General features: G+C 46.5%; 2 protein-coding genes across 2 annotated transcripts in view; both read right to left on the minus strand.

The window, feature by feature from the left end:
• Positions 1-6,500, minus strand: part of PLEKHF1 (pleckstrin homology and FYVE domain containing 1) — a 16,065-nt gene extending 9,565 nt beyond the window's left edge. Inside the window, exon 1 of the mRNA XM_053270386.1 lies at positions 6,174-6,500. The gene's annotated coding sequence lies outside the window, so the exon portion shown is untranslated. The remainder of the gene's footprint in view (positions 1-6,173) is intronic.
• Positions 6,501-27,429: 20,929 nt separating this feature from the next.
• POP4 (POP4 homolog, ribonuclease P/MRP subunit) lies at positions 27,430-36,702 on the minus strand. The gene is made up of 7 exons (XM_053270471.1): positions 36,585-36,702; positions 34,537-34,589; positions 33,611-33,834; positions 30,324-30,401; positions 29,780-29,841; positions 29,420-29,521; positions 27,430-28,000 (listed from the first exon to the last, which is right to left on the minus strand). Exons 1-7 carry the CDS (start codon positions 36,667-36,669, stop codon positions 27,864-27,866), a joined length of 741 nt encoding a protein of 246 aa, XP_053126446.1. The 5' UTR covers positions 36,670-36,702; the 3' UTR covers positions 27,430-27,863.
• Positions 36,703-51,447: the final 14,745 nt, after the last annotated feature.

Raw genomic sequence — 51,447 nt, forward strand, 5'->3', positions numbered from 1 at the left:
AGCGGCATCGCCAAGGTTGCAGGCAACTCCCAGAATCCCCAAGCAAAAGCCATTGCAGCTGGGGATTCTGGGAGTTGTAGTCAACAACATCTGGGAATCCCTGTTAGAGGGAACACTGGGGCTACTCTGAGCAATTCCCCCCATAGTGTTGATTTCCCCCATCATGCCAATCTTACTCCCTTTCCCCAGAAAGTGAGACAACATCATGACATTTGGCAAGAGGGTATGCAAGTTGAAACAGAGCTATAGGCATGCTGGAACATAGGAAGCTGCCATTAGGGATGTGCACAGAACCGGGTGGGGGGAGGTTCGAAGGCGGGGTGGGTGGGTACTGCTTTAAGGGTGGGAGAGGGTGCAGTTACTCCTCCCTCTGCTTTTCCCTTGCTAGTGCTCCATTTTTTAAAAGTCCACCGGCCGCCCTTACAGGAAGTAGGTGGAAGTATCTGATGCATGATGCACCTGTGTGCGCTGGATGTGAACATGTGCACGTCATGTGCCGGTGCCCAGCGTGCTACTTCCGCCTACTACCTGTAAAGGCGGCAATGGGGTGGGAGGGAGGTACGCTGCTGCCCCAGTGAACTTTTAAAACACGGAGCGCCAGCGGGGAAAAAGTGGAGGGAGAGGTAAGTGCACCCTCCCCCACCCTTAAAGCAGAAACCCCCCACCTTTGAACCGGCAGAACCGTTCGAACCACCGGCAGAACCGTTCGAACCACCGGCAGAACCGTTCGAACCACCGGCAGAACCGTTCGAACCACCGGCAGAACCGTTCGAACCAGTTGGGAGGCCCATAAAGGACCTCCAAACTGGTTCCATGCACATCCCTAGCTGCCATATACTGTGTCAGACCATTGGTCAACCTAGCTCAGTATTGTCTACACAGACTGGCAGCGGCTTCTCCAAGGATGCAGGCAGGGATCTCTCCCAGCCCTATCTTGGAGATGCTGCCAGGGAGGGAACTTGGAACCTTCTTCTGCATGCAGATGCTCTTCCCAGAGCAACTCCATCCCCTGAGGGGAATATCTTCCAGTGCTCACACTTCAAGTCTCCCATTCATATGCAACCAGGGAACCCTGCTTAGCTAAGGGGACAAGTCATGCTTGCTACCACAAGACCAGCTCTCCTCCCATATCTTGCTGCTGTCGCCCTTTACACTCCCCAGGCCATTTCAACCTAGATGTACAGAAGTATTCCGTGACTCAGGAAGTATTCAAAAACAAGCAAAACTGCACCAAGAATAACTGGATTTCTTCTACCTGTATAAAATATACAGACCTTTATGTGTCCATTCAGTTTGCTACTCATGGAGAGGAATAACAAGCATATGAAGTTGCCTTCTACTGAGTCCAACCATTGGTCCTTCTAACTCAAGATTGCCGACACAGGCAGGCATCAGCTCTCCAGGGTTTCAGAGATGGCTCTATCCCAGCTGGACCCAGAGATAGGGATTGAACCCAGAGCCTTCTGCATGCAAAGGATGGACTCTACCACTGAGCTACAGCCTGTCTCCAAATGCCTGGCCACTGAAACCTTAACCCCGGTTTAGGATTCCGAGATTTCCCCACAAACTGACCGCACACTGGCAAGCCTCCATTCTCAGCCAGATGGCCTATAGCACGGGTAGGCAACCGTGGCTCTCCAGCCACTGCTGAACTACAACTCCCATCATCCTCAGCCACAACAATGGCTGAGGATGATGGGAGCTGTAGTTCAGCAGTGGCTGGAGAGCCAAGGTTGCCTACTCCTGATCTATAGATTTATTTATTTTTAAGTGAAAGCAGAGGTTCCCCGGATGCTTTGGGCTCCACCCAGAATGCTTTGTGCTCCAGGAAGCAGGATCCAGGTTCCCAGGATGCTTTGTTCTTCACCCAGAACTAAAACCAATGCTTTCTGTGCCACTGTGCAGAAAAACACACGTAATACCCTGGGGATAGTCAGTCTCTCTTTCATGCCAATAATAAACCTTCTTCTGGCGTAACCAGGAAGCTCTGTTCACTGTCTCCGCCGTGCAAGGGCCAAACCCAAGAAACCATTCTTGCATCACGCCACAGATCCCCAGTCCTCTTGCTCAACTCACGAAAGACGTCTAAGCCCATTCCAGAGAAAGGGTGGCCTGGCACTGCCTCCCCAAATCTCAAGATACTTGACGTTATCTCATCTTTCCGCCACCCTCTGGGCGAGCCATCCCTCTGGGGTGCATCACACCTCCGTCCAGAAGGAGCGTATCGGGAGCGTATCGGGAAGGGGAGTGAGAAGCGTATCGGGAGGGGAGTGGAAACTGAAACCGTGTTCGGAAAACAGCAGAACGTTATCCACACACACACACGTTGCTTCGGAGTTTGCCTGCTGCAGCCAAGGGGAGCAAAATGCAGAACCGTCACTGTGGGTGGCCAGGGCCACCCACAGATGCCCAGTTCCCCCTCTGAGATCCAGCAGTGCCAAAGGTGGCCATTGTTCCGGAAAGCAGGCCAGCCCAATCCGCAGCCAGTCTTGGGAGTCCTATTCTGAACCGAGCCAGGGGGTCAGCAATGCTGCCTCGACCCACTGATTCACTCCCACACAGGTTGAGGCACTAACGGAGGGCTCTGTAACCCTCGCCTCTCTGAAACCCTTCCCAGCATTAGCAGCAACCCCGACTGCTGCCATGAGCGGGGAGGAGAGCTGGTCTCGTGGTAAAGGTCAAGCGTGCCCTCGAGTCGGTTTCGACTCCTGGCGCCCGCAGAGCCCTGTGATTGTCTTTGGTGGAATACAGGAGGGGTTGACCATTGCCTCCTCCTGCGCAGTCTGAGATGATGCCTTTCAGCAGCTTCCTATATCGCTGCTGCCCGATAGAGGCGTCCCCCATAGTCTGGGAAACATACCCGCGGGGATTTGAACCGGCAACCTCCAGCATGGTTTCCTGCTGCACCATTAGGTGGCTGGTCTTGCAGCAGCAAGCATGAATGGTCCCTTCTGCTAAGCAGGGTCTGCCCTGGATTGAATTTGGATGGGAGACTACATGTGTGAGCACTCACTGTAAGATTTTCCCCTTGGGAGATGGGGCCGCTCTGGGAAGAACACCTTCCTGCTTGCATGCAGAAGGTTCCAAGCTCCCTCCTGGCATCTCCAGACAGGGCTGAGAGAGAGACTCCTGCCTGCAGCTTTGGAGAAGCCGCTGCCAGTCTGTGTAGACAACACAGAACTAGATGGACCGAGGGTCTGACTCAGTAGAAGGCAGCTTCCTATGACCCTAAGCTGCCTTTTGCCGAGTCAGATGATTGGTTCATCCAGCTCAGTATTGTCTGCATCAGAGCTTCCCAACTGGTGGTCCTCCACATATTGCTGAACTACAACTCCCATCATCCCCAGCTACAATATATTGTGGCGGGGGGGTGATGGGAGTTGTACTTCAGCAACATCTACAATACTCCAAGTTGGTCTACTCTACAGTACCAGGGCTGCTCAACTTGGGCCCCCTGGCATATGTTGGCCTACAACTCCCATCATCCCTGACTATTGGCCACGGTGGCTGAGAATTATGGGAGCTTTAGTCCGAAAACCACTGGAGATGCTCTCAGGGACTGAACTTGGGGCCTTCCTGCATGCAAAGCAAGGAGCCTCTTCCACGGCGCTCGTCAAATTCAGTCTGCATAACTTCTTCAGTAAGTCCATTTAAGGATATTGTCAGCCGTCGACCTTCCAGCTCTGGCACCAAGCCCGGTTCACAGACAGACCAGGGCTGCGACTACACTCCCATCATCCTCAGCCATAAGGGGATGATGGGAGTTGTAGTCAAACAACAACTGGAGGGCCAAAGTTGTGCCGCTCCGTCATGGATGGTGGGGGTGGGTGCCCCCCCCTTTCTGTTGTGCTGTGGTTATTTGACAGAAAGGCCCTTTCCACATAGTCAGTGTTCCCTCTAACAGGGACTCCCAGATGTCGTTGACTACAACTCCCAGCATTCCCAGCTGCAATAGCCTTTGCCTGGGGATGATGGGAGTTCTAGTCAACACTGCTCAGAGCACTCCCCCCACCCAGTTTAATAGTTTAGAAGCCTGAAACCTTACTCATCATAAAAAGGAAGGCAATCTGTCCTGTCCACAGGAAATTGGGCATGGAGAATCTGCCTTGTGACAGCTATAAACTGACTACTTCTCAGAAAATTCAGATGGCGAGTGGCTGAGTTGTAGAAGTTTTTACAGTTTGCTTTGAACCAAATGCTTCATGCGGTCTGCAACCACATAGGAAGCTGCCTTACCCTGAGTTAGACCATTGGTCCATCTCGCTCAGTATTGTCTACACAGACTGGCAGCGGCTTCTCCAAGGTTGCAGGCAGGAATTTCTCTCAGCCCTCTCTTGGAAATGCTGCCAGGGAGGGAACTTGGAACCTTCTGCAGGCAAGTGCTCTTCCCAGAGCAGCCCCATCCCTTCAGGAGAATATCTTCCAGTGCTCACATATGGTCTCCCATTCAAATGCAAACCAGGGTGGACCCTGCTTAGCAAAGGGAGCAGGTCATGCTTGCTACCACAAGACCAGCCCCATAAAAGCACACTTAAAAACTGCTCTTTGGGGCAGTTTAATTAGGTCATTAATACAAGGCTACTGCCAGGGTTCCCAACCTGTGGTACTCCAGAGGTTGATGAACTACAAGTCCCAACATCCTCAGCTCCAATATATAATTGCTGGGGATGATGGGAGCTGTAGTTCAGCAACATCCAGAGTACTAGAGGTTGGGAACTCCCGTGCTAGGGTTAGGGGTGTGCATGGAGCCAGTGGGGGCCAGTCCGATGGTGGGGGGGGGTGGCTTTAAGGGTGGAGGAGGATGCGTTTATCCCCCCCTCACTGCCGCATTTCCCCCGACGGCGCACGTTTCCCTAGAAGCCTGTCGGGGCGGCAGCGTACCTCCCGTCCGCCCTGCTCCGACGTTATCTGGAAGTATCCAAAGTAGTAGCTGTGCATGCACGCGCCGTGTGCAATGTGTGCGCATGTAACGCACGCAGTCGCAGCTACGACTTCCGGAGGTACGCTGCGACTCGGACGGGCTTCTAGGGAAACATGCTCCAGCAGGCGAAAGGCAGCCAAGCAGCGGCGGGGGGAGTGAATCCCCCACCGTCAAACCCTCAAGCCAGGCAAGGTTCGAACTGGTTCGGAGGCCCGTAAAAGGGTTCGTGCACATCCCTAGCTAGGGTGTCCATTTGGTGAAAATCCATGAGCCATTGCGGCCAGGAATTAGGGAAGTTTTAAGTCCAACAACATCGGGGGACCAAAGTTTGAGAACACCTGACCTCATGTTTTAACCATGTTGGAGAGGGCACTCCAGTGAGAGTACTTACTATGAGTCAAACTCTCGCACTATTTGGCAACCCTTTGCTACCTACTGACAGTGTGTGCTACTGATTCATCGGTGACTTCTGAGTCTCCCTGGCTGTGTCATCATTCTCACGGTCAAGTGCTTGTCTTAGTTTCACTATTTCTTAATGTCCGGGCATCCTCAAGGGCTTTGGAGAGGAACCAAAGCCCTAACAGCAGAATGAGACTACTCACTGCCCCATGCTAGTTACAGAGAGAATGAAGTTCTCTTCCTTAAATCAAATAATGTTTCTATTCCCTTCTCCATACCTTTAAAAATATCTGCTGGGTGACCCCTTCCCAAACTCACCCCAGCCCACAAAAACAGACCTCACCTCAGATTTCCAACAAGCCCCTGTTTGTTTGTTAACTTTCTATACCGCCTTCCTTTAAAAAAAAAAAAAAAAAAGGTCAAGGCTGTTCACAGCATATTTAAAAAAATATGTTAAAAATGTAAAAACCAATCAAAATAAAAAACAGTCCATGGAAACCTTCTTCTAACCAAATTGGCAGAACGACTGAAAAGCCGTCGGTCTGGGTTTTGTTTCCAACAGCCAACAGATCAGGCAGAGTTCATCGTCACGTTCGAAAGCGGTGTGCCCAGCCAGAAGCTGTGTACTGGGGCTGGGAAACGCGTCCAGCTTGTTACTTAAAAGTTGCTCTTTGTTTACACAACATCAATCGCATATGCAAACTTTCCGTGAACCGTGCCGCCCTCGGTGCCCCGCGAAACACCCTTCCTCGGGCCTCTCCGTGGGCTTCCCGAGCGTTCATTTCGCCCGAAGACCGTGCAGGCCGGGCGGGGAGCTCCCACCAGCCAAACAACAAGAAAAGGGGGAATGTACCTTCCTCGTGACTCCTCTTCCTCTCCCAACCTCTGGTTTCTCCGATCAGACCAAATCGACGCTTTGGAGCCTTCTGCCACTTGCAAGGAGAGGACTCTCGCTTGCTTCCGAGCAAATCTGTGCACTTCTAAAGATTTCCTAGGCTCCTTCGATGCGGGAGGGCAGCTTGGGCGGTGTGGAGGAGCCCGGTTGGACCCGGAGGCTTAACTCTCCCCGCCGCGTCTCCTCCGGCCGACGTGCGGGGGGTGCGAAGCGAAGTATCTCTGGAACGCTCAAACAGCCAACATTCCACCCTCCCCCCCCCGCCTTCTAGGGGGCGAGCCAATCAGCGCGCCACGACGCAAGCAGGACCGCCCGATTGTGGAACTCCCAGACTCAGCGAGCGGCCCTAACCCCGCCCCGAAAATCAAAGCGGCCAATCAGAAGGGTGCAACCTGAGCCGGGTGAGTTTTGTTGGGCGGGTGAAAAGAGGGAGAAAATGAATAGAAGCTATGCAGTCAATAGCTGAGACACCCCCAACAGACCTTAGATCAGTGGAAGAGCATCTGCTTTGCATGCAGGTCTCCGGTTCAGTCCCTTCCATTTCTCCAGGACTGGGAAAGAATCCTAACTTGGGAGAGCAGCTGCCAGTCAGTGTAGGTGATACTGAGCTAGATAGACCGATGGCCTGACTCGGCATAAGGCAGCTTCCTAAATTCCTAATATATACAATCAATCAATCAGTATGTTTATTCCGGTCATAGGAACATAGGAGGCTGCCATATACTGAGTCAGACCATAGGTCCATCTCGCTCAGTATTGTCTTCACAGACTGGCAGCGGCTTCTCCAAGGTTGCAGGCAGGAATCTCTCTCAGCCCTATCTTGGAGATGCTGCCAGGGAGGGAACTTGGAACCTTCTGCATGCCAGCCTGTAGGTGCTCTTCCCAGAGCGGCCCCATCCCCTGAGGATTCCTATCATATCTCAGGGCTCACACAGGTCTCCCATTCACATTCCAAACAGGGCAGACCTTGCTTAACAAAGGGGACAATTCATGCTTGGCTACCACAAGGCCAGCAATCCTGCCAATGGACGGACATTCAATCCAGTCAATTCCGAAGCAGCACGAAGGAATCCAAACATTCTGCTTCCAGTGTGGGGGCCAAACTGTAAAACAGGTGAGCGAGCCAGCATTTAAATCGCTAGTCAGTACGCCTGTCCAATGCATTGCCGAAGTGGGAGAAGGCCGGCCATCCTAGGAGGGCTGGTGGTGGAATGTAGCAAGATATATATATTTTTAAAAACCCCATGTTTACATTTGCCTGCATCCATTCCCCTACCACCACCACCAGCTCTTGTTTTAAGCACTTAGCAATGACTGATGGGTCTGCCTCAGACTGCAGACGATTTCCTCCAGGTTTTTAAAGCGTTCTTCGGTACTAATAATATGGTCGCTCAGTATATACTTTAGAGCTAAAGCAATTTATATAATCTAGACTGCCAGCTTCCGTCTGTCAAGCTATAATCCTCGCTTCTGTTCACTGTTCCTCAATTGTTGTGAGTTGGTGCTGTAACAAAACTCAAGTCGGGAGCCTTTCTGCACGGTGTGGGTTTGTTGTACAAGAAATGAGCCCGCCCTTCCTTCCTTCCTTCCTTCCTTCCTTCCTTCCTTCCTTCCTTCCTTCTCTTTTCTTTTGATGGGCCCTCAGTCTTCCTTGGAGGGGGAGATCCTGTTGCTAAAATAGATCACAGTTCCCCACAACGTTGGTACCTGAACTGCAAAAATGTCATATGACAATTCCCAGGCGCCAGGGAGCCACGGTGCTTAGAAACTTAAGCATGGCGCCCAGACTAAGATATTAAGAGGCAGAGTTATTTCATAAAATCTGCATTTGTCCCAGGCTGCCCTGTTTCTGTTCTAAGTATGTTACTTGTAAAGGGGATACAGTGAAGCCTGTTTACCTCCCAGCCCATAAAGTCTGATAATTTTGTCAAGTGTCTGATAATTTTGTCTGATTTTTAAATTTTTGACCTGGCTTAAAGATCTAAAGAAAACTTTGTCAGGGCCTGATCATATGTGTGCAATATGAAGGAAGCTGCCGTTTACCGAGTCAGACAGTTGGTCCATCTAGGTCAGTATTGTCAGCACAGACTGGCAGTGGCTTCTCCAAGGTTGCAGGCAGGAGTCTCTCTCAGCCCTATCTAGAAAATGCTGCGAGGGAGGGAACTTGGAGCCTTCTGCATGCAAGCATGCATTTGCTCTTCCCAAAGTGTCCCCATCCCCTGAAGGGAATATCTTGCAGTGCTCACACATGCCGTCTCCCATTCAAATGCAAACCAGGGTGGACCCTGCTTAGCAAAGGGGACAATTCATGCTTGTTCGCAAAGAAACTCACAGGGCTCCGTGGGTGCCCAGAGTCGAAATCAACTTGCTGGCACACTTTACCTTGCCGCAAGATGCCACCCTCTGCCATCCGGGGGTGAAGCCTCTTTTCTGCTCCCCCATCGGCCGATTCGGCCCCCTGCCCCACCTCCCCCCACCTTAAGCCACCCCATTGCAGTGGAGAGGACGGTGGAGAGGGTGGCGAAAGCTCCTTCTGTGGGCCCGCCTGCCACCCAAATGACAGGTCGGGCCATTTACGGCCCATTTCTGCCGCCACTCCCGCCTTGGTCTCTGGTGGTACATGCAAGCCCCGCCCCCGCATTTTCATTGGTCACGGCTGTGGCAGGGGCGGGCTTGCCACATATGTCCTTAGCCTTGTATATAGCTAGATAGGCTCCTTCCTTGTTGATCTAAAGAGTTCACTTGAAGATGGCTTCCCTTATGAAGATATGTCACAGGGTCAGGGTGTGCCGAATGGAGCAGAGAGCAGAGATAAACGGACGTATCGGGAACATAGGAAGCTGCCTATTTAGAGTCAGACCCTCGGTCCATCTAGCTCAGTATTGTCCTCACGGACTGGCAGAGGCTCTCCGAGCTTTCAGGCCGGAGTCTCTCCCAGCTCTACCTGGCGATGCTGCCAGGGACTGAATCTGTGGCCTTCTGGGTACAAAGCAGATGCTCAACCCACTGAGCTGTGGCCCCAGGATATTAACAAATGCTATGAGGATTGAATCCACAATATGTAAATTGCTATGTGTATAAAAGACGAAGACACAATGTAAACGGGGTCTCAGGCTTTGGAATTTATTCCACTGGGACCAAATTGCTGGCAATAAATCTGCTTCTCTTACTTGGTGTCAGTCTCAGAACCTGTCAGAAAGCTTTGCTGGTAGGGACTTCTTTCAGGATGTAAAAGCCCAAAGAGTCGGGAGCATGGCAGTTCTGTCGCCCAAGGCATCTTTTCTACAAGATACCGATTTCTTTGATGGAGCAGTGCCATTTCAAGAAAAAGGGTCCATGTTTTTAGGGTCCGGCCTTCTGACAATGAAAGGACATGCAAACATTGAGTGAGACAGGATTCTTTCAGAGGCAGAGAATTAAAAGAAGTACTGTATGTGACTATAGAGCTGGTCTATTCCTTTGCCAGCCACCTAATGGTGCAGCGGGGAAATGACCTGACTAGCAAGCCAGAGGTTGCTGGTTCGAATCCTCACTGGTATGTTTCCCAGACTGTGGGAAACACCTCTATCAGGCAGCAGCGATATAGGAAGGTGCTGAAAGGCATCATCTCATAATGTGCGGGAGAAGGCAATGGTAAACCCCTCCTGTATTCTACCAAAGACAACCATAGGGCTCTGTGGGCGCCAGGAGTCAAAATTGACTTGATGGCACACTTTACTTTACTTTATTCCTTTGCCAAGGAACTCAGAACAAAGATGTCAATTTTATGCATTCTGTTAATACTTCAGAATGTTATATTTTATGTTTCATCTTTAAAATATGAATCTTATATTTATTTCTGAAAGAGCTGAAAATGTTATAATCCTTATGATGCCATTGTGTACACCAGCTAGAGATGTAGATATTAGGCGGGATAGATAGCTAGTTAGACAGATAGATAGAACTGGAGCACATGCAGGTGGGAGGGAGATACCGGCAGACTTGGAGTAACACAGAGATACATTGATTTCACACAAAAATGAAGGAGAAAACCCTAAGGGGGCAACCCTGCTCCAGTGTAACTTAATGGGGCAGAATGTTTGCAGACTCAGAGAGCAATTAACAGACAATCAAGTGGGTGGAGCTAATGGAGCTCAGTGATGAGTGGGGGGCAAGGAGAGCTTGAACAAAACGAGTGAGAAATATCTCACCTCAAAGAATGCTCCCTCAATACTGTCACAACCCCTTCTGCTTCTGAGGGGAGAAGGTGCCTAAAACGTTCACCATGCTCAGGCATAGGTTAAGGCAATTCATTAATCTTGCATTGTGGGATACACTGCAAGATTTTGTTGCGGGTCCATCCTTGCACTTAGTGTCTGTGTCAAAATCAGGTTTCAGATTTGCAAGCTTGGAAGGAACCTTGGGCATTATTTTCATTTGGGTCAACGTACCTTTTGACTTGCCTATTCCCAGCAACTCGAGCAGTTGTGCATTTTCCGACTTCACCTTTGCCGGAAGAAAAAACCCTAGGTGTATTCCTCGTTTGAATTCTCATTCTCCGCTAGCTCCCTTTTTATTTAAATAGCAACCTCATATGCAGTGTGTGTTCTTTTATTATACAAGGGAAATCGTGATGAATGATTAGGTATTTCAAACACTAAAACTTGGGTAGATTAGCTACTTCAAATATTAGAACTGAAAAAATATTGCAGAGGACAAGAAGATGATAATAATCAGTTAATTTAAAAAGTTGTAAATGTGTTCACCCATGATAGACAGAGGCTTCACAGAAAAGAGCTATCTTGCATAAAACGGAGGGTGGTTTCGGGCCTACAGTTAACGGACGGCCAGGCCTTGGGCCTGTGGGAGGCTGCAGATTTGTGGTCATCACCACCCTGCTCTGGCCAATGGTGAAAAACGGAGGGGTGCCAGCTCCTGATAGGTTACAGATAGTCACATGATCCTTCCTATACAAGTTGCAGGGCAGATCTGCTCACTGATCTGATCAACTTAGGGGCAGACCACCCTCTGGCCACATTCACACTTAATGGGGAACTGGGGTTGCAGGGGCCCAAGGTTCCCGTATCGTTACATCCGAACACGTCCGAACATATGAACCTCCTGTCCTGTCCCTTCTGTGACCCAAGGTTTCGCTCCAGAGACTCCAATTTGAACCCTCGATTTGTAGTGAGTTTTGCTGCAAAAAACTGGGGTTCCATTCTGCCTCCGGTACATCCACATTGGAGGCTTCATTCAGCTGGACTGGAGTTGAGGGAGGACACTCCTCCCTCTCTCCCTGTGCGATTGGCTGTGCAGGCCGTCCTTTAGGGACGTGCAAACCGGCTCGACATTGAACTGGTTCGATCTGACAGTCCGGGGCTGAACGGAACCACCCCCTGTTCGGTCCAACCCCACACTGAACACCCTCCGAATGTTGGGTGGGGGGTGTTTCACAAACATTTTGTAGTGTAAATAATTTTTTTTTAACCTTACTCCTTTCCAGGGAGTTACTGGAGGCGGTGGTGGCGGGGGGTACATGGAGGTTCCCCTCCCCCCGCGGCTTTACTTATGCCCCCCTCCAGCCGGTTCGGCTGGCTGTTTGGCTGGTTTTCGGCCTTCTCCCATTGGAGCGGCGGCCGTTTTGCAGGCCGCACGCTTGGGCGAGTCTTTCCCAGCGCTACCTGGAGATGTCAGGATTGAAGGTGGGAACTTCTGCATACAAAACAGGTGCCTTATAGGGATGTGCTCGGAACACGATTCAGTGTCCGAATCGTGGGCACGTCCCTTTAGAAATGAGGGATTGCACACCCCCTTTAAAGCGGAGGAGAGCAGGTCTATACCTGCTCTTCTTCTGATCACAGCTCCTGCCTGCTATCTCCGCATGCTGACGGCATTCTCCTCCAGCTGCCCTCACACGACGCCAGCACATGGCCTCCATGCATGCACAAAAGCCATGTGTGCATCAGCATCATGCAGGGGCAGTTGAGAGATGCCCCACCGGGGCGTGAGCATAGCTGGGGGGAGTGCCTGGATAACGGCAATGGCGGCGATCGAAGGAGGAGCAGGTATGGACCTGCTCTCCTCCGCTTTAAAGGGGCTATGTAAGCCCTCACCTTTAAAGGGACCTGCCCTCGATTCGGACGCCGAATCGTGTTCCAAGCATGTCCCTAGTGCTCTGAATCCCTGCTGTGAGACATGGCCACAAATTCATACCAAAACGTTTAGGATAAGGGTATCAAAAGTGCCGCCACCACCACCTTGCAATGACGGAATCGCTGTTCCGTGCTCACCGCAGAGAAGGGAACTCCTCCTGAATCCCCGTTTGCTTGTGAACCGAGCCCAGTCGCTGAACAATGAACCTCTCCTTCCTGTACTTATTCCTCTTGGCACACAGCAGTGGGCAGATTATCGGAAATGGTTTTCCATTTAACCCCAAGTGGTAAAGAAATGGCTTTGCAGCCCTCCTTGTAAATTTGCATTTGCCATCCGTTAATGGACGGGTTTAGACTAGCTCCACGCTAGCGCGGTTTTATGGCGAGGCAGGGAGGGCGGGGGAAACTGCTGGGGAATTTGTTTTTAATTAAGCAGTATGGCTCAATGGGCTACTCCTGCCGGGCCATAAAACCACTCCTCGCGTCGGGTAGGAAGGCATTTGGTTCCGATGCGCTGCTTCAAATCACCCCCAGATTGCGTCGGGATGATGACTCCCCGGAGTTCAGATGGGATGGCTCTCCCTAGGCTTGTCTTCTTGCTTATTACGGAAAGGATTCAGTGCACAGACGCTAAGCAGCGTCTGCGTTTGAGGGAAACGAAGTTGGCAGCGGCGGCTGTGGGACAACATGGTTGCACGCGGAGGCCTCCCCCCCGCCCCCCAGCACAGCTGCAGATCCCTCTCCCAGATGGTGATTTGCACACGGAACAATCGATACGGGTAGATGTGTGCACAACGCAGGTGTGTGGGCAAAGCTAAACACAGGGCCCTGTTGGTATGCCGGGGGAGATGGCCCAGCTCAGGAGGCAGAGACTGAGATTAGGAGCCAGCGTGGTGTAGTGGTTAGAGTGCTGGGCTAGGACCGGGGAGACCCGAGTTCAAATCCCCATTCAGCCATGAAACTAGATGGGTGACTCTGGGCCAGTCACTTCTCTCTCAGCCTAACCTACTTCACAGGGTGGTTGTGAAAGAGAATGTTGTGAAACATTACTAGGCAGTGGCGGCAAATAGACAGAATAGATTAGACAGAATAGACAGAATATAAGAGCCAGCGTGGTGTAGTGGTTAGAGTGCTGGACTAGGACCGGGGAGACCCGAGTTCAAATCCCCATGAACTAGCTGGGTGACTCTGGGCCCGTCACTTCTCTCTCAGCCTAACCTACTTCACAGGGTTGTTGTGAGGAGAAACTTAAGTATGGAGTACACCGCTCTGGGCTCCTTGGAGGAAGAGCGGGATAGAAAATGTAAAAATAAATAAATAATAATATTCTTTGTGTGGTGTAGCAGTTAGCATGTTGGACTAGTACCGGGGAGACCCGAATTCAAATCCCCATTTGGCCATGAAACTCAGTGGGTAACTCTGGGCCAGTCACTTCTCTCTCAGCCTAACCTACCTCGCTGGGTTGCTGTGAGGATAAACATAACTAGGTGCACTGCTCTGGGCTCCTTGAAGGAAGAGTGAGATACGCATGTAAAAATAAACTCATGCTTGTCAGCATTTGAACTGGGTTTTTTTTGTGCGTTTTTGTTCATTTGTTTGTTTTACACACCCAGGCCCCATGTAAGACTGGAAGAACTAGGGCCACTTTTAGTCATTAAATTTACAATTAACCTGCAACAAGGAACATACCAAATAGAGTGTGGGTGCCACCAAATGGCGCAACGGGGGAGTAATTTGCCTGGCGACAGCCAGAGGTTGCCAGTTCGAATCCCTGCAGGCATGTTTCCCAGACTATGGGAAACACCTCTATCGGGCAGCAGCGATATAGGAAGATGCTGAAAGGCATCGTGTCATACTGCGTGGGAGGAGGCAATGGTCAACCCCTCCTGTATTCTACCCAAAACAACCACAGAGCTCGGTGGTCACCAGGAGTCAACACTGACTCAACAATGCAACTTTACTTTATTACCCATGTGGGTCAGCCTCATAAGGAGGACTACACACTGTAGGGTGAAGGACTGGGTGTTGATTCAGCCTGGCTCGGTCTGGACATCCTCACCACTGCGAGGTTTTATCCCCACTGAGGGGAGGCCAACCAGCCCCACCCCACTCAGGCCTCCAAACACTGAGTGGTGGCCCAGCCAGCCTCCGAGTAGGGCCAGATGCCAGCCCAAGGGTATCATCGGTCCTCCAGTCAAACACCAAGACAAGACAACCTACCTGCAACCCTCACTCACCTGCAAAGTGGCCGGACATCCCAAACAATGAAACCCTACTGGGAGAATCAGTGAGAAGTAGGGAGGGGGAAAAAAAGCCACCCCCAAAGCTAATTGGGTGTGACACCCCCCCCCAAAAAATCCTACTTGCCCCCCAAAAGGCTAATGGACAACCTTCTATGAAACGGGATGGGCAGGCAGGTGTCTTGCCCCAGAACAACTGAGCCAGAGCAAAGGGAGCCGGCTGCTTGGGCAGCTGCTCCCCCATTCCCATTGGCTGGCCACCATCACATGCTGGGGAAAACAAAATGGCGCTCCCCGGTGCCCATCGATGGGGCCAGGCCCACAACTCTGCCCCCCCCCCACTTTACAGAGAAGTGTGGCAGCGGGGAGCGGTCTTCCTGATGGAAAGGTAAAGAAGGATTTTAGGCAATTTGGTCCAAATTTTAATGAATTGTTCATGTTTTAAAGAAATATATCCTTAGAAGAAGGTGTTTCCTCATTTGCCCTTTTCTTTTGGCTAATTATGTTTAGAACATGTTGAAGCTAGTGCTTAAGGGATCTCTTATCAGTTTCTCTCTCTCTCTTTTCTTTTTTTCTTTCGGTTATACATACATATAATTCCTATTTTTGATTATGTTATAGTATATGTAATGCTATAATCTTTAGTTGAAATAAAAATTCTCAAAAAAGTGTGTGTACACACACACACACACACACACACACACACACACACACACACCCTGCTGGTGCCTCAAGAACCTGCCGCTTGAGGCCACAACCTCACCTCGCCTCATGAAAGGGCCTCCTAGTACCATTAGGTAGGACTGATACAGGCATTTGGTGGTAGTTGGTAGAGTCCATGCTCTGATCATTAGGAAAAAGATTGAAAATAAAACTGCAAATATCATAATGCCCTTATGCACATCTATGGTGCAGCCACATTTGGAGTTCTCTGTACACTTTGGGTCACCATATCTCAAAAGGGACATTGCGGAACTGGAAAAGGTGCAGAAGAGGACAACCAAGATGACCAGGGGCCTGGAGCATCTTCCTTATGAAGCAAGACTACAGCATGTGGGGCTTTTTAGTTTAGAAAAAAGATGGCTAGGGGGAGACATGGTAGAAGTCTACAAAATTATGCATGGTGTGGAGAGAGTGGAAATTTTTCTCCCTCTCTCACAACACTGAGGACTAGGGGTCATCCCATGCAACCGATTGCCAGGAGGTTTAGGACCGAGAAAAGGAAGCACTTTTTCACACAGTGCATAATTAACCGATGGATTTCTCTGCCACGGGATGTGGTGATGGCCACCAGCCTGGATGGCTTTGAAAGGGGCTTAGGCAAATTTATGGAGGATGGGTCTATCAATGGCAATGGGCCACCTCCAGCCTCAGCGGCACGAATACCCCTCGATACCAGTTCCAGGAGAGTAATAGTAGGAGAGAGGGCATGCCCTCAGCTCTTGTCTGTGGGCTTCCCAGAGGCATCTGATGGAACACTGCCTGAAACAGGATGGTGGACTAGATGGGCGTTGGGCTGTTCTTACATTATGTTCTTATTTGCCACCCTAAATTCAAGGGTGTGTCTTCTAGGCAGTTAGGAAGCCAGTACCTTTCCACAAATTACCTGTCATATGGCAGTGCCTCAAGAGATTGCCATAGAAGATCGGTTCAAGATTTCTGTTGAACTTGCTCGGTGCCTTCTAGGGATTCCAACGTGGGCGACAGGTAATATTTGAAAGTGTCATGTGTATTATGTGTTCTCTCTGGATTTTCATAAATTCTCATAGATGAATTATCCGGGTGACTTGTTAAATTATACGTAAAATTGCTTTGTAATATTATATTAGCATTTGCCAGGATTAGTCTTCAAAGATTGGCGGAGAATTACTTTGTGAGTGTGTGGCACCACCTTGTGGCAGGAATGCGACAAGCAACAAATCAACTCCAGAATCCTTTAGGAAGAGACCAGCAAATGCATTGCAGATTGCTTTGCTATGCGAAAGACAAATGGAAGCTGATTTTTAAGAATAAAAAATAATTGAAGACAGATTTAGGAATTATATACCACGCAGGAGACAAGCTTTGGTCACGCCTCTTTCCTGTATCTCACAGATCTGCCAAAATCTTCATAAACTAGACCTAAACATTTATAATTATAAATAAACTAGTATGTGTAAGCCCATTGTAATAACGGGCTCTAGTGGGGGGGGGGGGCGGTTCCCGCTGCCGCCTCACCCGCCTCAGGCGCACTCCTTGGGCCGACACCTCCGCCGCCGCCTCGGGTGCTCTCTCCGCCCGCTGTTTCTTGTGGCGGCGACTGCCGCCATCGGAGCCAGTCACCCCGCCACGGCCACCGCCTCCTTGGCCCGCACTCCTTTGGCCCGCACTCCTTTGGCCGAGGCCGCGGCTCCACCGCCGCCTCGGCCGCACTCTCCGCCCGCCGCTTCTGCTCCTTCTGGTCTCCCGTGGCGGCGGTGGCCGCCATCGGGGCCAGTCGCCCACCGGCGGCCGGGTCCAACATGGCCGCCCATCTCCGCGCATGCCCAGAACGGGCGAAAAAGACACGGGCGGCACGGACGCACGCCCAAGGCTTTTATGGGCAAGGATAAATTACGTATCCTGGCAAATGCTAGAATAATATTACTGAAGGGGTAATATTGTTTGTAGCTCAGGCAAGCTTCTGAGCTACACAGAGTGCTTCCTTGGACAGAATGGAAAGGAAAACTACTAGATGGAGCCCAGATTATTATTATTGCTTTTATTTCATTATTGCTTGGAATGCAGATGCTCCTAGTTTCAATTCCCCATCTTTAGTTAAGGGGTTTACATTGGCCTGAAACCCTGGAAAGCTGCTGCCAGTCAGAGTAGACACTACTGGCTGAAGTTCATCGAGAAGTATGACTTTTCTTTCGCACAAACACACACATTATTTGAACTATATAATAGATGACCCATTCTCACACACACATCATCACTTGAAGTTGCAACCACCGAGTGATGGACGTGCATATTCCCACATTCAAAAAAAGACAACTTAATGAGAAGCCCAGCTTCTCTGGGTCACTTTTTTTTTTTAAAAAAAAATGCCCTTAGTCAACTTGTTGATCCTTTTGTCCTCCTCTAGGATGCCCAAAGAAGTCTATTTTATTTATTCTATCAAATTTGTACACCGCCCCAAACTTTCATCTCTGGGTGGTTAACAATAGCATAAAACAAGTGAAAAACATATACAAAAAAATTAAAACAATTAAATTTAAAAATAAAACGGAGATTAAAACCTTTTTTTTTTTTTTGGAAGCTGAGAAAGCTTGGGCAAAAAGATGGATTTTCAGGTGTTTTTTGAAAATTGCCAGAGATGGGGAGGATCGTATCTCAGCAGGGAGCGCATTCCACAATCGTGGGGCAGCGACCGAGAAGGCCCGTCTCTGTGTAGCCACCAGACGAGATGGCAGTAACAGGAGACGGACCTCCTCAGATGACCTCAATGGGCGGTGGGGCTCGTGGTGAAGAAGACGCTCTCTTAGATACCCAAGGCCTAAGCCGTCTAGGGCTTTATAAGTTATAACTAGCACTTTGTATTTTGCCCGGAAACCTATCGGCAGCCAGTATAGCTCCATTAAACAGCATGGTTGCTGGCGATGGGAAAGAAACGTTCAGATTACAGTGGCAGGCTGGGAAATATCCTTGCATCTGTAAGGATCCCCCCCACAAAGAGGTAGCAAACAAGACCCCCCTTCCGTTTGTCTGCGGCCTCCTGAACCAGTCGTGACTGCGGTCTGAAGGATTGCTTTGGAAATATGGACTTGGAGCTGTTCAGCTGGGTGGCTGGAGCTGTTCGCTGAAGAATTCCAATGATGTAGCAGCTCTTCAACACCCCATTAGGTGGCTGCCTAATTAATGTAAATGATCGTTATGTCTCACTCACCGAAGATTATTTTACTCCAAGGGAAATCTACTAGCTGCCACAGTGGCCATTTGAGGGGGTTTTATAGGAGCACTTGTATTACGGTTACCCATTGAGTAAAAGGTAAGTAGCCATCCTAAATAATCGAGATGGAAGGCTTAATTGTCTCCATAACAGATTCTGCTATATTTTATTCCGGGAATTAGAGTTTGATTGCAACCCTATGATAATGAGGGAGGCAGGCACTGTTGGCAAGTGGAGGTTTTCCGCAGTCCAAGCCTGTGAGCGAAATCTCACCTCTTCGAGATGGAAATCTAGAGGGCTGAGAAAGAGCGAGAGCGAAAAGTAGAGTTTTCTCTGTCTGCTCACAATAATCGTCCCGGGAAATGTGTTCTTCAAACAGCAATCTGTGGTCTCCTCCACAAGTGATTCAAACTGTGAACTGGGAGAAGAGAACTGGTCTTGCAGTAAAGCAGGGTCAAGTGTGCCGTCAAGTCGATTTCCACTCCTGGCGTCCACAGAGCCCTGTGGTTGTCTTCGGTAGAATGCAGGAGGGGTTGACCATTGCCTCCTCCGGTGCAGCATGAGAGGATGCCTTTCAGCATCTTCCTATATTGCTGCTGCCTGATATAGTACCAGTGGGGATTCGAACCGGCAGTCTTCTGCTTGTTAGTCAAGCATGTCCCCGCTGTGCCATTAGGTGATATTGCGGGAGCGAGCATTAATTTGCTAAGCAGGGCCTGCCCTGGTTTGCATTTGTATGGTATTGTCTAGCCAGACTGGTAGACTAGCTAGACAAGGTTGCAGGCAGGAATCTCTCTTGGCCCTATCTTGGAGATACTGCCAGGGAGGGAACTTGGAACCTTTTGCTCTTCCCAGAGCAGCCCCATCCCCTAGGGGGAAGTTCTTACAGTGCTCACATGTAGTCTCCCATTCAAATGCAACCAGGGTGGACCCTGCTTAGCAAAGGGGACCATTCATGCTTGCTACTGCAAGACCAGTTCTCCTCCCGGTTCGAATCCAAACCAGCTTGACATCAAACAGGCCCGGTTCAAGGGCTCAGCATCAAGCGGACCTCGAATTGTACCTGCCCCAGTTTGGTGTAAGATCAAACCCACCCCCCACCCCCAAGCCGGTTCAGGGTTTTGTCTGTTGTTGTTATTATTGTTGTTGTTGTTGTTATTATTATTATTATTATTTAAAATGTACTCATCACTGCCTCTGGGGGCACTGCTGCGGTCATGCCCCTGAAGGCAGTGAGTTCATTAATTTTAAAAAAATTCTTTAAAGTCAGAACACTTGAACTGGCTCAAACTCAAGCCGAACCGGGGTGGTGGTGTTTGGGCGTGCACAAAACCGAACATGCCCGGTCCGGTTCGAGTCCAGTTCAGATTTAACCCGAACTGGGCAAACTGGTTTGGTGCACCCCCTTGACTTCTAGAGTTGGGGTCCTGCAAGTGGTTGGGCTGGGCAGTTGTTATTATTATTATTATTATTATTATTATTTTACATTTATATCCCGCTCTTCCTCCAAGGAGCCCAGAGCGGTGTACTACATACTTGAGTTTCTCTTTCACAACAACCCTGTGAAGTAGGCTAGGCTGAGAGAGAAGTGACTGGCCCAGAGTCACCCAGCAAGTATCATGGCTGAATGGGGATTTGAACTTAGGTCTCCCCAATCCTAGTCCAGCATTCTAACCACTATACCACGCTGGTTCACAGCAGGAAGTGAAGTAGATCCACAAGCCAAGGGATACTGAAGAGCCTGGCCTAGCGTCATAACCTTTCTAGCTCCAGACGGATGTTGCGCGGCATAACATTTCCATTCACAAATGCATCCCATCACACAATCCACAGAAGCAGTAGGTTTTGTGGAGAAGTAACATTTGGCTTCTTTGCAACCATTTAACGTTCTTTTATCACATCTCAGGCCCTGATTATGTGTCACTTTAAGGTAAACGCAACCAGATCATGGACGCAGGAGCATAGAGATACTTTTTTTGTCCATCACAATGGAGTCACAGCCACCCTCAGTTCAGCAGTCTCATCTTGCCCATTTTAAATAGAGGGAACTGCTTCAGAGCAGCAGTCTTTCGAGTGTTGAATTTTTAATGGCCTCCACAGCAACAGGTTTAATGGAAACCCCCACAGCTGTGTGTTCTGAGTCAGAAGGGGATCCTTTTTAAAAACATTTTTGGAAAATGAATTGGGAGCGCGATGTGATTAGTAGTACAGCAAATGGACTCAAAGGGAAACAGCATGAGCTGTTGAACTTCGGTAAATAATGCAAGAAACCTGATGTTTCGGCTTGGAGTCAATTTTGCTGAGCACGCCCTAGATTAGCAAAATGTCTACGTGCTGAATGGTTCATATTTTTGTTGCTGGTACAGATCCCCTCTACCACTTGCAGGATAGTGGGGGCTGCAGCGACCCCCCTCACCTCTACCCACTATCCACACCCCAAAGCTGGCATAGGGCAAGATTGGGGCATCTATGCTGCCTGCTTGCTCGAGGGAATATTCCTGGCAGCAAATGTGGTCTGAGGGAACAAGCTGCTAAAGGGCCAGCCAGGGATATTGAGAATCTAAGGGTCTGGAGAGAAGCAAGCAGCCTGTTATAACTTCAGCTAGAGCCAAAGTTGTAGGGCGAGAGCTGAGTTTGCAATATATTGCGCCCTTTGTTAAGCAGGGTTCACCTTGTTCTGCATTTGGATACTAGTACACCTAATGGCACAGTGGGGAAAATGACTTACCTAGCAAGCATGAGGTTGCCGGTTCGAATCCCCGCTGGTATGTTTCCCAGACTATGGGAAACACCTATATTGGGCAGCAGTGATATAGCAAGATGCTGAAAGGCATCATCTCAGACTGTGCGGGATATGGCAAAGGTAAACCCCTCCTGTATTCTCTCAAAGACAACCACAGGGCTCTGTGGGTGCCAGGAATCGACACACCGACTCAATGGCACGCTTTACTGTCTGCTATATGATATTCCCCCTTAGGGGATGGGGCGGTATTTCAGTGGAAGAGCATCTGCAGGTAGGGAACATTGGCTCAGTTACCATATTTACCTGAATCCAAGACTAGGTTTTTAAAAACAACAACAAGAAGTTCTTTGACATTAGAAATCAAGGGGTCATCTTAAATTGAGAGTCCTCTTGATTGATTGATTAAGTGCCTTCAAGTTAGTGTTGACTCTTAGTGACCACATAGATAGATTCTCTCCAGGATGATCTGTCTTCAAGTTGGCCTTTAAGAGTCCTCTTACTTCTGGGTAAATACCGGTATAACCTATTTACCCTCTGTTTTAAAGGGGGTTGTCTTAAAGTCAGAATCATCTTCCGTTCGGGGAAACGTGGTACCTTTCAAACAGGAATATGGGGGGTGCCGAGCTGGTCTTGCGGGAGTAAAGCATGAGTTGTGCTGCTTGCTAAGCAGAGTTTGCCTTGGCTTGAATTTGGATGGGTGACTACAAGGAAGCACCATCTGCTGTAAGCTGTTTTCCTTAGGGCAGGGGTAGTTAGTGTGTGGCTCTCCAGCTGTTGCGGAACTACAACTCCCATCACCCCCAGCCACAATCGATTACAGCAGGGCATGATGGGAGCTGTAGTTCAGCAGCCTCTGGCAAGCCACTCGCTGCCTATCCCTGCCTAAGGGTGGTAGCGCATTTGCTTTGCAGGCCGAAGGTCCTCGGTTCAATCCCTGGCAGCATCGCCAGGCAGGGCTGGGAAAGACTCCTGCCTGAAACCTTGGAGAGATGCTGCCAATCAGAGTAGACAACTGAGCTAGATGGAGCAATGTTCTGACTGGGTAGGAGGCAGCTTCCTGTTTCAGCTTCCTGGGTAGGAGGCAGCTTCCTGTTTCCCGCCTCGACACTGTTGGTTGCAAGTATTGTTTGTACCTCTTTGGAAAGGCTGTAAAAATAGCAAAGGAAGAGTTGCCTGAACCTAAGGGGTATACTTGTGGGTCAAATGGGCTGTAACCCCAAATTTGGCTTTAAAAAAGCCAATCTGGCAACTAATTTAAGCACATTTTCTAGAGGCATCATAGCAATTAATGGAAACACCCCCACCCCCTGCCCAAAGGAGTCAATTTCAGCTCAGCACGAGCCTTTAACACCACGGCTTTTTAGCGTAGATCACATCTGCACAGTTTCAGCTTCCTGCAGGTGCTGGACTACAACTCCCATCTTCCCTATTGGCTACCCTGTCCAGGGATGATGGGAGTTGTAGTCCAACATCTGGGAGGGCCAAAGTTGTGCAATCCTGGTAGAGATGCTGAAGGCCAAATTTGTATCAACACTTACCCATCAGAAGCCCAGTAGAACAGGTAACCATTTGTTAGAAGTTTGTATTCCAATAGCATCTCTCAGCTGCTGGTGGTAAAGAATGGAGTTGTATATGAGACAACAGTCTGTGTGTCCTTCACAGTCCAATGAAACACAGTTAGGCCTCACTTTAATTTGTATAGCATCTTCCCTAACGATGTCGATTTAAGACATCCATTAAAGGCCCATAATGTTAATTAACTGGACTGTGCCAATAAAGTTCTATTAGCCTCCCCCTATTAAATTAATATGATCGGCATTTAACAGATGTCCTAATTAGATGTTACATCAAAGATTGAGGTAAATTAGACTCAAGCCATTGTTCAAAGGGAAACTTTGTGCTAGGGGTGTGTGTGTGTGTGTAGACGCAGATTGGAGTGGGAGAAAGAACCTAACTTCACATATACTCCAGTAATCCCAAAATTATCACTTGGGATAGAGATCTTGGGGTCAGAGTAGACAACCCACTGAATGTATGAGCTCAGGTGTTATAAGTGAAAATGACAAAGGAATAAGAGAGAGACTGAATATGAAGTGGAACATTATGAGTCATTTATATCCCACTTTTCCTCTGCTCTGAGCTCTGCAGAGCAGATGGTTCGGTTTAGCCTCACCACAACCCTGTGAGGTAGGTCAGGCTGAGAGAAAAATGCCTGGCTCAGTCACCCAGCGAATTTCACGGCTGATGCTTGATGGCAAGGAGCTAGTGGACAGAGAACTGGACAGCACTGGGTGATCTGGGTCGAGTCTGACCTGGGCTGTGTGAACTCTTATTTAGCCTGTCCGGCAACTCAGCTCTGCATGTAGCTGCCCGCTATGGTGAGCTACTAGGACTGCTTGGACCATCTTCCCGGGCAATATAGTATTCTCAGGCTCTCTTCCCAGGCAATATAGTATTCTCAGGCTCTGGCCTGGACCTGCCCACTCTATTGCTTATTCCTAGACAGGAAGGGCTATAAAAAGCTTCCTGATTGATCATGGCCTCCCAGTGCTGGTGTGTTTCCAGTTTACTTTTTGGTTCCTGACTCTCCTTTGCTTGGTGGGTCCCAATCCCAGGCAACCTGATCCCAGCCAAGCCTTGTCACAGCCTCAGTTCCCTCATCTATAAACCCGGAAGAGAGGTCCTAAAAGGCTAGCCACAACAACCAAACATTTTGCTCATCAAATATACACCAAGACATTGTAGCACCACCAAGCACTGCTCCCTCTAACAGACATCCCCAGATGTTGTTGACGACAACTCCCAGAATCCCCAAGCAAAAGCTACTGAAGCTGGGGGTTCTGGGAGTTGTCGTCAACATCTGGGAATCCCTCTTAGAGGGAACAGTGGCACCAAGTCCATCTTGCCAGCCTTTAGGCCAGAGGTGGACAAACTTGCCCCTCCAGCTGTTGATGAACTACAACTCCCATCATTCCCAGTGGCTGAGAATGAGGGGAGTTGTAGGTCAACAACAGCTAGATGGCCCAGTTTGCCTGCTTTAGGTTGCATGGGTTACCTCCAGGCTTGACTACTGCAATGCACTCTACGTGGGGCTGCCTTTGTATGTAGTTCGGAAACTTCATTTAGTTCAGAATGCGGCAGTCAGATTGGTCTCTGGGGTAACACGGAGAGACCATATTATGTCTGTTTTAAAACAGTTGCACTGGCTGCTGATAAGTTTCCCGGCAAAATACAAAGTGCTAGTTACTACCTTTAAAGCCCTGAACAAGTTGAGTGTGGGCTACCTTAGAGAGCGTCTTCTTCTGTATGATCCCCATCGCACGTTGAGGTCATCTGGAGAGGTCCGTCTTCAGTTACCACTGGTAAGTCTGGTGGCGACTCGGAACCGGGCCTTCTCTGTAGCTGCTCCTGGCCTATGGAATGCACTCCTGGCAGATATCCACAGTTTAGGCTCGCTGTCGGCCTTTAAGAGAGCCCTAAAAAACCTATTTATTTGGCCTGGCCTTCCAAAGTTTTTAAATTGTTTTTTAAAAGCATTTTAGTTGGCTTTAAATGGTTAATTGTTTTTGAATTGTTTTCATATTGTTTTAAGAACTGTGTCTTCAGTGGTGTGTGTTCTATCTTTTTAAATTTATTGTACACCGTCCAGAGCCTTTGGATGGGGCAGTTTATAAATGTAATGAAATAATAATAATGGGCTCAACCCTCTTTAAGCAATGAAGCTCTTAAAAAATGTTTTATGCATAGGGCATCCTTGTTGGAAAGAAGTTACGTGCTGCTCAGGCTTGTCCATATTTATAATCCAGTCCCTCTTAACACCCTGCTATTCTCTGGCATTTCAATGCCAACATGACTGTTTTTAAAAAAATTTCAATATACTTAATCTTTGAAACACACATTTACTCGGGAGGATTGTGCTTGATAGGAAGGCAACTCCTTCCTTTCCCTCATCACAACGGAGAACACAATGGATGAAACTTTGCATGACAAAGCTTATGACCCGGATTGCTTATGGGAGCATCAAAAGACTTATTTTCCATCTGAATTTGGAGACAAAAAACCAGACACCATTTACATGGTTCAGTAGAATGCCCTATGAATCACAGGGGCTACTCCAGCATTAGAAAATGGGATATATTTACATAATCTCTCTGTCTTTTTGGGTGGGGGTTGTTGATTTGCTAAGCAGCCAACACCTGCCCATTAAACTGTGAAAGAGGAACCTTTTTCAGAAATTGGAATTTTTAAAACCAGATACCACCATCCCTTTCCAGACTGTCATTCAAGAGCCCAGAACGATCCACATAATTCATGCAATTTTAAGCACATCCTGCTATTTTTTTAAAAAACCCACAATCTTCCCCCTCCATTTTAATACAAATAAAGCCAGACAACAGAACACAATTCCTGCAGAATCTTTCCCATCTCACTGTTATCACTGGAGTACTACCCGTTAAATGTCTGTTTTCAAAACATAGTTAATAAGGAATGGACCAGATGCAAAGATACCAAGTTCCTAGTATAAGAAAGGGCTCAATACACTATGAAGTGGTGTTGTGGATGGATGCAGTTGAAAGCACAGCTAGGGAAGGTGATAGCTGCCATATACTGAGTCAGACCATTGGTCTATCTAGCTCATTATTGTCTTCACAGACAGGCAGCGGCATCTCCAAGGTTGCAGGCAGTTCAAACCTTTCCCTGGTTTCATTTTCTCTCCTTCCAAGTTGCTTTAAAAAAGAAAAAAGAAAAAGCTTTCTCCCAGCAAGATTCCAGGACTAAATGTAACCCTCCAAGGAGAGAAGAGCTAAAAATAGGAGAGTAGTGGTTAGAGTGCTAGATTAGTACTGAGGAGACCCAAGTTCAAAACCCTTTTCAACCATGAAAACTCACTAGGTGACCCTTGTCTCTCAATCTAACCTACCTCACAGGGTTGTTGTGTGGATAAACATCACTATGTACACCACTCTGGGCTCCTTGGAGGAAGAGTGGGATATAAGCATAAAAATAAACAAATCCCCCCCAACACCAAAGAATTTTATGGCATCAAAGCTGGAGTGGTGCAGTGAACATAGGAAGCTGCCGTATATGGAGTCAGGCCCTTGGTCTATCTAGCTCAGTATTGTCTTCACAGACTGGCAGCGGCTTCTCCAAGGTTGCAGGCAGGAGTCACTCTCAGCCCTATCTTGGAGATGCCGCCAGGGAGGGAACTTGGAACCTTCTGCATGCAAGCCTGCAGGTGCTCTTCCCAGAGTGGTCCCAACCCCTAAGGGCAATATCTTTCAGCACTCACATGTGGTCTGGCATTCAAATGCAAACCGGGGTAGAGCAGAAAGACTGTAAGCCTCTCAGGGCAGGAATCTGTCATCACATTCTTAAAGAAGCACTGCATGCCTAGGATTGCACAAGGTAACCCCACCAGATCGACACACCAATACCCAAGTGTCACAAGCACAAGTTCTCCCCATCAGAAAGTTTTCTTCTTGCAAATACAACATGGCCAGATCACCACAAAGGAAGGTGATCCATTGTGACCGACTCAAACACACATACCCTAAACATCTTTCTTCATATTGGAAAGATTTGCATTTCTGTTATTTTGGAGAGGCACTTAAATACTCAGAAGTCCCTTCACTACTGAGAAGTGCATAAATCTTGCCCTGCTAACTGAGCAAAGCAGAACCTTTTTGAAGTGTTTTGCAGTCTCAATGTGGTGTAGTGGTTATAGTGCTGGACTAGGACCAGGGAGACCCGAGTTCAAATTCCCATTTAGCCATGATACTAGCTGGGTGACTCTGGGCCAGTCACTTCTCTCTCAGCCTAACCTACTTGACAGGGTTGTTGTGAAAGAGAAACTCAAGGATGTAGTACACCGCTCTGGGCTCCTTGGAGGAAGAGTGGGATATGAATGTAAAAAATAAATAAATAAGTGATGATTCTCTTTATTTAGCAGGGGGAGAGCAACTGGCCCTCTCCATCCCCAGCACAGCATCCCTCCAATGGCTGTGGCTGGTGTTTATCTTATGTTTCTTTTTTAGATTACAGGCCTTTTGGAGACAGCTTATTTATTTATATCCATGTTAACTGCTTTGGGAAATATTTGTTGTAGTCTTATTAAATCTTGACAGGCCAGCCATTTTGCAAACTGTTAAAGTTTTATGAAAGTCAACTCTACAGAAAGCAAGTGGAGAAGCAGATTGCAAGAAACTTTAATAAATATTACTTTTAAAAAGGCTTTACAAAGATTTCAAACATAGATCTTTCAAACATACAGAAGCATGGGTATGTTAGGAGTGAGGCATATTCCTCATACCTCATTTAAAATGGGAAAGGTATTTCTTCAGATATGCCCAATTCTGTTCTCGTTTTCAGCTTGCTTGTGTTGGGATGAAGTAGGGATGTGCATGAATCGATTTGATATGGAATGGAACTGATTTGAATTTGAACAGAATTCAAATCGAGTTGATACAAACAATGGAACAGAGTGGAGATTCGTCCGAATCGAGAAGAATTTGCCCAACTTAGAATTGAATCCGGGCAAATTCATGCAAATTTCATGCAGATCCCTATTATGAATGCTTTCCAGCCCTTGTAAATAATATGTCGGTTTCTTAAAGTCCAGAAGCATCATAGGTCAAGCGTTCCTCTTCCCTTGAACTTCTTTGCAGACCGCTCGCTGGCTTTGAACTGAATCTTGCTGCCATAGATATAGGATATAAAGCCATCAATCTCCAGGCTAAAGACATTGTTAAACTTGGGAATAACTGGAAAAGAAATCCAAGAAGAAGAAACTTGGAGCAGTTGTCTTTTTACAACTACGTTAGTATTATTACTACATATTATCAATAATAATAATAATAATAATAATAATAATAATAATAATAATAATAATATGAAATACCAGCAGTATGTTTAGGATCAGTCACTAGCAGTTGCTCCAGGTAGTATGTTTAGAATCAGTCACTTCCTAAGCACAGAGTATTGTCTGTTTTCAATGAACAGCTACTATTGCTGCTACTATGAATATTTCTATATGGCTTTTCTAAGGCCACAGAACAAGCTCCCAGGAAATAAAGGACTCCATTTCACAATGGCTGCTCACACAACTGGAGAGCTGGTCTTGGGGTAGTGAGCATGAATGGTCCCCTTTGCTAAGCAGGGTTCACCCTGATTTTCTTTTGGATGGGTGACTAGATGTGAGTGCTATGCTATCCCCCTTAGGGGATGGGGCCCACAGCTCAGCAGCCGAGCATCTGCTTTGCATGTAGAGGGTCCCAGGTTCAATCCCTGGCATCTCACGGTAAGGCTGGGAAAGACTCCCTGCCTGAAATCTTGGAGAGCTCTGCCTGCCAGTGTGGACAATACTGCGCTAAATGGACCAAAGTTCTGAGTCTGTATAAGACAACGTCTGATGTTCTTAACTTGGAATTCAGATTTGACTTACTGACAATCCTTGAAGCATTTAACCGCTTTAGACCAAGGCTGAAAAGACTCCTTGACATCAGAGCAAGTAAGCCAATGGCAGCCAGGGAAACCATGACCTCTACTAACTGAGCAAAGAGGCACCTTTTTGAAGTGGCAATCTTTATTTAGCAGGAGGAGAGCAACTGGCCCTATCCATCCCCAGCACCTCTCCAGTGGCTGTTGCTGGTGTTTATCTTATGTTACCTTTCTAGATTATGAGCCTATTTATTTATTTATATGTAAACTGCGCAGCAGGGAAATAACTTGCCTAGGGAGCCAGAGGTTGCTGGATTGAATCCTCACTGGTATGTTTTCCAGACTATGGGAAACACCTAGATATCAGCCAGCAGCAATATAGGAAGGTGCTGAAAGGCATCATCATATCATACTGCATGGGAGACGGCAATGATAATCCCCTCCTGTATTGTACCAAAGAAAACCACGGGGCTCTGTGGTCGCCAGGAGTCGATGTCGACACCGACTCAACGGCACAACATTACCTTTTAAACTGCTTTGAGAACTTTTGTTGAAAAACAGTATATAAATATTTGTTGAACCGTGTTTGTATGATGGCCACTAAGATATAAAGAGAAACAGTAAAGGAGAAAAAGAACTGTGCAGAATGGGTGTATGTGTGTCTAACTCAGGCACTCAGATGTTCTTTGACTACAACACCCAGAATCCCCAGCCAATTAAAACAACAAGTACCACGTGCCTACCTTTTAACTTGTTTTCCTTTGTGATTATTTTGAACACATGTTTCATTTCCTGTAGGATGATACCCGTAATCCCAACGTAGGAGGGGCATTTTGACTTCATCACTAGAAGATGAAAAAACGAACCACATCAAAGCTGGTCAGCATGTTTTAGCATTAGACCCCCTGCAGTAATGATTTTGGTTTGGAGATTTGATGTTGCAAGTCAAGAGGTATACAAATATTTTGAACAATAAAATAATCTCGCAGGCTGTGTGGTTTGGTTTTTGTCAAACAGAATGCAACTGCAGGCAATAAGTGGCCACTGTCACCTGTTTGGGGGCAGTCAGTCCAAAAATAAAGATAAAATTAAACAAACAATACCTGTAACAAGAGCTCCATGAAGATCAGCTTTCAGTAGTTTGGTCTGAATCATCTGTGGCTGCCTAATTTTAAAAGAATGTATTAAACTTCCATCACATGGTAAAAATCAAGACACATATTGCAATACTGCTACCAAAAATATGCAAGAGAAAAGCCTAGAAAAAAATAGGAAGCTGCTGTATACTGAGTTAAGACCACTGGTCCATCTAGCTCAGCATTGTCTACACTGACTGGCAGTGGCTCTCCAAAGTTTCAGGCAGGAGTCTTCCCCAGCCTTACCTGGAAATGCTGGGGATTGAACCTAGGACCTTCTGCATGCAAAACAGATGATCTATTACTGGCCTACGGCCCTAAACTATCTGGGTGAAGAGCCAGAGCTCAGTGTTAGAGCAGAGATGGCGCTAGATTCAAACCCCCAAATCTCCAGGTGTGTTTGGGAAAGACGCCTGAATGAAACCCTGGGTGACTACAGCTAGTCACTACTGTACAGGCAACATTTATTAAAGAACAATCCAAACCATGAACTTGAGTAAAATGAACTTACGCATCTGGCTTGAGTCCATTGCAAAGGTCCCTGATGTACTGTTTCCAGAGTTCATGCAGTGGTAGAAAGATCTCATACCTGCGGAAGAAGTCAAAGAGCGTTTTCTCACCTGCAGCAGCAACATTTGGAAGCGTCCATTAAAGGTGTTCAGCTGAGTTGTGGTGCTAGCTTTCTACATGCAAGGAGCATCAAAGGTGTCCTCTCCTCACTTAGTGGCAGTCTGAAATGGTACCACCTCGATATTATACCACTCCAATTAAAATAAACTGCTCCTTTAAGAGCTTCAAATTTATTGCATAAACACAGATAGCACCTTGTAAAAACATGGTTAAAAGTGTTGTTAAAAGCATGTTAAAAACAAACAAATGTGTTCACGTCAAACACCAGCTACAGTGTTGGGCAACAGTGTTTGTTTTTTAACATGCTTTTAACAACAGTTTTAACAACGTTTTTACAAGGTGCTATCTGTGTTTATGCAGTAAATTTGAAGGACTTAAAGGAGTACTTGGGAGTCACCTTAAATGAGTATTGCATCACCAGCTTATCAATTTAAAATAAATTAAGTTAAAACTCATACATTTAATGCCTCGTACAAAAACAAAACAGATAAAAATACCTAACCAGCATCATTCAAGAATACCATAAGATGAAAAGCCATTTCATTCTAACAATACATGTAGATAAAGATTCCAATAATTATATAAATCCACACTCTGAATTCTTATAACCGAACTACACATATAATCAGCCACACACAGTGGTTCTTTTAAAAATCCACAACGATAACCTCATGTGAAAGCATTTTGAAATATAAAGTATTTTTCAAGTGGAGGAAATACAAAACACAAGCAAATTATGACGTTAAATGTCCAAGAAGCACCCATAATCTACTTTGATGTGAGGCTTTAATGTATCAGAACTTTTGGATCTCTTTTGTTTTTATTGTTGGGTGTACTGAACAGCAGCCCCATTTGAGTGTTTGTACAGGTCTGCATGCTTTCCATTACTTATTCTCCCCTACCCCTTCAAGGTAGTATTCAGATATGTAAAGTTCATATATACTGACAGCTGGTTTTTGACTGACGATGATTTACATAAATTAGGGTGTCTTCAAATTTACAGTTTCACATAACTAAATTGGAAATCCCAAAAAACTGCCTGTTCTAAATAAAGCTTACTACAACTGATTACTTATTCTGAGGGGAAATATTAGGATTTCAATACTTGGTGCAAAAGAGTTTTGTCTGGAATATGGAACTTGTACAAAGAAGTCAGTCGAGTGACTTCTTTGTACAACTTTGGCCCTCCAGAGGCTGGACTACAGCTCCCATTGTCCTCAGCCACAATGGCCAACAGTCAGGAATTATAGGAGCCGTAGTCCACTCTAATCCACCTATAGGAGGGCGGATTAGGTTAGATCAGGGCTGTACAGAGTAGCAGGGAGCTGGTTGGCTGCATTTTTCTCTTAGGCCTGGCCTTCATATAGTCTAAAAGGAGTATGAGGTAGCTTCCTGTATTCCTAGAGAAAGGAGAGTGTCACAAGACACACAAGACACATGGAGAGGAGAGCTAGTCTTGTGGTAGCAAGCATGACTTGTCCCCATAGCTAAGCAGGGTCTGCCCTGGTTGCATATGAATGGGAGACTTGATGTGTGAGCACTGCAAGATATTCCCCTCAGGGGATGAAGCCTTAGAAGGTTTCAAGTTTCCTCCCTGGCTTCTCCAAGATAGGGCTGAGACAGATTCCTGCCTGCAACCTTGGAGAAGCCGCTGCCAGTCTGTGAAGACAATACTGAGCTAGATGGACCAATGGTCTGACTCAGTAAATGGCAGTTTCCTATGTTCCTAAGACCCAGCTCCCTTGAGAAATCCATAATGCTGAGAAAAGTGGAAGGAAAGAGAAGAAGAGGACGACCAGCAGCAAGGTCGATGGACTTGATCACGACAGCAATGAAGGCACCACTGAGAGACCTTAAAGGCCAAGTTGAAGACGGATCATCCTGGAGAGAATCTGTCTATGTGGTCGCTAAGAGTCGACACCAACTTGACGGCACTTAATCAATCAAAAATGAAGGTATTATGCTACAGTTGCCTTCAGGTTGCCCCACAAAGGACCAACATGGCAGTCTAATCTTTTTAATGTGCTAGGGAATACTTGCATCCAGTTCCAAGAAGAGCACCTCCTGTAGACTGGCCAACACAGAGAAGCATCCTATCAGAGAATAACTATGTTAACCCTTTACGTTATTTCCACATGCCCTGCACCTCTTTTAGCAAAAGTGGCGCAGCGGGGAAATGCTCGATGAACAAGCAGAAGGTTGCCGATTCAAATCCCCGCTATCGGGCAGAAGCGATAAAGGAAGATGCAATGGTCAACCCGTCCTGTATTCTACCAAAAGAAAACCACAGGGCTCTGTGGGCACCAGGAGTCAAAACCAACTTGACGGCACACTTTACTTTACTTACGATGAATTTAAAAGAGGTACTTTTAGGATAGAAAGATCACAAGTTGCCCTCTAGTGGCCAAGTACCATTACAATTTTGTGTTTATAATGTTCCTAATATATATATATATATATTTTTTTTTTTTAAAGAAGTGTGGTGGTCCTCAGGAGTACTTGGAATGGCAAGTTTGAAAGCAATACTTTATACCATGGCTAGATAATGTTACCTTTCTTGGCTGTGCACCAGGATGCTGAGAAAAGCCTGTTTAAGCTGCTGCTTGAGCTGAAATTAGCAAATTCCCTTACTGGGAACATATGAAGCTACCTCATACAGAGTCAGACCCTTGGTCCATCTCGCTCAGTATTGTCTACACCAGTGATTCTCAAACTTGGGTCCTCAAGTGTTATTGGACTTCAACTCCCATAATCCCCAACCAAAGGCCACTGAGGCTGGGGATTATGGGAGTTGAAGTCCAATAACACCTGAGGACCCAAGTTTGAGAATCAATGGTCTACACTGACTGGCAGCAGCTCTCCAGGGTTTCAGGCAGGAGTCTCTCCCAGCCCTACCTAGAGATGCTGCCAGGGATTGAACCAGGGACCTTCTGCATGCAAATATGCAGATGCATTATACCTGAGCTACAGCCCCATCCCCTAAACGGAATCTCTTATTAATAAATAAATAAATAAATAAATCTTATCGCAGACAGTGACTACAGGCCACTGGCCGGGGATCATGGGCGTTGCAGGCCAACAGCAGCTGGCGGGCCAAAGTCGTGCAGACCTGCCCCGAGGGCCAGGGTGCCAATTCTGATGAGTAAATGAGACAGGTTCGACCCTCACCTCTGGTGTTCTGGTTTGATTTCAAAGAGTCGCATCTCCCGCCTCTGTTTTGCAGAGAAGCCTTTCGCTCTTTTCTTCTTTGGCCGCCTCCTCCTCCTGTGGACGTGCTCCAGAACGACAGCTTTTCGGGTTAACTGATCCTGGATGGCTTCGTCGCTCTTCCGGGGCATGCTACGCTTCAGGAAGGCTTTCACAAAGCCTTCTGCCTCCTTCGACTGCAGAGGCTACGAGAAGGCATCCCAAGAGTTAGGCATGCTAAAGAGAACCTAACGGGGCATTCTGCCAGCATGCCCAAACAAGCTTGAGAGCTGGTCTTGTGGTAGCAAGCATGAATCGCCCCCTTTGCTAAGCAGGGTCCACCCTGGTTTGCATTTGAATGGGAGACAACATGTGAGCACTCCAAGATATTTCTCTTAGGGGATGGGGCCACTCTGGGAGGAGCACTTGCATGCAGAAGGCTCCAAGTTCCCTCCCTAGCATCTCACACAGGGCTGAGAGAGACTCCTGCCTGCACCCTTGGAGAAGCCGCTGCCAGTCTGTGAAGACAATACTGACCTAGATGGACCAAGGGTCTGACTCAGTATATGGCAGTATATTCCCTCTAATAGGGATTCCTAGATGTTGTTAACTACAACTCCCAGAACCCCCAGCTTCAATGGCTTTTGCTTGGGGGTTCTGGGAGTTGTAGTCAAGAACATCTGGGAATCCCTGTTAGAGGGAACAGTGTATTCACACCCCACTTGTGTGTTTCTCAGAGAACTCTGGTTGGTTACTATGGGAAGTAGGATTCAGGGCCTTCATAGTTACCCATCACAGATCATTACGTTTATTTTGTCTTACTACACTCTGCTCAAACAAGAACAGACTCTGGGCTCCCTTCCAATTCTTATCCACACCATGCACACACATTCCTTGCAACAACATACCTGGATATTAAGGAGTTTTGCCGTCTGCTGAGGCACTTGACTATACAGCACACCTGGAAGACAGAGAGAGAGAGAGAGAGAGAGAGAGAGAGAGAGAGAGAGAGAGAGGGTGGTGTTTGCATGAAAGTGTTGGATGTGGTTTCAGTCAAGCCCAGGATCTTTTCTGGTGCTGGTGTCTATCTTCCATTTCTTTCTTTTTAAAAAAATTGTGAGCCCTCTGGGGACAGGGAGCCAGCCCTTAATTAATTAATTAACTAACTACTTTCTATGTAAACCGCGTTGGGGACTTTTGTGGAAAAGTGGTATACAAGTATTAGTCGTATTTGTAACTGGAGTTTCAAAACTAAGAAGCAATACTGAAGGGCACTGTTGACAAAAGCAGACTGTGAATCTACCTACGGAGCTACAGCCCTACTGGAGGGATTAAAAACAGGGGAAGCCTGATAGGACAAGGACCTTGGATGAATGGAAGATACCACCTAAGAAAAGATATACTGAGTCAGTCCATTGGTCCGTCTAGCTCAGTATTGTCTATGCAGACTGGCAGTGGCTTCTCCAAGGATGCAGGCAGGAATTTCTCTCAGCCCTACCTAGGAGATGCTGCCAGGGAGGGAACTTGGAACCTAGATGCTCTTCCCAGAGCGGCCCCATCCCCTAAGGGGAATATCTTATAGTGCTCCCATGTGTAGTCTCCCCTTCAAATGCAAAGCAAGTTAGACCCTGCTTAGCAACAGGGACAATTCATGGTTGCTACCTCCAAAGCAACTCTCCTCCAATCTCTCTCTCCACTCTCAGCCTGAGCTACTTCCCAGGATGGTTAATAGGATCTTAAAAAGGGGGAAATCACACTGAGCTCCTTGGAGGAAGGAATTTTAAAAACCTAATGAACCACACAGACCGTTGTGGTTCAGATCCCACCACGAAACTTACTGAGGTGACCTTGGACCAGTAGCACACTCTCAGTCTGAGAATATTGTAGAGAAGATGAAGAAAGAAGGGATGGGCACCATGCAAGCTGAATTTCTGAATTTCTTGGCACGAGGGTGGGATGAAAATGTTTGGTTTCCCCCCCTAAAGACATATACTTTGGTCGTGGACATATACACCGCTCCAATTTGCATTCCCAGGCCTGGTTCTTGGCCCCTCTCAAGGGTGACAGAATGTTTAGATGAGTAGTGCAAGCAGTAATGCTTGCTTGTGCTACTCAGCTGTCTTTGCATTGTTTACTTGTGAAACTTTCAGAAACATCATTGGCTTGGTTTATTTACAGCAAGTTTTGCATGGCATCTGAAAACTTCCAGGTTCCAGTTCTGGCAAGTTGCAAAAGCAGGAGGGTAATAGCACATGGACTTATCCTAGGTCCTGTGCATACCTTCCTCTCCACTGAAAGATCTTTGGCGGGGCGAGGGAAGAAAGACACTGTTTCTATTCAAAATATTAGTGTCTAGTTTTTTTTAACAAGTGTCACTACTTCGAGGAGGCCAGGTTTATGTACCGTACAACATCATATCTAAATTCAGTTCATCTCCATTCACTTTGCCTTCTACCCAGTTTGCTTGCTGCCCTCTCAAATTGAGGATCTGCCCTCTCAAGATTACATTCAGAAGACCAGCAGACACGGATTAAGACACTTGAACCACTCCGCAATGCTCAAAGTGAGAGGACGGGGGACAAGTGGTAAAAAAATAGGTCTTTCCCCACCCCTCGACTTTTCTAACAGATAGAGTGGAGTAAACGACTATGAGGACAGAACCAGAGTCAATCTGCATTTACTGATGCAAAGTAAAACAAAGGGCTAAGGTACTCAGCAGCATTCACAATAAGAGCGAGTAAAAGAAGGTAGAGCCCACAACCCCACTTCTCAAACAAGTGGCATAGTACAGCCTTTATGCCTGGGAGGACAGTACCAGAGTCACTCCGGATTCATTAATCCGGAGTCACTCGGATTTAATAACCCCGAGCAAAATGCGGAGTCCCATTGCAATCTATCTCCTTGCGAATAGCCAGGGGCCGGGAGGGGTTTTTGCATTCCCTGCATGCACACTTACGCTCCATCTTGCTAGACAAACCGTCCTCCGCGCAGCAGCAAAAGTCTCTCTTTCTCCGGGCTTCTATGTCGAATAAAACGCGCATGCGCCATCGCTGTTCTCTTATAGGTATGGGGAAAGCGGCCGAAGGCGGAAACCGACTAATGAGATCAGGCGCATGCGTCAAATTCTAGCATGACCATAGAACAGGGCAGCAAGGAACAGAGGCAACGCGTTCTCCGGATCGCGCATGCGTAGCTGTCCCTTTTCTTCCTATAAGGTGTGGGTTTAAGGGGTATAATAAATAGCATTCTCTCCATTGCGGGGTTGTCGTAAACCAATCTCAGCCTGCGCCCCCGCCTGAATCTGCAACTGGGGAGTAATTGGGGTCAGGGTGAGCTGTATGTGTTGGTGCAATTTTCAGGGAAACCCATGGAAAAAACGGGGTGGGTGGGAATAGGATCGTGTGAACAGTAACCAGTATGTATAACACACAATATAATAACAATAACATCATCTTCATCAATCATCATCAACCGTACTACTACTACTACTACTTTTCAACAAAAGTTCCTAAAGCACATAGAAAAATAAATAATAATAAATAAGATAGTTCCCTGTCCACGAAGGGCTCCCAGTCTAAAAAGAAACAGAAGGTAGGCACAAGCCACAGCCACTGGAAGAGCAGAAGGTTTCAAGTTCCCTCCCTGACTTCTCCAAGATAGGGCTGAGAAAGATTCCCGCCTGCAACCTTGGAGAAGCCGCTGCCAGTCTGTGAAGACAATACTGAGCTAGATAGACCAATGGTCTGACCCAGTATATGGCAACTTCCTATGTTCCTATGAAGGATGCTGTGCTGGATAGGGACAGCTGCTCTCCCCCTGCTTAATAAAAGAGACCCACCACTTTTGAAAGGGGACTCTTTGCTTGCCCATCGGTGGGGTCTAGTCCATCTAGGCTAGTGTTGGACTAGCCTAGTGTGGTTGTGCTGCCACAAGGACGTCACACAATGATGTTGCGCAAAGAAAGAAGCATTTGTTCCAGACTAGTCCTTCCAGTAGAGCCGTGCATCTTAATGTGGGGTCTGCCAGATTGATTGATTGATTGATTGATTGATTGAAAGATTTAATATACCATCCAATCCACAGACTCAGGGTGGTGTACAAAGCAAGAACAGCATCCAAGATTTTTATTTTTATTTTTATATTTTTTAAAAAGATTTTAAGGGGCAAACACCTGGCGGAAAAGAAATGTATTCAATAAGGCCGTAAAGGCTGAAAGGGAGGAAGCAGACCAAATTGGAGGGGGGGGGGAGGAGAGGAGGGATAATTTATTGTGGCTAGGGATGCTGGGAGTTGTAGTTCAGCAACATGTGGCGGACCCCGCATTAAGAACTACTGCGCTAGTGGAAGATGTTAACATGATGCAACAGGTTGCACAATGCGTCCACAGTTGTGGATGTTGTACACAGTCGATATGTACATTGAATGGAACGGGTGTGGATATAAGGCTGCTTTACTCTGCTCATACTCCACTTTTTCACGATAAAGTTTCCAAGGCGGGCTTGCAATCCAGGAATGTAAAGCAATGATAGATACAATCTACATACATTAAAATATCATTTTTTAAAAAAGCCACACACACAGAAAACTGTGCCAGAACCAGCAACAGTAAAATAGGCAATACAGCAATATTTTATTGCACAAAGGTTCCTCTTAGGAATGAGTGCAACTACAGAATTATTAGTGGGTTATAGCAGAGGTTCCTAAATATTGATTGCTGGACTACAACTCCCATCATACCTTGCAACAATGACCGTTAGCTGGGGATAATGGGAGTTGTAGTCCAACAACATCTGGGGACCCAAGGTTGGAAACTCCTAGCTTAAAGGTCTGGCTGTTCATTCGTGTCTGTCGGTTACAGGTTTGCTGGACTCTGCAGAGCCATTTGTGAGCCTTCTTCCACGCCATCTGCTGAGGAATTCTGTGGCAAAAATTTCCCAGCTTCCCAGAAAACAAGAGAGTCACAGCCAATTAGATCTCTCTCCCTCTGAAAATCGACATAACCCCCTGAATCATCACTATCATTAAGCACAGCCTCATTTCCGTGAATGAAAAATCTAGATAACTGGTTTAGGTCTTCGGAGCCATATGAGTGCCCCTTCATTGGATTTATGTCGTAATTTGTGAAGCACTTAAGGCACTAACAGTCAAAGCAGTGCCTGTGATGCTGGGCTGTAAATCCAATGATCCAAGCCATACTGGTACCGGGGGGAAGCCAGTTTCTTCCGGCAATTCCACTTTTTCCTTTAAAAAACAAAACAAACAAACAAAAACAACAACCCCACAAGGTAGAATTTATTATTGAAGAAGGATGTCCCTGAGGGTGAGAACAAGAATGTAAACATATTTATGAAGTCAAACGTCAGTAAAAAGAACAGAATAATCACATACCATAAGAAGCAAGAATTGCCTGTCTTTTCATGGGTAAAAACCATTCCACTGAACAACAAAGTGTCATCTGAAAGCCCATGGCATCTGGACGAATATGAAGTCAATACATTTAACAGAGTTTGCCCATGCACTTCAGAATACAGATATCAAGCTCTGCCAGATCTCCTTAATCGTGGAGGCTGCCCAGGACCTTACAGCTAAACCAAAGCCAAAGGATCTCTGGCATTCCTAAAAAGGCAGCTTCTCTGTGACATCAGAGCAGATCTGCCAATGGCGTTGAGAGGTAGGGGGCAGGCCTACCCCCAGCCTCTCAACTCCATTGGCAGAGCTGCTCTGATGTCACAGAGGTCAAATGGGAAGGAGCAGATTGTTAGAGTGAAGAGGTGAGACTGAGAGACTGAGGAGGTGAAGGTGGCAAACTTGAGGTTGGTCCATTTTCTCATCACAGGAGTCCTGGGAAGTAGGTAAAGAGAGATTTGACTGGCCTAAGTTTATGCACTAAGTTTCATAGCTGGATGGGGACCTGAGTGGTCTTGTTCCAACACTGTCTATTACACCCTTTTGGTTCAAAGAATACAACTCAGGGCAAGCCAAGGATAAACCAGAACCATCTGGCATGAATAAACCAGAACCATCTGGCACATACACAGTAACCACAATTGGGTGATGGATGCAGACTGATGGGAATTAAGGCATTAAGCCAAAGGCTTTATTACAGGGGTTTTCAAACTTGGGTCCCCAGATGTTGAACTACAACTCCCATCATCCCCACCCACAAAGGCTGAAGGATGGGGATGATTGGAGTTACAGTCCAACAAAATCTGTGGATCGAAGTTTGGAAACCCCTGCTTTATAAAACGAGTATATTTTGAGGAGGGATTTGAAGGAAGAGAGCTTTTGCGGCAATATCTTTTAATTGAGCATCATAGCCTAAATTCAGAGAAATTAGTCATGCCTAGGCATCATGGAAATGAAGGACAAAAGCTGGTTATCAAGTTCTTTGGGAATTAAGACTTAACTTCCTTTGGATTCGGACCTATGTTTTGTTTTCCTCCAGGTTCTGCTCTATTTTGCTTAACATTATCATTGGTTGGTTGGTTGGTTGGTTGATTGATTGATTAAATGCCATCAAGTGGTGTCGACTTCTTGCGACCACATAGATAGGTTCTGCAGGATGATATGTCTTCAACTTGGCCTTCAAGTTTTCTCAGTGGTGCATTCATTGTTGTCGTAATCGAGTCCATCCACCTTGCTGCTGGTCGTCCTCTTCTTCTCTTTCCTTCAACATTTCCCCAGCATTATGGACTTCTCAGGGGACCTGGGCTTTTGCATAAAGTGTCCGAAGTACGATAGTTTGAGCCTGGTCATTTGTGCCTCAAGTGAAAATTCTGGATTGATTTGCTCTATGATCCATTGGTTTGTTTTCCTGGCTGTCCATGGTATCCTCAAATTCCTCTCCTGTACCAAAGTTCAAAAGCATCAATGCTTTTTCTATTTTGCTTCTTCAAAGTCCAGCTTTCGCATCACATGGGAAAAACCATTGTCCGAACGAGTCTAATCTTTGTAGGTATAGACACGTCACAGCATCTAAGTATCCTTTCCAAGGCCTCCATTGCAACCCTACCAAGTGCTAGTCTGCAGCATATTTCTTGACTGGTGGATCCTTTTCTGTTGGTGGTTGATCGTAAAAGGCACCACTTCCATTATCAGTTCTTCATTATCAGTTCTGAGGCTGGTTGCTGTACCCATTGGCATTAGTCTAGTCTTCTTTACATTTAACCATAATCCCATTTTTTCACTGTGCTCCTTGACCTTCATTTCTAGAGCTTGCAGACCATAATGTTATCATACTCATGCTTCACCTTAAGTGGCGCAGCGGAGAAATGCTTAACCAACAAGCAGAAGGTTGCCGGTTCGAATCCCCGCTGCTACTATACCGGGCAGCAGTGATATAGGAATATGCTGAAAGGCATCATCTCATACTGTGCAGGAGGAGGCAATGGTAAACCCCTCCTGTATTCTACCAAAGAAAACCACAGGGCTCTCTGGGTGCCAGCAGTCAAAATTGATTTGACGGCACACTTTACTTTACAGTTATTCATACCTGCAAAGGTAAAACAGTGTTGCATATTTTCCTTGACACAAGAAAGCAGTGTAAATCAAGAATGTCCATAGTGCTGGTGTGTAATGGAAATCAGGATCCTCTACCTTGGGTCCCCAGATGTTGCTGGACTACAGCTCCCATCATCCTCAGCCACGGTGGCCAAAGGCATGATGGGAACTGTAGTCCAACAACATCTGCGGTCCCAAGGTTGAGAACCTTTGCAATACAGTTTTAATTCCTTTTCGCTGACCAGTATACAGCAATTACAGCCGGGGCAGCAAGATTATGTGCCACAGCCTGTAAACTGAGAAGGGAGCAGTTGATGAATTATAACGGAGACCTCTGTATGTAGATGTTTGGATGCTCTGTTACCCCAGCCCTGGTGTTGTGATTTTATTTACTTTAATATTTTTAAAATGTTATCTTTTGATTGCTGGTCATTGACTGTGATAAAATTCATTTAATTAAATCTGGTTGCTGAATGATATAATGCCACACGCATTGGCTTTGGTAAATTTTGCCCTGAGAAGACTATTGACATTTCTTGTTCTCAGTGCCAAACCCACACGAAGCCCACATCATCGCACCCACTTCAGGTTATAGATTCCCTGTTTAGCGTGATGCCAGTTGGGGTTTGGGAAAATAAAATAAAAATCCTGAGTTCACACAACAAGTTCCATGAAAGCACACACCCCTTGGGGATCCTACATTCCTATTTACATCATAGATAGATGTGAATGAATGAATGAATGAATGAATCTTTATTTTGATCACAGAAGCTCTAGAGATGTTATTTTTGTAAAAGCTGCAATTTTGGAACTGACACGACCTCCCCAAGATACCATTGTGGGACTGAATACGTCTTCCCCAAGTCACCCTTTCACACGAGTAGCTTCCAAAGCGACAGGTGGCATTGGGTAGGGCTGGGGGCGAGAGAAACAAACCTCTTGGAAGCCTTCAGTCTGCTCACTGCTGCTGTCACTACTGTATTTTTTCACAAGAGGGCAGGAGAAGATCAGGATTAGAAATGCGAGCAGCCGTCCACCCATGTGATTTTGCTCACTGCTTTGATTCATTTTATTGTAAACTGGACATCCTCGGTTGAATAGTAGCATCGTACATTTGCTAAAGTTCCATGTTTTAACAGTTTAAAATAAAACAAAGAAAAAAAGGAATGTCTATATCTATATCTGTATCTATATCTATATCAAGGAACATATCTATAAGGAATATCTATATCTAACATGTATGCAGGAGCATACATCTATCGATCTATATCAATATCAACTATATCTATAAGGAATTGATTTGATGATTGAGTGATTAGGTGCCGTCAAGTTGGTGTCGACTCTTAGCAACCACATAGATAGATTCTCTCCAGGATGATCTGTCTTCAGCTTGGCCTTTCAGGTCTCTCAGTGGTGCATTCATTGCTGTCGGAATTGAGCCCATTCTCGTATCTCTATCTCTATCTCTATCTCTATCTCTATCTCTATCTCTATCTCTATCTCTATCTCTATCTCTGTCTCTGTCTCTGTCTCTGTCCTGTCTAACATGTAGGCTTCCAGCAGCATCTGGTGGGGCTGTTCTTATATTCTTATGTATGCAAGAGCAGCCTTTCCATGAGGCGAGATAAGGCAGTTGCCTCGGGCAGCAAGTTACTGGAGTGGCAGTGAGGTGGCAAGAGGCCCCCCCTTTCCCTCCCCCTTGAAAAAAGGGAAAGACGGGGAGGAGGCTGCATCCAGAGTGGGGGAAGCGTCTGCTTCAGGCAAGCCATAGAGGTCTTGAGTCCCTACTGAATGTAACATCCCCAGGTTTCATCATTTAAGGTTAGGTTTCTCTAGGAAGTTAAACATAACAGAGCTTGCAGTGGCTGACATCCAGACTAAATGACTCCTGAGGAAATGGAGCAGTGGGGAAACGACTTGATTATCTAGCCAGAGGTTGCCTGTTCGAATTCCCACTGGTATGTTTCCCAGACACCTCTATCGGGCAGCAGCGATATAGGAAGATGCTGAAAGGCATCATCTCATACTGCATGGGAGGAGGCAATGGTCAACCCCTCCTGTATTCTACCAAAGATAACCACAGGGCTCTGTGGGCACCAGGATCTGACACCGACTCGACGGTGCAACTTTACTTTTCTAATCCTACTGAAATTTAGTAATCTTTAAAAGTAACGGTAAAGGTAAAGTGTACTGTCAAGTCAATTTCGACTCCTGGCACCCACAGAGCAATGTGGTCTTCTTTGGTAGAATACAGGAGGGGTTTACCATTGCCTCCTCCCACACAGTATGAGATGATGGCCTTTCAGCATCTTAGTATCTTCTAATGCACCATTTTTGGACCTAGCTATTTAGAGCTGCCCTTGGCTTGTACCTCATTTTATTTTCCAGTGTAGCAAAATCAGAACAAGGCCATTTTACGACATGAGTCGGGACTGCAAATGCAGTACTTTGTTTCTGCCTGTCCTTGAGTGCTAACAGTTGGTGTTGACCATGCCATGGCAGGTGCTAGTTTTTCTTTGCCTCTCGTTGCCGTTGGCTGATCTGCTGTGATATCACAGGGAACCTTCCCTTGAACCCAACAGTAACAACAAGGTGGATGGCTTTAAGGAGGGTTTGGATAACTTCATGGAGGAGAGGTCTATCAACGGCTACTAGTCGGAGGGCTATAGGCCACCTCCAGCCTCAGAGGCAGGATGCTGGACTACATGGGCCTTGGGCCTGATCCAGCAGGGCTGTTCTTACGTTCTTAACATTTCAGCTGATTGCCGCACACTGCTTAAAAATGTTTGCAATGTTATGTGCCTTAACATATTAAATTTGATCGCCCAGTGGGGCTGAGAGGAAAATCTTTTCCGACTGGATGCTTAAGTTAAAGAACAACGGAAAACAATTCACCTCTTGCCCTACTTTGGAAAATGACCAGGCAACTTGTATTTTTGAAATATGATTTAAATTGGATATATGCCTACGAGACAGAATTCGCCCTTGCCTGCATTACACAATAATACTGAGATGCTGGCAAGAACCCAAGCAAAATATTAGCTAATAGACTAAAATAAATTAGATCTAGGAACTTATTCTCCTGATATAGGGCTCTTATAAGAAAATACACAGAATGATAAATATATTAACAAACAATTCAAAAATGTTTATTTATTTGTATTTCTCTCCTGCAACAGGAGGAGAGAGGGCATGCCCTCACCTCTTGCCTGTGGGCTTCCTGGAGGCATCTGGTGGGCCACTGTGGGAAACAGGATGCTGGACTAGATGGGCCTCCTTGGGCCTGATCCAGCAGGGATGCTCTTAGGGGGAAGTGATCATGTGGGAGTCAAGTGCTGGGTCAGATGCCTTTTCCTCCTACCTCATCAAAATGCTGGGTAGCATTTTGGTAGGACAGTATCATCCAGGGTAGGACAGTATCCTCCAGCTACCCAGTTCCTGCCTCACTGACAATCACTCCCCTCTCCCCGTTCCTTGGTTTTCATTAGCACACGATCAAATGTGGGGAGCGCACACAGCTTACACCGCTGGGTAGCACACCTGGTCTGACCCAGTGGCCGGTTGTGTGAACTGCCTCTCTGATTCTCTCCTCCTGCGCTGGCTCCACCCTTAACCCATCTATCGGCCATTAGCTTTTTTAAAAATTAGAAGTTGGCAATCCACATTTTGGGGCGCGTCAGTTCTAATCGTCTGCTCTTCAGTGGATCTGGGAGCATAAAGGCAGACGTTTTGGAAATCGCCACTCAGACATGGGTAATAATATGAGAGAAAGAAAGAAAGAAAGAAAGAAAGAAAGAAAGAAAGAAAGAAAGAAAGAAAGAAAGAAAGAAAGAGTCTCCATAGAGCCTTCATTTTGTGAAGCCTTGATTTTAGGAACATAGGAAACTGCCATATACTGAGTCAGACCATTGATCTATCTAGCTCAGTTTTGTCTTCACAGACTGGCAGTGGCTTCTCCAAGGTTGCAGGCTGGAATCTCTCTCAGCCCTATCTTGGAGATGCCGCCAGAGAGGGAACTTGAAACCTTCTGCTCTTCCCAAAGCGGCTTCATCCCACTTTGGGAATATCTTATGGTGCTCACACATCAAGTCTCCCATTCAGATGCAACCAGGGCAGACCCTGCTTAGCTATGGGGACAAGTCATGCTTGCTACCACAAGACCAGCTCTCCTCTCCAGTATTTTGATACTCCCCAGATCACTGGTATTCAGGCAGCTAAGCATATTTTGCTTCATCTTGTCTCCCCCCATCCCACCTTCAAGGAAGAATATCCACTTGTCTTTCAACTTGATTACAGCCCATTTGCTAACACTTCTTTCTGGATGTCTTGACCCAGATTTGCGAACGACAGAACAAGAAGCATTTCCCCAGCTCCCTCCTCTATGCCACTCTCTCTCTCTCTTTTTTGCCTGGGGTTTGAAGCAAATGGTGCAACCCGCCCCCCCGCCAATATTTAACAAAACAATTAGTTCTAGCTCAATACCCTGGGTGGAAATGTGGCCCCATTTTGAAGCCAAAATGGGATGAAGACAGGTTAAGGTCGAGAGAGAAGACCGACGTTGACTCTGAAGGGCATCTAACAAAACGTTTTAAAATTTAATGCTTCCATAAGGGCACTTTCCTTTCTTTTTGTCTTCCTCTTGTCAGTACAGTTCCTCAGTCCTGTTACACAACGGAACAAAACTTGCACAATATGCGTTAGTCATGAAGTATAAAAGTTCAGCTTCTGTGCAACGTCGGAGTCAGATAGTCTGACTTTCGGTGTCAGAAATAACTCCACTGATGCATCCAGCAGGCCTGCGGAACTCATGACTGTTGTAGATGTTAAGTCCGTTCTCAGGACCAAAAGTTGAAGAGGAGGATGTCCAGCCAGGATCTCACTGTGCGTGCTCCCAAGAACCAGTCGTGTGTCAGAAACAATCGAGGTAGGAGACTGGGGAAGTGATTGTGTGGTCTTGGATGTCTTGGATTCATTGTCCTCTTTCCTAAGCAGGGTCTGCCCTGGTTTGCATTTGGATGGGAGACTACATATTTATTTTTATTGATTTTATTTTTACAGTTCTATCCCGCTCTTTCTCCGAGGAGCTCAGAGTGCTGCACATGATTATTTTTATCCTCACAACAATCCTATGAAGTAGGTTAGTCTGAGAGATATGTGACTGGCCCAGAGTCATGCAGTGAGATTCATGGTTGAATGGGGATTCAAACCCGGCTCTTCCCAGTCCTAGTCCAAAACTCTAACCATTATGCTATGCTGGCTTTCTATATGTGACCACAGCACCCAGAGCCTTTGGATGTGGTGGTCTATACATGTAATAAATGAATGAATGAATGAATGAATGAAGAATGTGAGGACTGTAAGATATTCCCCTTAGGGGATGGGGCTGCTCTGGGAAGAACACCTGTCTGACTGCCTGCATGCAGAAGGTCCCAGGTTCACTCCCTGGCAGCATCTCCAGGTAGGGCTGAGAGAGACTCCAGCTTGGAACCTTGGAGAGCTGCTGCCAGTCAGTGTAAACAATACTGAGCTAGAGGGACCAGTGGTCTGACTCAGTATATGGCAGCTGCCTATGTTCCTATGATTTCGGTAGGGCAGTGGTGGCCAACTGGAATCATTTACCCAGCATTGTATCGAGGCTGGAGGAAAAGCACATCCTACCCAGACTGTGACTAGCACATGATCACGTCCCCCTCCTCCTACCTTGATTTTTGCCGACACGTGGCCAATTCCTGGGAGCACACTCAGGTCTGGGTTCCTGGTTGGACACTAGTCCTCTTCAGCTTTTCCCCATGAGAACAGACCCGCTGACTGAAATTAGGACCCAGACAGTCCTAATGTCTTGGTATCTACAGAGATGGCACTATAGCTCAGTGGGTAGAGCACCTGCATGCTTGCATGCAGAAGGTCCCAGCTTCAATCCCTGGCAGCATCTCCAGGTAGGGCTGAGAGAGACTCCCACCTGCAACCTTGGAGAGCCAGTTCAGTGTAGACAGTGCTGAGCTAGGTAGTGTAGACACTGTGCTGAGCTAGATGGATCAGTGGTCTGACTCGGTATGAGGCAGCTTCCTGGGTTCCTGCGCTCTTGACCCTGCCTTTGAGGGGTGCCTTCTTAAAACTATGTTAGCTTGAGCTGCTACAGCCGTAGCTCTTCAGCATCCAGCTCCCTTTGCAGGCTCTGTAGAAATTGAATAAATACATTAAAGTGGTGCCGTTTCATGTCCTTTTTTCTCTGCTGCACTTGCATGTCAATGCAGGCACATGCGCACTCAGGTGCCCTCCGGTGCACAGCCTGCAGAATCTACACACGACAACTGATAACTGCTGAGTTCTATTCTGAGCTCTTGGTCATGTCTTCTAGGACCATTAGCATTTTCCCTTCATCTATTTTTAACCAAAAGAACAAATACTTGTCTTTTAAAGCCGCACAGAACAGGCTATTTCACAGTGAATGAATAAATGAACAGAGCATAGAATAAATGGAGGAGAGCCTTTGGCAATATGTGGAGGGGGGAAAAACCCTAATAGTGTGACACTGCAGCTGGCAGAGTCTTTGAGACGTCTTCTTCGTTGGCTAAGGATGGTGTCGGGACCCAGCAGAACAGCCCTGCTGGATCAGGCCCAAGGAAGCCCATCTAGTCCAGCATCCTGTTTCCCACAGTGGCCCACCAGATCTCTCTGGGAAGCCCACAAGGAGGAAATGAAGGCAGGCCCTCTCTCTGGCCCTTGCTCCTCTGCTACTAGTATTCACAGGCCTCTTATTTTATTTATTTAAAACGCATTTTTATTTATTTATTTATTTGAAATATTTCTATACCGCCCAAAACTTGCGTCTCTCGGTGGTTTACAATTGAAACCATTTAAAACATCTAATCAATTAACAATTAAAATCATTAAAAACATTTAAACCCCAGTATTAAAAATTTTAAAACGATTCATCTAATTAAAAAGCCTGGGTGGCAATCCAGAGGCAATTTTGCCTCTGAGCCTGGAGCTAGTCCATAGCCACAGGTCGCCCTTGTCCTCCATGAATTTGTCTAAGCCCCTGTTTGAAGCCACCCAAGATGGTGGCCATCACCACATCCCCTGGCAGAGAATTCTCTAGATTAGTTAAGCACTGTGTGAAAAAGTACATCTTTTTGTCAGCCCTAAATTTCCTGGCAACCAGTTTCATGGACTGACTGGCCCCTGGTTCTAGTGTTGCGTGAGAGGGAGAAGAACCTCTCTCTCTCTCCATACTATGCATAATTGTATAGACCTCTACCATGTTGCGCCTCACTCGTCTTTTTTCTAAACTAAAAAGCCCCAGGTGTTGTAGCCTTGCCTCATAAGGAAGGTGTTCTAGGCCAGGGATTCTCAACATTGGGTCCCCAGATGTTATTGGACTTCAACTCCCATCATCCCCAGTCCCAGTGGCCTTTGGATGGGGATTATGCGAGCTGAAGTCCAATAACATCTGGGACCCAACGTTGAGTATCTCTGTTCTAGACCCCTAATCATCTTGGTTGCCCTCTTTGGCACCTAGTCCAGCAACAGGATGCTGGACTGGATGGGCCTTGGGCCTTATGTTCTTAACAATTACAATTGTGTAGCAAAATTTCTCTCTCCAGTCTTTTTACCCATTTGTTAAACTTGTAAGATTAGTTCAGTCCAGCTAGGAAAGCAGTTGCCCATTACTGAGGAGGTCAGTGCTGCGTTTTGCCCCTTGATGTCACCAGTTCAAGAGCAGAGGAGCGAGCCTCTTCCATGGCAAGACAATTTGTGTAATCCGCTAAGTCATTGGGCTGACCTTCTAAATCATTCTAATTATTGGAGCTAAATAGACTGGAGAAAGAGATCTGCTGAAATTATCGCATTTAGTCTCGCAATACTGTGCATTCATTATAGAAAAGAATTATATTAGCCAACTTCGAAGTTAATTGCGGCGGAAGAAGATAGCAATTTAACGGCAAGCTTTTGGTAAGGAATTATCCTTTGAGACCAAGTAGACAATGGCTTTTATTGTGTATTCTTGGTCCAGACGATATGAAGATCGTTGACCCCCTGAAAGGAGATGATATATTAGCCAGCTGGGGTTGTAGGTACCGTAAGGGGGAACGAATACTCATTGTGATTTCTGACAAGGTGTACAAGCCTAGAGATGGAAAAGAAGCATTGCAAGAATTTCAGCTCCCAGAGTATTATCATACTTTTATTGTCCTGGTCATCAGGGCGCTTGCCAGATCAACCCCTACAACAGTGTCACAACATATCTGCGAAGTGTGCCTCCGTACTTCCTGTGTTGTGACACTGCAGTCCCTACGCTGACAGCAGGGTGCCATCTTTTGGATTTTATCAGTGCGATTTAGTGCTATAATGTTGTATGTCCATTGCAAAAAGGTAGATGCATTTTCCCATTGTAGGGAAATTTTCCCATTATGGATTCTGAAGATCGTTTTCAATTCGATCGTGCCAAGCCGAAGCATTTTACCATAGTTATAGCAGGTAATCTGGAAAGTGCCCAGGCCTGCAGCAGCCACATTTGCAATGGTTTTTTAAAAATTTAAATAAAACAACAACAACAAAAAACTACTAGAAAGGTTCATCAGTGTTGTCCAAGAAATGGAAATGGAAATGGATAGGAATGCTCTCCAAAGATTACTCCATGGAGAAAGAACAACAAATTGTTTATTGTTACCCAAACTCTGACCCTAACCCTTTTCTTTGCGCAAAAATAACCGCAATTTTACCCTAATGGTTTTGGGATAGGAATAAAGAAAGGGCGATAACACACAAGAAGCTATAAGTGCAACAGTGCTTCACCTCTTTTCCATCTCTTGGGGATAGATACTGGATGATAAGGAAAACTATAGAGGCATCAACGATCGCTGCTTCCATTCAAGTAAAACCCTTCCCCAGGAACTACAAGAACCATGCAGTCAGATCCAAGCACTTGAACAAAATAAATCCCCTGATGCATCTAGCTAAACTGGTCCCTAGTCTTCCTACTTACTTCCAGGTATGGAACTTCCAGTTGATTCCCAGCCCAAGGCTGTTTGTCTCCCCTTTCCCTACAGTGGCTGCTGATCAGACCTTACTGAGAGGCCTCCAGTGAAGAACTGCACACACCCCTCTCTTACTCCTCTATACGGGGCTATATAGGACTATATCACTCTGGACTGGGCCAGCGGGATTTGATTCTCCCTGGCTTTCTTCCTTATTTGGAGATGCCCACCCTCCAAGCTGTTACTCTAACTGAGGCCTCCCTCAAGTCTGACTATCACTATAATATCAATGGCCCCCAAATTTGTGAGTCTGGGTCATGCACCATATTTGTGTTGAAATCACCCAACATTTTCTATGTTCCATTGAGGCCTGTTTGGAATGACTCAGGAAATAATATCCTATTGCCACACTTTCTTAATCTAAAAAAAAGTTTGGTGTAGTAACTTGGCTAATGTCCATTACGTCTATGTCTAAAAGTGTCCTAGATTTCATAAATACATATATAGTAATTAGCATGTGTAAATTTAGGCAATACTTGTGACTTTGCCTCTGGAAGGTTTAAATTAACACGTGTGGTAGCTGTATTTGCAGGTTGATCCTGTGATGAATACATCACTTCTACACATGCTTTCTCCTTTCTTTAGGATGTGTTAGGTCTGTGCCGACAAGTCAAAGGCTAATCTTAAGAGAGAACTATATGTTGCAATATGTACATGGGTCCTGCAACAAATGCCGGATATGTGACTCGTTACTCTCTGTAGTGTCTTATGCAGTGATCGCCACTGTTCTTCAAGTGGGGGACATTCTGGCAAAAACAACAAGAACAAATATTTATATACTGCTTTTCATCAAAAGTTTCCAAAGTGGTTTACATAGAGAAATAAATGAATAAGAAAAGAAAGAAAGAAAGAAAGAAAGAAAGAAAGAAAGAAAGAAAGAAAGAAAGAAAGAAAGATCCCTGTTTCCAAAGGGTTCACAATCTAAAAAGAAAAATAAGATAGGCACCAGCAACAGTCACTGGAGGGGTACTGTGCTGGAGGGGGATACGGCCAGTTGCTCTCCCTCCGGGCATTCTTCACACAGAAGGCTTTACTGCGAACTCAAAGTTGTCTCCAAAAACCGATGCAAAAAAGTGGAATTTTTTTTACCCCAAATATAAATCAGTCTACACTCTAAAGCACAGTGACAAACCCAAATTGTGTGTGAAGTGCTTCTCAATAGCTCACAGGGATTTCGGGGTAAATATGCTAGATATGTGAACGTATACCCTACATTCCGGAGAAGATGTGAGCTAAAGGGCTTTAAAAGCCCAGTGTGAAAAAGGCCCTGCTGGATAA

The sequence above is a fragment of the Hemicordylus capensis genome, chromosome 9 (genome assembly GCF_027244095.1).
Source record: "Hemicordylus capensis ecotype Gifberg chromosome 9, rHemCap1.1.pri, whole genome shotgun sequence".
Lineage (NCBI taxonomy): Eukaryota > Metazoa > Chordata > Lepidosauria > Squamata > Cordylidae > Hemicordylus > Hemicordylus capensis.

Coding starts and splice junctions, on each gene's coding strand:
- POP4 (XM_053270471.1), bottom strand. CDS start 36,669: ATGCGCGTTTTATTCGACATAGAAGCCCGGAGAAAGAGAGACTTTTGC. Junction 33,835..34,536: donor CAAAACTCCTTAATATCCAG/GTATGTTGTTGC, acceptor GCCTTCTCGTAG/CCTCTGCAGTCGAAGGAGGC. Junction 29,522..29,779: donor TCATGGAGCTCTTGTTACAG/GTATTGTTTGTT, acceptor TTCATCTTCTAG/TGATGAAGTCAAAATGCCCC.